This window comes from Oncorhynchus mykiss, chromosome 1 (genome assembly GCF_057628025.1).
Source record: "Oncorhynchus mykiss isolate SJ-2025 chromosome 1, ASM5762802v1, whole genome shotgun sequence".
Classification (NCBI taxonomy): Eukaryota; Metazoa; Chordata; class Actinopteri; order Salmoniformes; family Salmonidae; genus Oncorhynchus; species Oncorhynchus mykiss.
This window is the reverse complement of record NC_143022.1, coordinates 71,258,941-71,323,927: the sequence shown is the minus strand read 5'-3', so window position 1 is coordinate 71,323,927 and position 64,987 is coordinate 71,258,941. Positions and strand designations below refer to the sequence as shown.

The 64,987-nt window shown below is 42.4% G+C and overlaps 4 protein-coding genes across 10 annotated transcripts; 3 read left to right on the top strand and 1 right to left on the bottom strand.

Annotated features, from left to right (window-relative positions):
* Positions 1 to 13,889: 13,889 nt before the first annotated feature.
* Positions 13,890 to 23,012, top strand: tlx1 (T cell leukemia homeobox 1). 3 transcript variants are annotated; one of them, XM_090238449.1, is made up of 3 exons: positions 13,890 to 17,663; positions 18,571 to 18,772; positions 19,933 to 23,012. In XM_090238449.1, exons 1-2 carry the CDS (start codon positions 17,227 to 17,229, stop codon positions 18,725 to 18,727), a joined length of 594 nt encoding a protein of 197 aa, XP_090094575.1. In that variant the 5' UTR covers positions 13,890 to 17,226; the 3' UTR covers positions 18,728 to 18,772; positions 19,933 to 23,012. The 3 variants fall into 3 exon arrangements, with proteins under 3 accessions (XP_090094575.1, XP_021465049.1, XP_021465039.1); XM_021609374.3 differs by having other exon boundaries at positions 13,890 to 17,671; XM_021609364.3 differs by having other exon boundaries at positions 13,890 to 17,671; positions 18,535 to 18,772.
* Positions 23,013 to 23,797: 785 nt separating this feature from the next.
* Positions 23,798 to 27,835, top strand: sdhaf4 (succinate dehydrogenase complex assembly factor 4). Its single transcript, XM_021609351.3, has 3 exons — positions 23,798 to 23,979; positions 25,611 to 25,724; positions 27,410 to 27,835. Exons 1-3 carry the CDS (start codon positions 23,901 to 23,903, stop codon positions 27,517 to 27,519), a joined length of 303 nt encoding a protein of 100 aa, XP_021465026.2. The 5' UTR covers positions 23,798 to 23,900; the 3' UTR covers positions 27,520 to 27,835.
* Positions 27,836 to 33,777: 5,942 nt separating this feature from the next.
* Positions 33,778 to 42,842, top strand: LOC110527795 (centrosomal protein of 68 kDa). 4 transcript variants are annotated; one of them, XM_090238437.1, is made up of 8 exons: positions 33,781 to 33,910; positions 37,299 to 37,659; positions 37,842 to 39,204; positions 39,322 to 39,536; positions 40,078 to 40,200; positions 40,480 to 40,576; positions 41,193 to 41,400; positions 41,507 to 42,842. In XM_090238437.1, exons 2-7 carry the CDS (start codon positions 37,345 to 37,347, stop codon positions 41,372 to 41,374), a joined length of 2,295 nt encoding a protein of 764 aa, XP_090094563.1. In that variant the 5' UTR covers positions 33,781 to 33,910; positions 37,299 to 37,344; the 3' UTR covers positions 41,375 to 41,400; positions 41,507 to 42,842. The 4 variants fall into 4 exon arrangements, with proteins under 4 accessions (XP_021464990.3, XP_021464997.3, XP_090094563.1 ...); XM_021609340.3 differs by having other exon boundaries at positions 33,842 to 33,984; XM_021609315.3 differs by having other exon boundaries at positions 33,778 to 33,984; positions 41,193 to 42,842.
* Positions 42,843 to 43,305: 463 nt separating this feature from the next.
* LOC110527784 (ras-related protein ORAB-1) lies at positions 43,306 to 58,095 on the bottom strand. 2 transcript variants are annotated; one of them, XM_021609293.3, is made up of 7 exons: positions 57,670 to 58,095; positions 57,458 to 57,527; positions 48,713 to 48,785; positions 48,305 to 48,400; positions 46,537 to 46,632; positions 46,228 to 46,359; positions 43,306 to 45,953 (listed from the first exon to the last, which is right to left on the bottom strand). In XM_021609293.3, exons 2-7 carry the CDS (start codon positions 57,469 to 57,471, stop codon positions 45,756 to 45,758), a joined length of 609 nt encoding a protein of 202 aa, XP_021464968.1. In that variant the 5' UTR covers positions 57,472 to 57,527; positions 57,670 to 58,095; the 3' UTR covers positions 43,306 to 45,755. The 2 variants fall into 2 exon arrangements, with proteins under 2 accessions (XP_021464968.1, XP_021464978.1); XM_021609303.3 differs by having other exon boundaries at positions 57,706 to 57,931.
* Positions 58,096 to 64,987: the final 6,892 nt, after the last annotated feature.

Genomic DNA, 64,987 nt, shown 5'->3' with positions numbered 1-64,987 from the left:
GGGAGGAAGGGATAGAGATGGGAGAAAAGGGATGGATGGAGATGGGAGGAAGGGATGGATGGAGATGGGAGGAAGGGATTGAGATGGGAGGAAGGGATGGAGATGGGAGGAAGGGATGAGATGGGAGGAAGGGATGGAGATGGGAGGAAGGGATGGAGATGGGTGGAAGGGATGGAGATGGGAGGAAGGATTGAGATGGGAGGAACGGATGGAGATGGGAGGAAGGGATGGATGGAGATGGGAGGAATTTGATGGATGGAGGAGGAAGGGATGGATGGAGAAGGAAGGGATGGAGATGGGAGGAAGGGATGGAGATGGGGGGAAGGGATGGCGATGGGAGGAAGGGATGGAGTTGGGAGAAAGGGATGGATGGAGATGGGAGGAAGGGATGGATGGAGATGGGAGGAAGGGATGGAGATGGGAGGAAGGGATGGAGATGGGAGGAAGGGATGGAGATGGGTGGAAGGGATGGAGATGGGTGGAAGGGATGGAGATGGGAGGAAGGGATGGAGTAGGAAGGGATGGATGGAGGAGGAAGGGATGGAGATGGGAGAAAGGGGTGGATGGAGGTGGAAGGGATGGAGATGGGAGGAAGGGATAGAGATGGGAGGAAGGGATGGCGATGGGAGGAAGGGATGGAGATGGGAGGAAGGGATGGAGATGGGAGGAAGGGATGGAGATGGAGGAAGGGATGGATGGAGGAGGAAGGGATGAGATGGGAGGAAGGGATGGAGATGGGAGGAAGTGATGGAGATGGGAGGAAGGGATGGAGTAGGAAGGGATGGATGGAGGAGGAAGAGATGGAGATGGGAGAAAGGGGTGGATGGAGGTGGAAGGGATTGAGATGGGAGGAAGGGATGGAGATGGGAGGAAGGGATGAGATGGGAGGAAGGGATGGAGATGGGAGGAAGGGATGGAGATGGGTGGAAGGGATGGAGATGGGAGGAAGGGATTGAGATGGGAGGAACGGATGGAGATGGGAGGAAGGGATGGATGGAGATGGGAGGAATTTGATGGATGGAGGAGGAAGGGATGGATGGAGAAGGAAGGGATGGAGATGGGATGAAGGGATGGAGATGGGAGGAAGGGATGGAGATGGGGGGAAGGGATGGCGATGGGAGGAAGGGATGGAGTTGGGAGAAAGGATGGATGGAGATGGGAGAAGGGATGGATGGAGATGGGAGGAAGGGATGGAGATGGGAGGAAGGGATGGAGATGGGAGGAAGGGATGGAGATAGGAGGAAGGGATGGATGGAGGAGGAAGGGATGGAGATGGGAGGAAGTGATGGAGATGGGAGGAAGGGATGGAGTAGGAAGGGATGGATGGAGGAGGAAGGGATGGAGATGGGAGAAAGGGGTGGATGGAGGTGGAAGGGATGGAGATGGGAGGAAGGGATAGAGATGGGAGGAAGGGATGGCGATGGGAGGAAGGGATGGAGATGGGGGAAGGGATGGAGATGGGAGGAAGGGATGGAGATGGGAGGAAGGGATGGATGGAGGAGGAAGGGATGAGATGGGAGGAAGGGATGGAGATGGGAGGAAGTGATGGAGATGGGAGGAAGGGATGGAGTAGGAAGGGATGGATGGAGGAGGAAGGGATGGAGATGGGAGAAAGGGGTGGATGGAGGTGGAAGGGATGGAGATGGGAGGAAGGGATAGAGATGGGAGGAAGGGATGGCGATGGAGGAAGGGATGGAGATGGGAGAAAGGGATGGATGAGATGGGAGGAAGGGATGGATGGAGATGGGAGGAAGGAATGGAGATGGGTGGAAGGGATGGAGATGGGAGGAAGGGATGGAGATGGGAGGAAGGGATGGAGATGGGAGGAAGGGATGGATGGAGGAGGAATGGATGAGATGGGAGGAAGGGATGGAGATGGGAGGAAGGGATGGAGTAGGAAGGGATGGATGGAGGAGGAAGGGATGGATGGAGGAGGAAGGGATGGAGATGGGAGGAAGGGATGGAGATGGGAGGAAGGGATGGAGATGGGAGGAAGGGATGGATGGAGGAGGGATATGTAAGGAAGAGTGGGTGTGTGACACTTTTATTACCAGCAGAGCGATGCATTATCCTGTCTAAGGGGCTGGGCCACAGTAACCATGGTGTCCTAATTTACTGTGAGGAGAAGCCCAACCACAAACACAGTCACAAGCACAATCAGACAACACATCGGACAGACCCTGTCTCAGCATACATTATGTCCTCAATCTTGATTTGGATCTGACAAAGGTTTCACAGTAGGCTCATGCATTATTGCATCCAGTCCATTTAATCTCATATGACTACAATTAAGTTGCGCCTTTGATATATCAAAACAATTATACATGTTCATGTTCCCCCTCTTACACATGTAGTCAGTTAGTTATCTTTTTTTGTATGAGAAGTACTGCTGAATCCCTGTTAAATCATCCATATACTGTAAGCCACAAACTCTGCTTCTACAGTTTTGCACTGATTTTCCTCACCTAGGTTAAAAAGAAGCGCCCTCTGTGTGATTGGACAGGTCTTTCAGGTCCATGTTGCTTTAAGATTGGCTGGGCAGGGAGAGAGAGTGGCAGGGTATGCAGAGAGGAGAGGAGGGTGAGGAGTAGTGGTGGTGGAGTGTGTGTGTGTGTGTGTGGGGGGGGGGGGGGGGTGAGTTGGTGGAGGAGGAAGGGGGATGGATGGTATTGGGTCCAGGGCCATCTTTGAGAGGGTAATCCATCTCCATCACTTAAATGATTAGCCCCATTAATCTGCTGTAAACTAATAAAGTAAAAAGCATACCCTCCCCACACTCCTGTAGCCTCTCTTCTCTCTGAGTACTGGACTGAGCTTCATTAAGTCTTTAGTACATTAATATGTCTTCATGTCCTCCTGCCGTTCCCATCACCTGGTGCTGTGCTCCCCTGGGACAATGGTGGGGATCTCTCCCATTCTCTGAGTGAGAGGACAAGAGGATGTTGTCTGCCTTGCTTGTGTGTGTGTGTGTGTATGCGTGTGTGTGTGATGTGATGAGCGTTGTGGATTTAATTTGTGGCGCAAGGCTCAGAGGCTCAGATGGCCCCCGCGGTCGCCACGGTAATTTGGCTGATCAGGTTAGAGAGCCGTTGCTGCGGCGCGGTGATCAATCATCTGGGTGTCACGACGACAGAGGCCCGATAGACGTTGACTCCACCTGCCTGGCTTGAGCTCGCTGTAATTGGCTCTAAATTGATGCTGGGATGTTTTCCAGTGATGTCAAACTAAAAGTTTGGTCAATTAAAGGCAGTTACAATCGCATCCTCCAGGAGGCCCCTGGCGGCCCCCCCACTGGGGCTGTTTGAGGTGTTTACATTGTCTTGTTGTCACTGGGTGGCAGGATGACAACATCAAACACTTGGCTGGTGGCTCTTCCTGCCTGTACTTGGTGGGGAAAGAGAGAAGAGAGGATGAATTGGGGAGAGAGATAGGTGTGTGTAAAGATAAAGAAGAGGTGGTCTGAGCAACAGGGAGTGTGTGTGTGTGTGTGTGTATGTGTGTGTGTGTGTGTGTGTGTGTGTGTGTGTGTGTGTGTGTGTGTGTGTGTGTGTGTGTGTGTGTGTGTGTGTGTGTGTGTGTGTGGACAGAGGGGTCTGGGTTGTTTAAACTCTGACACTGTTTATCTTGCTGAGTGATGCCGCGCTGCCTCTCCTCATTACTGACCCAAACAGATCGTAACTCTTTCACAACACACTCACACACACAGCCCTTCCGTTGTACGACAGACACACACACTCCAGGCTTCCGTTAGCTCACACAGACACACACTCGGACATATTAAGTGCCAAATCGTGTAAACAGAATGTGTATGAGAGAGATGGATGCACGTGCTTAACAGCTGGACAGACATTTACGGAGACCATTAGCTTTGGTTCTGTTGCTTGACATGAGTGATTACTTTCTAGAGTTCTTGAGAAACGTCCTGTGAGGACAGCAACGTTTGGATATCCCTTACAATCACATACCATCAGATATTATATCAGATACAGTAGACATCATTGCAGGCCTTGGTAGGCTAATCATAACTGTTGTTCTCAGGATTAGGGTGTTAATGTAAGGTTAGGGTTAGGGTTAGGATCACAACTCTTCATGACTCCTTAGTAAGTGTGTTCCTCCTGCTTCCTGTTGCGGATCGGAAGCTGCTGTCTCCGCATCTGTCACCCCCTCCATCAGTGATATTTATGGCCTCGCTAGCCCAGGGTTCACACAATTATCAGGGATATTTATTGGCCAAGTCATGGGCTTTGGTATTACAGGCTCAAATTCACATTATGAGGAGTCTTTTACAGTAAGTTAGAGTTCACATGCGACACTAAGCCAATGGGATGGGAATCCCAGGATTAGTTCCGTAATCTTAGATGTTATGATCTGGTGTGAGTGATTGCCTAACTGTAAAATGGCAATGATTCACGCTCATTGTACTGCTGCAATGTAACTAGTCAAACTTTGTGTTACCCTTGTAGTGTGTTTGCAAAGTTTGTCATCTTCCTCTGATGAGGAGTAAGAGAGATCGGACCAATTTGCAGCGTGGTAAGTGTCCATTTTAATAAGACAAACTGAACACTACAAAATACAAAATAACAAAGTGAAACAAACTAAACGGTCCCGTTTGGTAACAAACACGGACAATAATCACCCACCACTCAAAAGTGAAACCAGGCTACCTAAATATGGTTCTCAATCAGGGACAACGATAAACAGCTGCCTCTGATTGAGAACCATACCAGGCCAAACACAGAAATCCCAAAACCTAGAAAAAGGAACATAGACAACCCACCCAACTCACGCCCTGAACATACTAACACAAAGACATAATAAAAGAACTAAGGTCAGAACGTGACAGTGTTGTTTGAGAGGATTTTTATTTCTTGGTGTAAATAGCAATAACTCATTTTAGACTAATTTTATCATCTTGCCAGTGAGGAGTATAAATATTTTAGTGACCAAAGTAGTATCAAAGTAACTACATGTCATAAGAGCAACTACATAGACTGCATTAAGTGTTGCCGTGTAACCCTATCCTGTTGTTGTGTGCCGGTGTTGTGTCTAGGGGCTTCTGTTTGCTCATTTGTTGATCCTCTCTGATTCTGGGTGAAGCTGCTTGGACTCTAATCTGGGCTGACCTGAGATCTGTTTGTTTTGGTTCCCCAGGTCCATTAACCCAATTAGAGCTGACCTCTGACCCCACAGAGAGAGCTGTCTGTCATGTCATGCTCCAGCACAGCCAGAGGGACCGCAGCAAAGCACAGACTAGCTCTCTGTCTGCACACACTTTCTACTGTCTCTTTCTCTTTGTCATTCTACTCCTCTTTCACTCTCTCACTTACAAACACATGCATATTGACAGACAGACAGACAGACAGACAGACAGACAGACAGACAGACAGACAGACAGACAGACAGACAGACAGACAGACAGACAGACAGACAGACAGACAGACAGGCAGGCAGGCAGACAGACAGACAGACAGACAGACAGACAGACAGACAGACAGACAGACAGACAGACAGACAGACAGACAGACAGACAGACAGACAGACAGACAGACAGACAGACAGACAGACAGACAGAGGAATGCAGACAGCAGTGGTTTAATGACGTGAGGGAGTGGATCTGAACTGGACTCAGACATGTCTGTTGTAGTGTTTAGGATAAGGGAGGCTGAGGGCTGAGGTATGGATCAATTGTTGCAGCTCCTCCTCCCACTAAGTGTGACTAGAGAGACACAACAGCCCTATCAGTGCAGGTCATTACGCTAGCCATGGGCCCCTGGGGCAGCATAGGCACCAGGCAGTCTGTGTGTGTGTGTGTGTTGTGGCTGGAGGCCTGTTTGTTTTGGGGTACGTTGCTGCGTAACTAGGATGGCCGGGCAACGATGACAAACCAGTGAACAGTTCGACATCCTACCTGTCCAAATCACTGTGATGACAGGTCAGTCTTTTTGTGTGCCTCTCTGTTTATGTGTGTGATGGCTGGCTGAAAGATCTGCAGTCTGGTTATTTGTGTGCTCTCTCAAAGATTCATGTACGCCACAAAACAATGTTTACCATGAGAAACAAAAAGAAAACCTGAATCTGAATTGCTCTACAGTTTTGATGGAATAGTCCTAGGTTTCCATTAAAGGGCCTGTCTAGTTTGTTATATGTCCCTCTCTGCTCTCTGCTGCGCTATAGACCAGGCCCACTAGTCAGGGCTTAATGAAGGGTTATTGCCTCCTCTTACAACACTAGGGTTCATAAATACACAGTATGTCTGAAACTCTGCTGAAACATCCTGCGCAGGGTTACAATGCAGCGTATTAACAAGACGAATCAGGTCCTTGAACATGGTTTCGTCCATGTTACGAAGGTGGATATTGATCTTACTCGAACCTGATCGCGCTGGGCTTTTAACTGCGTGTTCAAGTTGCACATGGCAGGTTGAAATTCAAACTCTTTGCTGAGACAATACTGGGCTACTAACAGCGTACTACACAACATACACTTTGTATTACTTTCTTAGCTACAGTATACAAGTCTCCCTGGCATATTACATAATACACCAGCATACAAGACATTTTTAGACTCGCCTTGTTGTGCTGGGCTGACTTCGACAGGAAGGTGGCGCGGCGGTCCTTAGTGGGCAAATTTTGTCATCAAAGTCTGGCATTCTCTGGATTTATGGTGCTTTCAAGGCAACTGGGAACTCTGAAAAAAAACAAGGTTGAATAATGATGACGTCAGTGATCTTCAGGTCGTAGCTCTAGAAAAAGGCCTGAGTTCCCGATTTACAATTCCGATTTGGATGACCATTCAAAATGTATTTTCCCAGTCGGGAGCTTGTTTTTTCCCCGAGTTCCCAGTTGTCTTGAACACACTGAAGTCAGATGTCACAGTTCCGAGTTAACAGTTGTTTTGAGCACGGCACAAGTCATGCTTCATTGACAGCATGGCCAATGTTGAATGTTTATAATTTTAAGCTTGGAAAAGAGACCCTTAATCCCACTGATTCCTTCCAAACCACTCATTGTTGAATTTGCGATTTCCAACTTGTTGTGTAATGTTTATGTCCAATGGCCGATGAGCACCGATACGTTTTATCAATAATTTCTTTTCATTATTTATCTTCATATGAAAAGGATTCAAAATAATTTGCCAGTAGATTGTCGACTTGATACACGACGATGACTGCTAACTAAGATTTTGAAAGTATGATGTTGACATGATCAGTCCAATCAAAGCTACTGTAGATATAACGTGATTTGACGTCATTTTATCTTTGGCCAATGAACTTGAGCCTTCTTGGATGAGCACTTCTAATGTAACTTTATGGCAGCACCCAGCGGGCTTGAATTTTTTTGTTCTACCCTTAGACTTGGCGGTGATGTAGTGTCCCCATGAGTGACAGAACACTGAGCCAGTCATGGCGCAACTAGAGAACATTACCAACCCCTCCGCTCCGTATTTTCCACTGGCAGCCCCACCACCACAGAAAGCACTGAGCTAGGCTGAAACACCTGCATTTTGGAGCTGCCTTACTCAAGAAAGCAAAAAAAGAGACAATGTGTGTATGCGGTTTTATTAACTCAATGATTTGTTGTTGTTTTTTTTAAACTTTGTTTGCAAACTGATATGTTGCACGTATTATTGCCAAAATAACATTCAAAACAGGCAAGCCCCCAAAATAATCTGGTTGATTTTTTTGTTATTTTTTATTTTATTGTTAAAAATGTGGGGCTCAAAACAGGTGGGACTCTGCCTCACCTGCCCTGAATGACGGATTGTCACTGGTCCTGAGTTAACCTGCCCCAGAGCAGGTTAGTTGTGAAAGATTCTTTGCCAAATTCACCTGTCTAAAAGGTGAGCCACTTTTGTGTCACTGGTTATTCCGAGTTGAACTCAGTTGACCAAAGTTACCTCGCTCGTGTCACTGGTTATTCTGAGTTGAACTGAGTTGACCAAAGTTACCTCGCTAACCCCTCAAACCAGATTTATAGTATAGGGCTCAGTAGACAGTGAGACGATCCCATCTGTCTGTGAGGAGTCAACGTCTACCAGCTGGCCATGTGGGATGGGAAAGGGAAGCGGGAATGCCCCACTCGTCCCTCTTCCCAATTCAAACACAGACGACAGGAAGCTCACACTCAACCCACCGTGCAATGGGACGAGAAGAGAGGCACCCACGATGCAATGGGGCTGACAGAGGCTACCGTTTGGCCGGACAGAGACCACCTGCTGGCCTGGAACAGGACGTGTGTGCGTGTGTTCAGTGCATGAAGTGCATGCGGGATGGGGGAGGCGGGGCTATAAATCTACAGCCTAAACCCCTTAAGTGATCACAGCAGCTACTACAGGCATCCAGACACCTCCAAACTGCCTCCAAGCCCCATGCTCCATTAACAAGCACAGAGGCTGTGTACGTCCTCAAAAGTATGCTCTGCCAAACCACACCTCAGCATTACACTTGGGCAGCTGATAGCATTCACACAGCCTGCTAATAGGTTGTGCAGTACATTAACGGAGATATCCACACTGAGCTCAATGATTGCGCTTGGTGTTAAATGGTAGTATTCACACGGGGTGTAGTGACATATTGTGTCCCAGATTATATGATGTGGCTCTGCTGTTGTGTCTATCTCTGAACGCACTCACGGCACATGTTGCCCTCATTCGTTACCACTTAGAAAAGTGTAATATCATCAGTGCTATGTCTCATCGGTGCCACTGGTGTCTGAAATGCTCTCTGGAATGTCAGCAGAATAAAGAAATTATGACCATACATCATTTTGTTCAATTTGGACAGATCCTTCATAGGAGTTGAATCGAGCAATTAGCCAGGAAGACACAGCACCATGTAGCATGGTCCCATAGTTCCCTGCTCTCTAAGTCACTACCCACCGGTGAAGCCGGTTTAGAACCATGGGTGCCTCAAGTAGCTCCTGCACAATGCTTTAGAAATCAAAGGCAGAGGTTATACACATTTTATACAAAATGAAATAGGTTTCAACTGAGGCCCACAGCCTTTGTGTTGCCTGTACCACGTGTCAACAAACTGAGGCATTGGGGCAGCCATACACTTTGAACGAGGAGAATATGAATTCAAAACATGTATCGATAAAGTTCAGGTTTAATTTTTGAATGTTTGAATGACTCCTCTTGACTGCAGATTATTTGACAGATGGGTCATGGGATTGATTGATGGATCCATGCCTTTGTCTTCCCCTCAGTATAAATTCACACGGTGCAGTGGATAGCTAACATCCGCCATACAACGTCGAGGTTCAGAATAAGCCCTTTTTCATATTTGATAGTGTCCCCATCAAATCGTGAAGTCCCTGCTTCCGTTCCAAGCATTCAGGCCAAACATTCCGTGTCCTTTTCCCCAATCTTTGCCTTCTATTCCTGAGTCACTCCTCTCACCCTGACCATTAATCCCCTCCGAGGGGTTAAACACACTGAACCTGTGACAGGAGGCCTTACATGGGAAAGGCAGGGGGTCCGTGGATCCAACCTTAAGTTAGCATGAATGGCTGTCATTAAAATAAGGTGCAACTAGATGAAGGCAAGTCACTCCTGTGTCCATGGTTACTTTCCATCCGTCTGGCTGTTTGTCTTGCTCTCCCTCTTTATTTCTCTCTCTCTCTCTCTCTCTCTCTCTCTCTCTCTCTCTCTTTCTTCTCTCTCTCTCTCTCTCTCTCTCTCTCTCTCTCTCTCTGTCTCTCTGACTGGGTCCCATCCATCAATTGAAATGGTATTTTCTGGAAGTCGCTGATGTTCAGAGGATAAGCATGCTGATAGGGACCTCTCACTCACACAAGGCTGAGGAAACAGTCAACCTTGTGTCCTGCAAGACACGGAACACGTAACTCTGTTGTCCAGCCCTGAAACTCTGGTCCGGAATCTGTTTGTTCCATCGCTATGAGATTATGGTCTGTGTGTGTGTGCGTGTGTGCGTGTGTGCGTGTGTGCGTGTGTGTGTGTGTGTGTGTTGACAGACTGTATGAGGTCATTGTGTCTGTCAACACTTTCATGTGGCTACACCTATGGCCTGGACTGTAGCAATTCTACATACATAACAACACATCTTGTAGCCACGGGCTATGTGCTCTTGGCTCGGGCACTTTTCTCCTTGTGTTTATAAACTCAAAGTTCAGCTACATTTCATTATGTGCGCTATGAGAATGATTACACCCTGAAAGAGTTCCTTGTCAACTGGACCATTAGACAGTATTCAAGGCAACATGTTCTGTGTTTACTGCCTCACATTACGAGATGTGTCACTAAAGTGCGTCTAGCTCTGATGGATCAGTCTGCCCGCGGCGGAGTGAACTCAAACATGTTTTCCCTCACATTTTTCCCTGTGTGTGAATCCCATCTGTTTCGTATGTTTTTGTTCAGAGACTGTGTGTGTGTGTGTGTGTACTCGGTAGGAAGTTGAGGGGTTGTGGGGCTAGCCGTGTTTGTGCCGTGTTAGATCCCTGTGGTGGCAGCCATTTCCCTGTGTTACTAAACAAACAGGATGATCGCTCACGTCTCAGTGATAACTGTTATTTCAGACCAGAGATGGCTTCAGCTCCCTCATGGGTGGAGCAGAGTAGCCTACGTCAGCCTAAGTCATTCACTGTATGAAATAGTGCTCATTTGACCTGCTTCGATCACATGGACACTCAACTCATATCAGTTTACAAATGTAGACCTAGACCAAGGAATCTGTTAGGTCTAATTCATCCAAGTGAAGGCGCTAAATCAATTATGAATCCCATTAGGCCTACACACAATGTTTTACTCTACAAACCAATTAAATGCAGTGAAAGTATAATAAATATGTATGGCATTTTCTGAGCTTGGTTACGTGATCTGTGTATAAAATAATTGTCCTTCTGTTTGGAGTTCAATAGAGAAGTCATATTTGGGCTCCAGTGGATATCCGGGTGCACAAGCATGTCGGCGCTGACATAAGTTTGGCTCGAGGAGTTGGTTGTATTTGACGGCTGTTCTGTGTGTCAGTACAACATGCCCAAAGTTTTATCTGGCTCCTTTGAGAGTGGGGCTGCTGTGCTCTGTTATTCATATTGATACAATCAATGTATGTCCTCATTTACTCCACAGTTGGCGGTGCTGGACAGAAAAGATTGGGGAGAGAGTGATGGTTTCATTTTAATGGAACGCAGGAAGAGAGGACCTATCCAAACTGTCATCGTTCATGGCCACGCGCGCTTGGCTCGGGCGGTCCTTCTTGTTAAGTGCGTGCGCCGAGGAGACGAGATGATGGAATTGGCGCCAGATAGGTCGGGGTCAGGGGTCAAGGACTGAGCAGGTAGACCCAGAAAGATGATACACTCTGATACAACCACAGGGGAAAAGAAACACAACAAACGGACCACAAACCACCATGAGACTGTCCTCACACAATAAAGCAGCACCATTTAGAACGACAAAATATAGAAAATAGGCCTCAATACCCCATATGGCCTAATTTATTACGATGGGCTAATGTAGCATACAACACAGGGATGAGCTATGCCTATACATAGGTCTACAGGCAGACTTAAAAGGGTATGAAATCAATAGGCTAAATCTCTCTGAAAATAACTTTTTTCAAACCACACCAAAACCCTAGCTGCTATTGGAGGTGGTGGCTCAATAATCCGAGTTTGATAAGAAGCTGCTGACAGTTTTACTCCATGTTACCACGGCGGGTTGGATTTGAGTATCTAGGACGGACACACACACACACACACACACAGGCACACATACATACGACCCATGACCCACACTGCACGAGAACAGCCAATCACTTACTCCACCATTTAGATGAATTGAAATAAGTCTAATCACAGATACCTTTTCCAAAGAGAAACTTGCGTGCATGTAGACTATAGATAGGCTCGTGCTCCATCTCCGTTTCTCAGAAGAAGAAAATAAAGGATTGCAGGCCTCCAAATGATATGTTGACAGCTGCAAACTAACCTCTATCCTCATCTCTTTAATGATATGGTTATATATAGAATACATATAGCATATATATATATATATATATATATATATATATATATATATATATATATATATATATATATATATATATTTATTTATTTTATTTATTTTACCTTTATTTAACCAGGTAGGCAAGTTGAGAACAAGTTCTCATTTACAATTGCGACCTGGCCAAGATAAAGCAAAGCAGTTCGACAGATACAACAACACAGAGTTACACATGGAGTAAAACAAACATACAGTCAATAATAAAGTATAAACAAGTCTATATACAATGTGAGCAAATGAGGTGAGAAGGGAGGTAAAGGCAAAAAAAGGCCTTGGTGGCAAGGTAAATACAATATAGCAAGTAAAACACTGGAATGGTAGTTTTGCAATGGAAGAATGTGCAAAGTAGAAATAAAAATAATGGGGTGCAAAGGAGCAAAATAAATAAATAAATTAAATACAGTTGGGAAAGAGGTAGTTGATAGGGCTAAATTATATGTGGGCTATGTACAGGTGCAGTAATCTGTGAGCTGCTCTGACAGTTGGTGCTTAAAGCTAGTGAGGGAGATAAGAGTTTCCAGTTTCAGAGATTTTTGTAGTTCGTTCCAGTCATTGGCAGCAGAGAACTGGAAAGAGAGGCGGCCAAAGAAAGAATTGGTTTTGGGGGTGACTAGAGAGATATACCTGCTGGAGCGTGTGCTACAGGTGGGAGATGCTATGGTGACCAGCGAGCTGAGATAAGGGGGGACTTTACCTAGCAGGGTCTTGTAGATGACATGGAGCCAGTGGGTTTGGCGACGAGTATGAAGCGAGGGCCAGCCAACGAGAGCGTACAGGTCGCAATGGTGGGTAGTGTATGGGGCTTTGGTGACAAAACGGATTGCACTGTGATAGACTGCATCCAGTTTGTTGAGTAGGGTATTGGAGGCTATTTTGTAAATTACATCGCCAAAGTCGAGGATTGGTAGGATGGTCAGTTTTACAAGGGTATGTTTGGCAGCATGAGTGAAGGATGCTTTGTTGCGAAATAGGAAGCCAATTCTAGATTTAACTTTGGATTGGAGATGTTTGATATGGGTCTGGAAGGAGAGTTTACAGTCTAACCAGACACCTAAGTATTTGTAGTTGTCCACGTATTCTAAGTCAGAGCCGTCCAGAGTAGTGATGTTGGACAGGCGGGTAGGTGCAGGTAGTGATCGGTTGAAGAGCATGCATTTAGTTTTACTTGTATTTAAGAGCAGTTGGAGGCCACGGAAGGAGAGTTGTATGGCATTGAAGCTTGCCTGGAGGGTTGTTAACACAGTGTCCAATTGTCCATATTTCAATTGAAAAGAATTCCCAGTCCAAATTGTTTGCTCTGCTTCTATGGTGCCCAAGGCTCTTTTTTTGCATATGGTTTGGGAATGCCCAGAGGTGTCCTTATTCTGGAATCTGGATTCTATGTCTTTGTCGACATAGAATCCTTTTGACCAACTACATTTCTCAATGACCTTACTGTTCGTGAAAAAACATATATCGTGTGTGGGTGGAGAATGGGGATGGCTGGGGATTTTGTAGTGTGTATTTTGTCCATGTTCTCTCTTGTCTGTGTTACCGGAAATTATATATATATATATATATATTTATAAATATAACAAAAAAAGCTTGCAGTCCTCCGTGACTGCATTAGTAGTCTGCAAAGATCGTTATTAATCCAGATTTTAACGAGTTGGTTAGTAGCCTATACCACACAAGTGGGAGCCCCGCGAGCTATTAAACTTTAATTTCGGTCAATTGGCCAGTGAGAATCTGGAAACCCATATCAAATATTAATACTTTAATGCACTCTGTTAAATAATCACATCCCTGAAGATTTCGAGAGGAGAGAAAAACAATGACCCATATGGTTTCATTTTCATGTAATTGTTTTGAAGTTAGCATTTTTGTCTGTTGAAATTATTAAATGAATTGGGTATATAAATTAAAAACGCATAAAAAAACGGGCTTTGATAATTTATTTAGCTTTTATTTAGATATGATACAGGTAGCCAATATTTATTCATTTAAACTTGAATATTATAGTATAGCCTACATAATACCAAGCCATTGATCATTAATGACGTCCATTAGGCTGGACTGAATAAGACAATGGATAAATAGGTTGCATTAAAAATAACGAGTTTGTAGTCCAATGGTTTATACTCTTTCGCTTAACTTCATTTCACGAAATATTTGAGAGGCATATGCCTACATGCCAGGCGTGTGTCCATAACATTCATATTTCTGAAAATAAAGTCTTGACACATGCACAGCCAGTCAATGGCTAACTTAAAAAAAAAAAAACGTTTTGTAGTGATGCCACTATACGAACATAGCCCTAAATAAATTATATCGTGGGACATTAAATATCAAGCCTATTACGATGAAGGAGCTCATTATAGGAGTTGTGCAGCTGATATGCTTATCATTAATTGGTCTATTTGAGCTCACTTTTTGAAAGCCTAATAAACTCCCCCTCACAGGACCGGCTGTATAGGGCATGGATCTGCTTGGAACTATTTGATTTTAATTAATTAATAGGCTAGGCTACTAAGAAATGTACAATCGAGAGATGAGTCCATAATTCAATTGGAATTACGCATGGACATATAGGCCTATCAGTAATATGCGTTATATATTAAAAGATGAGCACATTGCAGGTCGATTAATCATTCATTATGATATGCAGTTATCCAAAGGCTTAGTATTAATCGATTTACTTTATTCGTGTTGACAAAGTTAACATTTTGCTGATGTTTTAAATCAACTATAACCAATGGAGTTTTATTGGGCATAAAATCGAAGTTTGGGGTGTTTCGTTTACACTGTCTTCAGGAAGTATTCACACCCTTTGACTGTTTCCACATGTTGTTGTGTTAAAGCCTGAATTTCAAATATATTCAATTGAGATTTTGTGTCACTGGCCTACACACATTACCCCATCATTTGGGGCGACAGGGTAGCCTAGTGGTTAGAGCGTTGGACTAGTAACCGAAAGGTTGCAGGTTCAAATTAATTTAAAATGAAAAGCTGAAATGTATTGAGTCAAGAACTATTCCAACCCCTTTGTTATGGCAAGCATAAATAAGTTCAAGAGTACACATTTGCTTAACAAATCTAATAATACGTTGCATTTTTTAATGACCACATCATCTCTGTACCCAATACAATTATCTGTAAGGTCCCTCAGTCGAGCAGTACATTTCAAACACAGATTCAACCACAAAGACCAGGGAGGTTTTCCAATGCCTCGCAAAGAGGGCACCTATAGACGGGTAAAAAAAAGAGATTGAATATCCCTTTGAGCATGGTGAAGTTATTAATTAGACTTTGGATGGTGCATAAATACACCCAGTCACTACAAAGACACAGGCATCCTTCCTAACTCAGTTTCTAGAGGGGAAGGAAACGGCTCAGGGATTTCACCATGAGGCCAATTGTGACTTTAAAACAGTTACAGCATTTAATGGCTGTGATAGAGGAAAACTAAGGATGGATCAAAAACATTGTAGTTAGTGCACAATACTAACCTAAATGACAGAGTGAAATCAAGGAAACCTGTACAGAATAAAAAATATTCCAAAACATGCACCCTGTTTGCAACAAGGCACTAAAGTAAAACTGCAAAAAATGTGCCAAAGAAATTAACTTTATGTCCTGAATACAAAACCTTATGTTTAGGGCAACTCACCACTGAGTACCACTCTTCATATTTTTAAGCATGGTGGTGGCTCCATCACGTCATGGGTATGCTTGTCACCGCTGTGAAATGGCTAGCTAGTTAGCGGTGGTGGCGCTAATAGCGTTTCAATCAGTGACGTCACTCGCTCTGAGACCTTGAAGTAGTTGTTCCCCTTGCTCTGCAAGTGCCGTGGCTTTTGTGATGGGTAACGATGCTTCGAGGGTAGCTGGTTCGAGCCCAGGTAGGGGCGAGGAGAGGGACGGAAACAAATACTGTTACATTGGCAAGGACTGGGGAGTTTTTTAGGATAAAAAATAACATTTTCTCTGCACAGGCAGAAGAAAACCTGGTTCAGTCTGCTTTCCAACAGACACTGGGAGACAAATTCACCTTTCAGCAGGACAATAACGCAAAACACAAGGCCAAATATACACTGGAGTTGCTTACGAAGACAACATTGAATGTTCCTGAGTGGCCTAGTTACAGTTTTGACTTAAATCGTTTGGAAAATCTATGGCACGACTTGAAAATGGCTGCCTAGCAATGATTAACAACCAACTTGACAGAGCTTGAAGAATTTTAAAAACAATCATGTGCAAATATTGTACAATCCAGGTGTGCAAAGCTCTTAGAGATTTATCCAGAAAGACTCACAGTTTAATCCCTGCTAAAGGTGATTTTAACATGCATTGACTCAGATGGTTGAATACTTAGGCTATCTAAACAAGATACATACATGTTTTACAAATGTTTCTTCCACTTTGACTTTCTGAAGGCATTGTGAATCCACTTTGACTTTCTGAAGGCATTGTGAATCCACTTTGATTAAGATAATTTGCTCGAGCACGTAGATTTTTCTCCAGTTCAATTGTGTTTCCAAGAAACACTGTCAAATGGAGACATTTGATTAGGCCTACCTGAAATAAGTTGAACACAGAGGCCTACGAGGGATGGAAGAAGACACTTTCCTCCGCATTTATTAGGCCATTTTAAACACTTTCACTGCTTGCTCGGATCTGACCACGCACCTATTGACATTAGGTTAGTGTGTGTTACGTAAAACAGTTTTTGTTATTGATGTTCTAAAAATGTGCCATGAGGTGAAATTAATAAAATACAGAATATAAACATTGCCTACTTTCACAAGACTCCGCCTGGTGTTTATGATGTTTGCCACAAGTCCAGAGGATCATGCGACCCTCCGCTCAGCTTTCACTGAATGAGCTTGTGGCCTCGCGGTGGTGTCTCCAGCCAATTGAGTCTCGAGGCCTAAAAATGGGGCTTAATCTCGTGCTGCCTATTTGGCATTTTGATTGATGCTCCACTCCAGTCGGCAAGGCTGCCCGAGCCAAAAGGGAAGACGAAAAAAACAGACAATCGCTTTTAGTATAGCCTCACTCTCACACACTTACACTCTCACAAACACGCACACACACGCACACACACCCACACACACACGTATTAGATAACGACTGGAGCGAGAGCTGAAGACGTTTTAAAGGACCAAGATAAGGCGCGCTGCGTGGAGCACCTCTGTACCTCGCGGGGGGCTCGCGGGGGCCATGGATCATATTGGAGCGCATCTCCAGCACATTCACGCGGAGCCCATCAGCTTCGGGATCGACCAAATCCTTAACAATGTGGACCAAAGCTGCATGCTCGGCGATCGGATGCCCGAGCCGGACTATGGCCTCGGCTGCGTCGTCAGCACCGCCTACAACACCATGACCAGTAACTTCACCGGCGACAACTCTGGATATAACGGCAACGCATGTGGGGTCGCCAATCTGAGCGGCACCTATAACATGAACATGGGGATGAACGTCAGTGGGAATAACGTTAACGCAGCTGGAGTCATCCGTGTGCCCGCGCACCGGCCTCTGAACAGTGGACACTCGTCCATCCCCTACGGCATGTCCACGATGCCAGGCTCGATTAACAACCTGACGGGATTTACATTCCCCTGGATGGAGAGTAACAGAAGATACACCAAAGACAGGTTCACCGGTAGACCATCTCTATAATGCACATACAATGTTGTGTGTGTGTGTGTGCGCGTGTGTTTGCGCGTGTGTTGCCATGTTTGTCATGAGAAAATCACGATCGTGCAATTTGTTTCTGATGGAAAGGGTCATTGAATGCACTTAGGCTTAGTTGTTGTCTTCTGATGCACTCAGCTTAGAAAATAATCGATAATAAATCAGTCTACTGCTGTCTACTACGGCTCCTTCTTAACACGCTGTGTAATTTCATTATACCATTTTAGTTGATAAACACCTATGCATTTGACTTATTTTACTAGTCTATATATATATATCTCACAAGAAGCACCTACAATCAACGTTGATTTAAAGATAATCAAAATATAGCCCAACACATCTGCATGTTAGCCCAACACATCCCCATCCTTGTTTTTCATCTCTCGGTGATTTAAAAGGAACATTTAATCTGACATTTTAAAAGTTCACTTAACGATAACTAGGCTATAGTATTTGGGGCTTTTTAATTGTATGTTGTCGTTTTATACACTAAATGTTTCTGCAGCCTAATAGCTGGATAATGCATCTGCCAGAATCTGTGTGGTATAAACGTAACATCAAGTGTTTTCCTCCCACCTGCATCATCTTGTTTTTGGACAGAACAGTGGGTGCCTAATCAATATGCTATTTCATCCAGGGCTGTATCAGAGTGCATTATTAACAACGGGATGTTTGGTTTAGCCTAGCATTTGAATTGCAGTTCTTTATTTTAAACCTGCAATCTCCCTCTCTCTGTCTGACGTTGCATGGACTTGCTTCGCTGCTCTGTTGTTGCTATTTTGCTGATTTTGCTGCATGCTTTCGCCCTTATCTATCCGTCTCCCAATCCAGTGGCGCTCTCACCCCTCACTGTAACACGTCGTGTAGGTCACCCGTACCAGAACCGGACGCCCCCCAAGAAGAAAAAGCCCCGGACGTCTTTTACACGCCTGCAGATCTGCGAGCTGGAGAAACGCTTTCACCGACAGAAGTACCTGGCTTCCGCAGAGCGAGCGGCTTTGGCCAAGGCCCTCAAGATGACTGACGCACAAGTCAAAACATGGTTCCAGAACAGAAGAACAAAATGGAGGTGAGATTACTGATGATAATTTGTAGATTATATTTAAGGTATAAAGTGTCCTCTCCATGATTTGTTTGTGTGTGTGTTTTAGCTAAGTTGATGCTTTTATGTATAACATGAGCTATTTATTTACACTCCAAGAAGGCTTTATAAACCCACCAAAAAGAGATTGGGAGACGGATAGATTGAACGTACTCGGTCTTGAATATGGGATAAATAATTGTGTGCATTTGTTAAAACTATATACAAAAATCCAATCTCCCTGCTTCAAATGAACCTTTTACAGTCTACTCCAGGTGGTCAATTGTATTTTTTATTGATGTTTTCGATTGCAAACCTTTGCAATTCATTGAATTAATATTGTCTTGCAACAGTCAAGGAAACTATGGTGATTCATATAATGAGTGGTTTAAAATGAAAGTAAAATTCAGTGGCAACTTAACTACATCCTATATCCTATCCTAACCTACAGGATAATGATTTCCCTCACATGTCTACTCTTTTAAAGTGAAACGCTTCTTTAATCTTAAGAAATAATGTCATTTCAGCCATTTAAAAAAAAAATGTCTTTAAAGCTATTTTCAGATTAAACATATCGTGCATAAATGTAGAAGGCCTGTTTGGCCACAAATTTTACGCATTGAGGATATTTTCCTTGGCCTATCTACTGAAGAAGTTAAATACATCTCTGAAGATTGGATTTTTGAAAAAGAAAATATATACAATCAAGGAATACAAATATTATGTATATAGGCCTAAGAGTAAGTATGAAGTCAATGAGAGAACATAACAGAACATTTTGAAGAAACATTTATGCCACATCAGAGGAAGACTAAATGAATTGACAAAACGTTATTTATTTTCACATAAACTGGCTGTGAAAATGTCATACTATTTGTGGGAAATTTGCATTTGGACATCAGCTTTTAGCCTATCGGTTAATAATGCTTAGCCAAGCAATTTAGCCTACATTAGGCAAATGTTGTCTAGCAATTTGTTATAGTCTATAATCATACTTGATAAACGTGTTTAAATTAATCCAGAAGACATTCACTTTGTATCAAAATGTAATGTGCATAGGCTTGTTAAGATCTATAATGACGCAGCCTATTTTGGATAGAATTTCCCACTGATTCCTCGGTGTCTCTCTTGTGTCTCCGGTGTTCCAGGCGGCAGACAGCTGAGGAGAGAGAAGCAGAGCGACAGCAGGCCAACCGGATCCTCATGCAACTCCAACAGGAGGCTTTTCAGAAAACGATAAACCAACCGGCAAACCCGGACCCGCTCTGCCTGCATAACAGCTCCCTGTTCGCGCTTCAGAACCTCCAGCCATGGACTGAGAACACCGCCAAAATCAGCAGCGTGTCCGCCTGCGAATAACAAACTCTGACCGCATTTCGTTTCTCTTCTTTTTGAAAGTGAGTGGAGTCATAGCGAACAACTTTTTAAGATCATCAACTTGAAAAATATGACTCAAGAGGACCTGGATTTATCTGACTGCCTCAAAAAAGGTTTAGGTTGAAAGCATGGAGTGAACAAGGAGCTCATAGCCACCGGAAGTAGGGGTGTTGATAAATCATAATTAAATACACATATACATACATACACATACATATGTATTTATATATATATATATATATATATATATATATATATATATATAAAATCAACAATATATATAAATCACCAAATTAGTGCACTGGACCTTAATGACTCCTGTATGAGTGGAGAAAAATACTCGTTAATGCGGGGATATGTTTTCTTTCTCAGCACCCCCACCCGGAAAAATCTTCCTGGAGCCATGCACGAGTCCATTAGCAACATGCTTTTAGAGGACTGTGCAATAGTTCACCTTATCTTCCTGCTTTCAGGTGATAACATTTTTAGCAGTTGTATTAATTGTAATTTTTCAATCAAATATAGTCCAGTTCTAAGACTTCTAACTAAGACTATAGCTAGATTCAAATAAGTGAGCACTTCTTTTAGCACTTTTCTCCTAGAGGAAAACTTTGACATATTCATTCATACCTGATCATTTGAGGATTAGGCCTAATTCAAGAAAAATTTATTGGTTTCAAAAATATGAATTTGCTGGTATAGATTCACTAGCCTGCCTGTGTCTCATAACAGTGATGTTTATATCAACCGTTTATATTGACAGCGATGGTTATGAATCGCTTTTAGCAGTTATGCAACCCCTTTACCTCTTTGCAAGGGAAGAATCAGTGGCAAAAGGTTCAAATGTACCACCTCATCAAGTTTCTGTTATAAATTATTCATGATCTTTGACCTCTTACCACATTACACAAGCACTTACTAATTTGGATTATACTTTATTGCACTCCACTATTTACCTGGTATTTGCAGAAATTGGGTTATACAGTTGCCTGATCATTATACAATATTATTTGTTGTCTTTGTCTTTCAAACAAGCACAATGTTAGCAATATGAACATGGCTTTGAATTTGTTGAAGTGTAAATGTATTGTTTTTTCGTTAAGTAGCCTATCCATTGTTACTGCATAATGTAATTTCTTAATAAATACCAGGTAAACAGCTGAATTATGACTGTAACATAAGGTGTTATTTGTTCAACTTTCTTGTACTCTATAATCCTATAATAATTTCAGTTATGTTGATCCATTTATACGTATAATGAAAGGCTAGAATTATAAGGCCATATGAAATATATTTTAAAAGAATTAATACAGTTGTACTTTGTGTATTTGTCATATTTTGTTTTAAACCAATGATCATGCTTCATGGAGTACATGGAGTGAACTACATTGCTGTGTATGGGACAACTGATGGCCAAAGCCCTCTTTGACTATAGGATCCATCCCTGATATACCTGCCCTCTATTAGTCAATACCAGACCTTTATAATGGGTGTTTCCAGCAAGTGATTGATACTGGTTGCATGATCATGATGAATGTCTACATTTTGGAATATGCAGCTGTGTATTTTGTGTGTTAGTTAACATTCATTGCAACTGTAAAGTGTGTGTATGTGTGTGTTGATCGTATCCAGCTGTAGGACAGTGTGTTTGTGAGTTAGTCCAGGGCCTCTCCCCATGGTCAAAAAGGAATGTAGGGTAGAATTGCCTCATCTACTCGGAAATATCAGCACTGCAGCGTCACTTAAGTGGCTTTCCCCAAACTCCTGAAATTCTTAAACCGAGCAGGCATGATGGCTTTCAGTTTTTTTCAAAGCCCTCAATGAAAAAAGGTGGTAAAAATGGCTGAAAATGTAAAAGAAGTGGACAAGTGCAGTGAGCGGCAGATTGAGAGCTTAATATGTAAGCAAGCATAACACCTTCCATTTTGTTCGTTGTCCTCAGCCTTTTCAGTTTTAGTTTGATCCGTATTCTTTATTTATGGCTTCATTAAATTACAATTATTTAGGCTTGTTTTATGTCATCAAATACAGTTCCTTGCATGCATTTCATTACTGAAGTAATATGTTATTGTATTTCTACCAAGTGAGCGTTTACTGTTTGTTTTGTCTGCCACAATTCAGTTGCAAATCCACAATCTAACAACATTCGTATATCTTGACACAGCCACAAATAATGTTCAGTTCTTGTGCTACTGCTATTATTTATTCGGCACCCTCTTTTGTACCGTATGAAATGTGTTCATTTCCACAAACATGTTCTACGTTTGATCTCACTGCGCTTTGCTTCCTTATGATCTGTAATGCTGCAATGCATTCATAACTACACAATCTCCAAATTAGCATTAACGAGGACTTACAGCTTAGTATCCTGTTTATAGCAGTAATGTATGATTCTGCCACAGTAAGTCACAGAAGCCCATGCATTTTTCATTCACCACCAGGGAAATAAAGCAGTATATTCTTAACATCATCAATAAGAAGTTGAAACATAATTATCAATTAACCGATCTCTGTCATGTCCTTCATTGCTACAATTAATTTGCAATGAATCCTATTGCTATATAAAAATGATTGTATGACTCAAATTAGCTACAGTATAATCTATTCTTGGCTTTACACACATACGAATCACTGTACCATTCAAAGCCATTGTGTAGTCTATGTCTCTGAATTTGAAATGTATGAATGGACCGAGTTTTTTTTTTTCTCATTTTGAACTGCATGCAAAAATCAATTGTCTATTGCAGACTTTATTCTGCAATCATTGTTTAATTATATTCTTGAACAGAATATGGCAATTTGTATGTTACATTTTTTTTATTAAATGATTCATGCTTTTGTATTTGATAAATATTTGGCTCTTCTAATCCATTAGTTCCCTTGTTTAACATATTAGATGAGACAAAACCATGTCCACAAATGAAAATCATAGCTGCTGTATCCCAATTTTTAACAAGGTATTTTCTCATCTCAACCTATTTATTTAACTAGGCAAGTCAAGTCAGTTAAGTTATTTACAATGACGGCTTGGGAACAGTGGGTTAACTTCCTTGTTCAGGGGTAGAACAACAGATTCTTACCTTGTCAGCTCGGCGGATTCGAGCTAGCAACCTTTCGGTTACTAGTCCAATGCACTAACCACTAGGTTACCTGCCGCCCGATCCAATATCAACTCGGTGGATTGATTAGGTTATACCATACTTCTTTCACACTATATATTTTTTGTGTGCTAAATTATCAAAGGAAAGGGAGAGACTGAGATTAACCCATGAAAAATCTTTTTTAATTTTTTTATTACAAATTGTTCGGTTCTTTCAACCTGTGCATGTGACAAATGGTCATGTCAACCAAAATACACTTTATCACACATGTACACATGTATACACTTTTTGAGGAGAATGATAGACCCGTGAACTTTCCCACATACATTGATAACTATCCCTCCATGATGATATTATCTCACGTTCTGCATCTAGAAGACATTATGATGAAAGCACTTCCACAGGGACTTACCGGTGGTGGTAGTTTGTGTTGTGATGGCTACTCGGCTGCATCTGATTGACCCAAACCCTGTACTTTAGCTCGCCCTGGTGACCATACGTAGTTACTACAAGTTAGATTTTGTCGCAAGATGATGACTTTTCATACGTCATTAAAGCTTGCCAAAACACCAGAACATTTGGTAAATTACTGTTTAACCATCATTCTGAAAGAGTGAGTGTATCTAACGGCAATCAACATGTCTCTACTAAGCGTCTGCGCTTCTGCATCGAAACGTCTTGTGACCCAAGGGTTATTCGTGGAATCTGCTTTTACAGGTGCGTGTATTAACTCGAAGAAGAGTGTTGCTTCTCAAGGCTTAGCGTGCACATGATGGCTATAGTTACCGTTAGCAAGGTAAACAACTTAAAATCAACTTTTATTTGTCACGTGCAGGTGTAAACAGTACAGTGAAATGTACTTGCAAGCTGTTCCTCAACAATGCAGTAAATACTACACACGATAAATAAGGAAAGTACACATGAGAATGAAAGAAATCAACTCAGGGATACCTGTGGTGACAGTTGAGGTAAAGCTCAAGGATGAGCTTAAAAATGTAAACAATGGAGCAAATGCATTCCGTTGCATTTTCAGGTGGGGCATAAGCTAGCCCAATAATGGACGAAAGGAGCCTAACGTTACTCCCTTATATTCCTAGGACCTTACATTTTCTGTTTAGAAGCGAATTGGCTCAGACAGCCAAATACTCCATCTAAACGGGAATCGATTCTCAATTGCGGTATGGTTCGTTTTGGCTCGTTAGCACCACTTTCAAAACTACTGCCTGAAATTATACAATAGTTTGAGAGTGCATCTTTAAAAAAAATATAAAAAAAATGTTGAATACTGCCAAACCTAAACACGGATAGAGAAACTCAACACATACTTTCTGAACAAATTCAACCACACTGTAAACATTCCGTATGATCCTCAAATGGTTCTCAAACAAGTACAGCTCAGCAAAGATGCCACAGTCTCTACACTACTCCACCTGAACAGATCTAAGTACTTTTATACACTTCACATGTTCTCCACTAATTAGGGTACCCTGGGAGTGGGACATTCAGAGAGGATTTGAACACGATCATGTCGGATGTACCACTGTTCAGTTTCCCGCTTCCCACATGCACATTAATCCCCCAATTATGCCTTGTTAAATCAAACTGTGTCTGGTAGTATTGTGATGTACCCTGGATTGTCCATTTGTTTAAATGAGTTATTGTTGTGTTGTTTTTGCAAATAAATACATAAATAAAAAAGGGTACCCTGGGAAACAGAGACCAAAACTATGGATTCTACATTGTCACATATACATAATTTGTTTACAAATTACCAAGATATTGATACCCTTCTCAAGCTACCAATCATTTTGTGTTGATATGTCAAAATGTCAACACATAATCATCTAGGTTAGGTATGAAGTTGTTAGTTTTTCAATGTAATTTCAGCAAGCAATGACACCCACCAACTCAGATTGTTCTGAGATTGTTTCTGTGAATAGAAACCGATACGATTGGCATTCCTGAAACATTATTTTGTTGAAATTTAATTTTATCTTGGAGAAATTAAGCTAATTGAGTGCACCCAAATTGTCTATTTTCATTTTATAGGATTGAGATAATATTCAATAAATGTAGTACCGAACATCTTATTTGGACCATTTATTTATTGAACGTCTGAATCCTATCAATTAAAATGGCCAACTTGAGTGTCATCAATTAGTTTATTTTCTCACAGATCAAATTATATGTCAACAAAATAATGTTTCAGGAATGCTAATCATATCTGTTACTAACTACAGAAACGATTTCAGAACAATCTGACATGGTGGGTGTCAATCCCTTTTCTTGTGCTTTTTGAGGTGGAATGACCTAATGCATCAGATGTGATGTGGCTCTCTTGTGTAAAGGATACTTGCGGACAGCCAGTGGAGCAGTGAAGGACAAGGAGCCACTGCGCAAGGCCAAAACCCCCCAGGGCCGCTTCGACATGAATGATGAGAAGACCAAGGATCCCCTTGAAAGTAGGACAAACTATTTTCACTATGTTGAAGTCGGAAGTTTACATACACCTTAGCCAAATACATTTAAACTCAGTTTTTCACAATTCCTGACATTTAACGCTAGTACAAATTCCCTGTCTAGTTCAGTTAGGATCACCATTTTATTTTAAGAATGTGAAATGTCAGAATAATAGTAGAGAATAATTTATTTCAGCTTTTATTTCTTTCATCGCATTCCCAGTGGGTCAGAAGTTTACATACACTCAATTAGTATTTGGTAGCATTGCCTTTAAATTGTTTAACTTGGGTCAAACGTTTCGGGTAGCCTTCCACAAGCTTCCCACAATAAGTTGGGTGAATTTTGGCCCATTCCTCCTGACAGAGCTGGTGTAACTGAGTCAGGTTTGTAGGCCTCCTTGCTGGCACACACTTTTTCAGTTCTGCACATAAATGTTCTATATGATTGAGGTCAGGGCTTTGTGATGTCCAGTCCAATAACTTGACTTTGTTGTCCTTAAGCCATTTTGCCACAACTTTGGAAGTATGCTTGGGGTCATTGGCCATTTGAAGACCCATTTGCGACCAAGCTTTAACATCTTGACTGATGTGTTGAGATGTTGCTTCAATATATCCACATAGTTTTCCTTCCTCAGGAAGCCATCTATTTTGTGAAGTGCACCAGTCACTCCTGCAGCAAAGCACCCCCACAACATGATGCTGCCACTTCCGTGCGTCATGGTTGAGATGGTGTTCTTCGGCTTGCAAGCCTCTCCCTTTTTCCTCCAAACATAACGATGGTCATTATGGCCAAACAGTTCTATTTTTGTTTCATCAGACCAGAGGACATTTCTCCAAAAAGTATGATCTTTGTCCCCATGTGCAGTTGCAAACTGTAGTCTGGCTTTTTTATGGCAGTTTTTGAGCAGTGGCTTCTTCCTTGCTGAGCAGCCTTTCAGGTTATGTCGATATAGGACTCGTTTTACTGTGGATATAGATACTTTTGTACCTGTTTCCTCCAGCATCTTCACAAGGTCCTTTGCTGTGGTTCTGGGATTGATTTGTACTTTTCGCACCAAAGTACGTTCATCTCTAGGAGACAACGCGCCTCCTTCCTGAGCGGTATGACGGCTGCGTGGTCCCATGGTGTTTATACTTGCATACTATTGTTTGTACAGATGAACGTGGTACCTTCAGGCATTTGGAAATTGCTTCCAAGGATGAACCAGACTTGTGAAGGTCTACAATTTTCTTTCTGAGGTCTTGGCTGATTTCTTTTGATTTTCCCATGATGTCAAGGAAAGAGGCACTGAGTTTGAAGGTATGCCTTGAAATACATCCACAGGTACACATCCAACTGACTCAAATGACATCAATTAGCCTATCAGAAGCTTCTAAAGCCATGACATAATTTTCTGGAATTTTCCAAGCTGTTTGAAGGTACAGTCAACTTAGTGTATGTAAACTTCTGACCCACTGGAATTGTGATACAGTGAAATAATCTGTCTGTAAACAATTGTTGGAAAAATTACTTGTCATGCACAAAGTAGATGTCCTAACCGACTTGCCAAAACTATAGTTTGTTAACAAGGAATTTGCGGAGTGGTTGAAAAACAAGTTTTAATGACTCCAACCATCTGACTTCAACTGTACCTTCTAGGATGCGCCATTGCCTTTCACACTGTAATTATTCCCCATTGATTTTCCAGAGTTCTCTGATGATGTGAACCCAGCCACAAAGGAGCAGGGGGGGCCCCGGGGCCCAGAGCCCACGCGCTACGGGGACTGGGAGAGGAAGGGCCGCTGTGTCGACTTCTAGTTTCCATACCTGGTATATTACACATGCGATGTGGACATACCTTAGCTATAAATTATGTATCTATATCTATGGACTGTCGTGCAAGAGACCAGGAATGGTCCACCATACAGAATCAGACTTAATTATTTCCCCCTGAACGACACAATTTGATGACTGTTCAACAGACTCCATGTGTATGAATTTGAAAAACAGTCTCTCTTTATATTGTGTTCCTTTGTTGAAATGTATGATGATGACGTTGTGAATGCTTGTCATGGTTATTGCTTCCTGTACAGAAATTAGAATTTTGTGAATAAAATAAAACATTTCTGGAAAATACCGTGGCATGTTTTCAGTTTTTGGTGTACGCTCATGATATTAAAGAGATATCTACAATGCCTGATGTCTCTCTGATCGTCAGTATTTCTACATTAGCCCATGTCTCGTCACTCCACTACCTTTATCATACCTGGCTCTCGGTTGTTTATCGATTTTATTCTAAATGTACTATACAGAACCACTCCTGCTCACCAACACTCAACAGGCAGAAACCTAACCGGCTCTTCTACATCTTGTTGTCTGGGACGTCCTGTAACATCCACTGAACCAAAATATAAACGCAACATGTAAAGAGTTCGTTTCATGAGCTGAAATAAAAGATCCCAGAAATGTTCCATATGCACAAAAAGCTTATTTCTCTCATTTTGTGGACTAATTTGTTTACATCCCTGTTAGTGAGCATTTTTCCTTTGCCAAGATAATCCATCCACCTGACAGGTGTGGCATATCAAGAAGCTCATTAAACAGCATGATCATTACACAGCTGCACCTTGTGCTGGGGACAATAAAAGGCCACTCTAAAATGTGCAGTTTTGTCACACAACACAATGCTGTGCAATTAGCATGATGACTTCAGGAATGTTCACCAGAGCTGTTGCCAGAGAATTGAATGTTAATTTCTCTGTCATAAGCTGCCTCCAACGTCGTTTTTGAGAATTTGGCAGTGTGTCCAACAAGCCTCACAACCGCAGACCAATGACCAATTATGGCGTCGTATGGCGACCAATTTGCTGATGTCAACGTTGTGAACAGAGCACCCCATTGGTGGACATTTTATCAATGGCTATTTGAATGCACAGTGATGCCGTGACTGAGATCCTGAGGCCCACTGTCGTGCCATTCATCTGCCACCATCATCTCACGTTCCAGTAGGGTAATGCACGGCCACATGTCGCAAGGATAATTCCTAGAAGCTGAAAATGTCCCAGTTCTTGGCCTGCATACTCACCAGACATGTCACCCATTGAGCACGTTTGGAATGCTCTGGATCTATGTGTACACAGCGTGTTCCAGTTCCCAATATCCAGCAACTTTTCACAGCCATTGAAGAGGAGTGGGACAACATTCCACAGGCCACAATCAACAGCCTGATCAACTCTATGTGAAGGAGATGTGTCGCAAATGGTGGTCACACCAGATACTGACTGGTTTTCTGATCCAAGCCCCTACCTTTTGTTAAGGTATCTGTGACCAACAGATGCATATCTGTTTTCCCAGTTAGGACCTAATGAATGTATTTAAATTGTTGGTATTTTTGGTATTTTATTAGGATCCCCATTAGCTGTTGCAAAAGCAGCAGCTACTCTTCCTGGTGTCCACACAAAACATGAAACATGACATAATACAGAACAGCTCAAGGATACAACTACTTCACACGTAGCCTACATATCAATACATACACAAACTATCTAGGTCAGACGGGAGAGAGGCGCTGTGCCGTGATGTGTTGCTTTATCTGTTTTTTGAAAGCAAGTTTACAGTTCATTTGAGCAATATGAGATGGAATGGAGTTCCATGCAATAATGGCTCTATGTAATACTGTCCACTTTCTTGAATTTCTCTTTCACTTTCTCTGGATTTGGGGACTGTGAAAAGACCCCTTGTGGCATGTCTGGTGGGGTAAGTATGTGTGGAATGGTTGGCGGACGCCTCACAAGTCCTCAACTGGCAGCTTCATTAAATAGTACCCGCAAAACACCAGTCTCACCGTCAACAGTGAAGAGGCGACTCCGGGATGCTGGCCTTCTAGGCAGAGTTCCTCTGTCCAGTGTCTGTTATTTTGCCCATCTTAATCTTTTCTTTTTATTTGCCAGTCTGAGATATGGCTTTTTCTTTGCAACTCTGCCTAGAAGGCCAGCATCCCTGAGTCGCCTCTTCACTGTTGACGTTGAGACCGGTGTTTTGCGGGTACTATTTAATGAAGCTGCCAGTTGAGGACTTGTGAGATGTCTGTTTCTCAAACTAGACACTAATTTACTTGTCCTCTTACTCAGTTGTGCACCGGAGCCTCCCACTCCTCTTTCTATTCTGGTTAGAGCCCGTTTGCTCTGTTCTGTGAGGGGAGTAGTACACAGCGTTGTACGAGATCTTCAATTTCTTGGTAATTTCTCGCATGGAATAGCCTTCATTTCTCAGAACAAGAATAGACTGACGAGTTTCAGAAGAAAGTTATTTGTTTCTGGCCATTTTGAGCCTGTAATCGAACCCACAAATGCTGATGCTCCAGATACTCAACTCGTCTAAAGAAGGCCAGTTTTATTGCTTCTTTTTTTTTTTGTGTGTGTGTGATTTTTACCCCTTTTTCTCCCCAATTTCGTGGTATCCAATTGTTTTTTAGTAGCTACTATCTTGTCTCATCGCTACAACTCCTGTACAGGCTCGGGAGAGACGAAGGTTGAAAGTCATGCGTCCTCCGATACACAACCCAACCAAGCCGCACTGCTTCTTAATAACACAGCACCATCCAACCCGGAAGCCAGCCGCACCAATGTGTCGGAGGAAACACTGTGCACCTGGCAACCTTGGTTAGCGCGCACTGCGCCCAGCCCGCCACAGGAGTCGCTGGTGCGCGATGAGACAAGGATTTCCCTACCGGCCAAACCCTCCCTAACCCGGGCAACGCTAGGCCAATTGTGCGTCGCCCCACGGACCTCCCGGTCGCGGCCGGTTACGACAGAGCCTGGGCGCGAACCCAGAGTCTCTGGTGGCGCAACTTGCGCTGCAGTAAGTTTTATTGCTTCTTTAATCAGAACAATAGTTTACAGCTGTGCTAACATAATTGCGAAACGTTTTTTTAATTATCAATTAGCTTTTTAAAATGATAAACACAACGTGCCATTGCAACACAGGAGTGATGATTGTTGATAATGGGCCTCTGTACGACTACGTAGATATTCCATAAAAAATCTGCCGTTTCCAGCTATTGTTAGTCATTTACAACATTAACAATGTCTACACTGTATTTCTGATCAATTTGATGTTATTTTAATGGACAAAAAAATTGCTTTTCTTTTAAAAACAAGGACATTTCTAAGTGTCTCCAAACTTTTGAATGGTAGTATATATGTTTTGACCATGACAGTTTACAGGTTACACCAAGTAATTTAGTCTCAACTTGTTCAACAGCCACACCATTCATTACCAGATTCAACTGAGGTCTAGAACTTAGGCAATGATTTGTACCAAATACAATGCTCTTAGTTTTAGAGATGTTCAGGACCAGTTTAATACTGTCCACCCATTCCAAAATAGACTGCAACTAATTGTTAAGGGTTTCAGTGACTTCATTAGCTGTGGTTGCTGATGCGTATATGGTTGAATCATCAGCATACACGGACACACATGCTTTGTTTAATGCCAGTGTCAGGTCATTGGTAAAAAATAGAAACGATAAGAGAGCTGCCCTGCAGTACACCACACGTTTGACATTAGAGAAGCTTCTATTAAAGAAACCCTGTTGAGTTCTATTAGATAGCTCTGAATCCACGATATGGCAAAGGTTGAAAAGCCATAGCACAAGTTTTTTTCTGCACTGAAGGCTGCACTGAAATCTAACAGCTCCCACAATCTTCTTATCAATTTCTTTCAACCAATCATCAGTCATGTGTGTCAGCGCAGAACATGTTGAGTGCCATTCTCTATAAACATGCTGAAAGTCTGTTAATTTGTTTACAGAGAAATAGCATTGTATTTGGTCAAACACTATTTTTTTCCAACAGTTTGCTGTTAGAACCAGTAAATGCAGCTTTACCACTTTTGGGTAGCATAATTACTTTGGCTTCCCTCCAGGCCTGAGGACAAAGACTTTCCTCTAGGCTCAGATTAAATATATGACAAATAGGAGGGGCTATAGAGTCAGCTACCATCCTCAGTAGCTTTCCATCTAAATGGTCAATTCCAGGAGGTTTGTCATAATTGACCGATAACAATAATTTTTCACCTCTCCCACACTAACTTTACAAAATTCTAACTTGCAATGCTTTTCTTTCATTATTAGTTTTTTTTATGCATGAATACGATGGCTCACTGTTTGTTGTTGGCATTTCCCACCTAAGTTTGCCCACTATGCCACTGAAGTTATCATGAAAATGATTGGCAACATCAAAAGGTTTTGTGATGAATAAGCCTGATCTGATTTGATGAAAGATGTAGTTGAATTTGTCCTTCTGCCCATAATTTAATTTAAAGTAGTAATGTTTTTTTTCCATCACTCTTTATATCATTGATCTTGGATTTATAATACAGTTTCTTTTTGTTGAGTTTAGTCACATAATTTCTCAATTTGCAGTAAGTAAGCCAGTCAGATGTGCAGCCAGACTTATTAGCCACTCCCTTTGCCCCATCTCTTTCAACCATACAGTTTTTCCTCAATCCATAGAGCCTTAACAGTTCTAACAGTCAGTTTCATAACAGGTGCATGTTTATCAATTATTGGAAGAAGCAATGTCATAAATTCATCAAGTGCTGCGTCTGGATGCTCCTTATTAATCACATCAGATACACAAATATTTTTTACATCACCCACATAAGAGTCACAGCAACATCTTTTGTATGATCTCTTAAACACTATTTTAGGCCCAGCTTTTGGATCTTTGACTTTCCTGGATATAGCCACATATTGTGATACAGCTTTAGATCAAAGTTCTACAGTATTAGTAAAAATGTGATCCATACATGTGGATAATCTTGTTCCTGTAGCATTTTGTTTTATATACCTTTATTTAACTTGGCAAGTCAGTTAAGAACAAATTCTTATTTTCAATGATGGCCTAGGAACAGTGGGTTAACTGCCTTTTTCAGGAGCAGAACAACAGATTTTTACCTTGTCAGCTCGGGGATTCAATCTTGCAAACTTTCGGTTACTAGTCCAACGCTCGAACCACTAGGGTACCTGCTGCCCCTGTAGTGTTTGTAAACACCCTGGTAGGTTGATTAATAACCTGAACCAAATTACAGGCACTGGTTACAGTGAGAAGTTTCCTCTTCTGCAGACAACATGATGAAAACCAGTCAATATTCAAGTCTCCAAGAAAGTAGACCACTCTGTTTACATCACATACACTATCAAGCATTTCACACATTATTTAGATACTGACTGTTAGCACCAAAAGAAAAGGCTTTAGATGTGCCAAGTGAACCTACAACCACAACACTTCAATAACACTTGACATACGATCTTCTCTAAGCATTAAAAGGGATATGGCTCTGATAATATACAGCAGCACCTCACCCATAAGCATTGCTGTCTCTTCTATAGATGTTATATCCTTGTATTGCTACTGCTGTATAATCAAATGAATGATCTAAGTGAGTCTCAGAAATGGCTAATATATGAATGTTATCTGATGTTAGCAAGTTGTTGATTTAATGAACCTTCTTTTTAAGGCTACATGTATTAATATGGGCTATGTTCAGCCCTTTCCTGGGTAGCTTATCAGAGATAGACATAATGTTGAAAATAGCCAACAAAGACATTGAAAAAACTATACATTCAGCAGTCCATTAATCAATTAGTGTGTGTGCTGCAGTGTTGAAGCTACGAACCCATAGGCTTAGATTTCTCATCCCTTCCAGGCTTCTGGTAGGGTGGACAATGAGCCTGTCATAGCAGATGTAAGCAATGTCCTGACTGATTTCCTTATATGAACTGTAACGCAGTAAAATCTTCGAAATTGTTGCGTTTATTTTTTTGTTCAGTATTGATGCTGTGGACCCATCTGTTGCGATGGTCTGATAAGTTGTGGCTGTATTGACGATTCTTTCAAACAAACTGAGATAACATGAGTGTTCTAATACCAGCACACAAATATTAAATGATTCAACCCGTATTGAGTCCAGTTGTGATATTAAATTATGAAATATTGTGATCAATGTGAAAACGAATGCTTTGAATAATACAAATGAAGGAACTACAGTAATTGTTACAGATGTGGCCCCACTAGGGGGTAGTGTTAGCTACGGTCTGAAACTGTGCAGTAGCCTCTTCCGTTTGCCACGCCTGTTTACAATTGAACTATTTCCTTTGCCGAGGTATCTTTGTTACAAGAAGGGATGTGGTGAAACAAATGTAACGGTAAGGATGCGCCCATTGCAACACGTTTAGTTGGAATACATTCATCGAACAGACGCGTGCGCTAAAGAAATAAGGTAGGTTCTGTTTGAGCCTCTCGTGGAGTGAATGCTTTTGTTAATAAATGGCTAGGGCTGCTAATGTCATTTTAGGACTGGTTGAGGAGAGCAATTAGCTATTTGAAAACCAGTAACCTCTCGGTACACACTGTAGAGTAAAACTATAGCATACATTGAGAATTATTTTGAATGTGTTGTCACGGGTTTCTCTGGAGGTATATAGCTAGTATAGCCTAGCCAGCCTCTAGTGGGCGATAGATCGCACTAGCGGCTGCCTAGGATAAACTAGTGCCTTTGTCTTACAGAATGTTGCCTTTGTGGATAGTTCATTTCAAATTTAGAACGTATACCTCTAGTCAGTGGCCTAGACTACTAGAGTGATAGTTTGCTAAGCATTCTACTTGCCTTATTACTCAAACGGAATTCTTACGCAGTGTTATGTCCGCTACATCAGTCTGAGACTGCCGTCAATGAAGGAGCAGTGTTGTACAAAACAAAGTCTTCAGCAATTGGGCCGTCTCTAACCAATCAGCGTATCAAAACCGTTAACGAATTTTCAAAACGCTGCTTTGTACCAGCGGCTTCTGGGACTAATCAAAACCGCTAGAATGTGTTAGCGTTCTAGAAATCATTGGGGAGGGACTCAAATCCAGACTCATTGTGGAGAATAAATGTGGCGTTTGACCAGAGCGATGAGTTTGGGTAGCCAGCCAAGCATTCTACCCACAAGGACTCATTATATTGGGCTGGACAATGCCTACATGTTACCATATGTTCAAGGGAAGACCAGGGCAGCTTGGCTCAAAGTAAATTTTTGACGCCTATGTATAAATACCCTGACTATTGGAAAATCATTGAGCAACACATTCAAACACACAGGTGCAGAGAGCTGCCCTGGGCTTTATGAATTCACAGATCTAAAGTGTCCAAGGTTATCCAGTAAAATACATCAAATTATATCACCAAATACACCTTACTAGGTTGATTCTATAATAAATCAATACAAGGAAACAAGTCTTGTTCCCAGAAAAGTCAGGTAAGCAAGCTACAGGAAGACTCATTGGCTCTTGAAAACATTATCAGTAATTCAATGTGTAGCTATGCCATGTGTGAGTAAAGGCAAACATGTTGTTGCTAGGCCAGTATCCACAACTGTTCTTCCTCAAATGAGAGTAACAAAGAGGCACAGCGGGCTAAAATAATTTGATCAGTGGCAGCTTCAAGAGAGAGGTAAGAAATTAATTTAGCAATTTAATCTAAGTGTATTTTTCGTTGTATTCAAACACAGTAAGAGCTTTTTTCTGCACTTATATCATATCATAGTATAGGTATAAAGGTAACTAAGAAGGAAATGGGGCAGACTGGGTGTTCTATGTCTGTCTTTGTTCTGTAGTTAAGCTTTGATTGACACTACCCTCATGATCAGCGTTCTAGAGAGCCACTCTAGTCGTTTGCCATGGGTTATTTCCATGAGCACCATCGTGAAGTTTATAGGAGCATGTCAAATGAAAGCTTAGTCTATATTTTGGAGAAATGAAGGCATAGATACATTTTTCAACCATTTTCCATCTTTTTTGCACAAGTAATGGCTTTGATTTCTGGTTAAACAGATGGAATATGTGTCTTAGAAAACATCTAACATAAAAAGCATTAGAATTACATCAAAACACAATGTGAAGTAAAGACCCCTGCCATCTAATATCAACAATTTCTTCTTTCGTTTTGGGGAAATGTTTTGCTGTATAAGTTTTTAAGAAACATTGCCTTGTGCCTTGTAATTCCGTTACCAAAAACCCACATCTTTAAGATATTATCTAATTTATCACCCTTGTGAGGAAGGATAATGAAAGTTCACAGAAGTAACAAGTAAAGGTAGACCTATCAATTAGTAAGTGTTTTTACTGGTTTACATTTTTGTATATGAATTATTAAGTGATTAAAACACGTAATTCTGTTACCAAATCGGTAACAGAATTACTGCAATTGAATTGGCTACAATACGTAGTCACAAACCACAGTTTGGTCACTTGCTACTGTCATCCCTAGCAATGGCATACTGTTATGTTAAGCTCATACAGGTTTTCTTTCTTGTTTTATCTTCTGGTGGTCAAAGCTAGACAGTCTAGACAATCCCTGCCTCTCTCTTCTATGGCCTTCTACAACACAGTACAGTAAATAAAAGTTGAGTAGAGTATATTGTACTATACTCTACTGCCCCGTACTGTACCGCACTCTACTGTGATGTCCAAACTTGTGAAACATAGATGTCTATGATTGGTTCAGATTAGATCCGGACCAACCAAATTTGGTTTGGGCTCATTAGAATAATAGCCAAAAAATGTAAAGGATGAGATTGTGTACCTATTTGTAATACATCACCATGAAGAGAATTACATTCATATCCATAATTATGCATTTCTGTATAGTACAGATCAGGGACCCATGATGTAATTCCGTTACCGTAATTGTGTTACCGGGTGTGAAGCCACTTCGCTTACTGTAGTTCAATAACCAAAATATATATTTATTTATTTTTTACTCAAGATGTCATAGCTGACACCCCATTTTAAATGTTTTCAATCTTAAATCGAAGCAGATATTTAAAAGTTTTTGGAAAACGTGGTCGCATAAAAAACGGGAGATTTTACCTTAATTCTGTTACAATACTTTGCATCTGCACAGTTCTTCCATTTAAATGGGTTTTTGTAAAATGTTCAGTGGAAATTGTTTAAAAGTAGTTCTTGTGGATGGAGTTCTCTACGGTTTAACCTTTGAAAACCATGGTTTTTGTTTGGTATACATTTTGAAGTGAAGAATCGGAGTCAGCGTAATTCTGTCACTGTGGATTATCCCCATGGCAACAAGACGTACTCAAACCGGCAGGGAGGATGCTAGAGGGAGCGCAACACCCCAGAGACACACAGAGCATTAGCTGTCTGTTTTTACAATTGTATTTACAATCATTTTGGTTCCTAGTGAGATTCCATCCTGGACTCATTATCATTAAATATAATCGAGCTTTATGAGAGCTATTCAACATCGTGACGAATACAGATAATATGATGCTTTTACATTTGCAAGTTCAGCAGGACTTGACTGGCGGCTGTAGATGGATGCTACATGTTTGTTTATATGGCTGGTCTGTCTGGTTGTAGCTATGCTACTATAAGGTACACAATGGGCAGTGTTCTTTCTCTTATCTGTGCTGCCATCCCTGACCACACAACAGATCATGGTACCAGTAGTACAGCACAAGTGTCTTTGGTTTATATCACAACAACTGTTTAAAGACTGAAATATATATATATATATTTTTTTGCTGTCAATTTCAGAGGTCGCTTGGACACATGACACATCTCTGGGCCTCTCCCCATAACCATGGCACTGGGAGTTGACAGGGCCTTCCCAGCATCCATCTCTCCGATGGAGTCCAAGGGCTGCAGAGGGCAATGGAAGACCCGGATTCCAGAGATTATCCGGGCGGGGTCAACCACAACGCAGCATGACAAAGACGGGGAGAGGGGGACAGGGGATAGGGACCGGGGTGGTCCCAGAAAGAGTGTTACCATGGCACCCACCTCCAGGTATATGAGTGACAGGAGGCAGTACTCTATGAGGAAACCGCTGGTCACCACCACAGAGCAGCAGACCTCCATCCTCAAGAAATCCTACCTACAGGAGCGCCCAGAAAAAGTGAGAGAGGACTGCTACTATTGTATGACTTATGACAAGTATTGAAACATGTTTTAGATTCCCTTTGACTGCACATTTAAAAAACAAACAAATTCTACTACTATACAAATAACAATTATGAACACCATGTTGTATGTTAGCTCTACCTAATGTCCTATTCCTTCCCTATACTTTCACCATAGGAGCGACAGGGGGAAGGTAGCAGTAATGAAGCACACCATCATGGCGAGTTTGACTTCCAGACCCGATGGGCTGAACAGAAGTTCCCAGACAACTTCAACCCCTCTCAGGCCAACATCTCAACCTGCTCAGCCTCCAGAGAGGACTTTAGCACCTCCCTAGGGGTGTCAGACCTCAGGACGGGTCTGTCACATGAAGAACCCACCTTCAGCTCATCGTATCTTGGCAGCAGGCCTGGCCGACGCAGCCTCTCCAGCCCACCCCTGGAGGTCCGTACTTTCTCTACTCCACTCAACTCCAAGTGGACCTCCACTCTGCTATCCCCCCTCTCGCCCTCCTACACCCCCCCGTCGCGCCCGTCCAGACAGAGATGGACAGAGCGGAAATTGGATGCAGGTGAAGTTTGTCAATCACGTGGAGGAGGAAGGGAAATGTATCTAAATGTAGGCCCTTCAGTGGGCTACTCCAAGGGCCACTCAAACCCTGTGCTCCACACCATGTCCCCCCACCAGGCCAACTACTGGGCCTGCGCCATTCCCAGCTCCCTGCCCCCCTCCCCAGACCGACGCTCTTCGAGCTGGGACCCTGATAAGGAGTACCAAGCCCTCCTGGACTACACCTACCCTCTGAGGCCAGGTAGGGTGGTCGGTGGGTGGGATACCTCCGATGCAGGGGGTGGACCTCTCATCCAGACAGACCCAAACCTCCAGGACTCAGGAATAGACCTGGACCGCCTCTGCAGCTCCACCAGCCTGTCAGCTTTGGACTTTTCCCTGACTGGCACGGCAGGGGTGGGGATGGCAAGGGAGAGGCGGATGCCGGGTATAGGTCCGAGGTCATCTGAGCTGCGTGGGCTCTCACACCCCAAGTCCTCAGATGGTCGCCTCTCCAGTAGCCCCTTATCCTCTGCGGACCCTATTGGTCTATCCGTGGAGAGTCTGGACTGTAGTGGAGGTGGTGGTCTGGATCCTTTGCATCGTATCGAGGAAGGTCGCTACTGTCATCACGGCATCTCCTCTTCCACCACGTTCATCCGCACAACGAGTGTCCTTCCCCAGCCAGGGTGCCTCAGAGGGGGGGCTTGTGATGAGGAGTTCTGGTCTCTCCCGGAGCAGTTGGAGGAGCTCCGGGGTTTGTCCCGGCAGGTCAGGGAGGTGACGGCCCAACTCAGTCAGCCTGTCACAGCCAGCTGGGAGTCCCTGGAGCGGGGGACCACCTCCGTCCAGTCCTCCATGAACCTGGCTGAGAAACAGGAGGCAGAGGAGGAGAGAAAAGAACGGGAGCAGAATGAAAAGGAAGAAAGGGAGGGTGATGAGAAGCAGAAAGAGGTGTCTATTTCTGAAGCGCTTCAATACTTTAATAAAGGTATGTGTTGGTGCCAGCATTTCAGTAGGCTTTTAAAAAAATGTATAGTGTTTTATTCTATTTGTAATATTTCTCAACTTAGCATGTATTTGACTTCAAACACTTTTTTTTGTTTAGTCTCTAAAGTGGTCCATAGTGGGGAATCCTCCCAGGCAGCCAGAAACTCTGGTTCTAGGATGGAGGGTGGGGTAGCAGGCAGGGGAGTGAGCAGGGCCAGTCTCAGAGAGGTGGAGGCCATGGTGGACCAGCTGAGTGGACTAACCCTGCCTGAGTTCCAGAGGGGGAGCCAGGGGGAGCAGGGGCACAGGGAGTCCCTCATGCAGCACATCCAGGTAAGGACAGAGAGCTGAAATAATCGCTTTATTATGTGAAATATAATGACGAGGGTGTGCCTCTGCCACCAATATGCAAAGAAATGCAATATGATACAGTACCTCCCAACACAATGGAATACAATACACATTACACAATCAATGCAATGTGTTGATAATGGTATATTTAAACAATAAGGACAAAGGGTGTGGTATATGGCCAATATACCATGGCTAAGGGATGCTCTTAAGCACAACGCAACACAGAGTGCCTGGATACAGCCCTTACCCATGGTATATTGGCCACATACCACAAACCCCTGAGGTGCCATATTGCTATTATAAACTGGTTACCAATGTAATTTAGAGCAGTAAAAATAAATGTTTTGTCATACGTGTGGTATACGGTCTGAAATACCACAGCTGTCAGCCAATCAGCATTCAGGGCTTGAACCACCCAGTTTATAATACATGTACAGTACACAGGTCTCACCTCTATTCAATCCAAATCCACGAACAAACGGTTGTGGGGCAGTTTGATATTAACCTGTTTACCCATCAGACCTTCTGTTCTAACCTGGAGGAGCTCATCCAATGGCTGTACACTGTGGTGGAGAGGATGGAGGTGCTGGCTCCGCCCTCTGTGGACATCGAGAGTGTCAAGTCGTCCCTGGCGGATTACAAGGTCCGTAGTTTACACACAAAGATCCTATAAATCAATTTTATATGTTTATTCTGTGGGTGTACAATACACGTCCTTGCTCAAAAGTGATGACTTTTGGCGTAGTATCTTGGGAGAAGGGAAGTGGCTTATAATTAATCAACACCCTCTGTTTCTCTTTTTTGTTTCTGTTTTTTGCTATCTTTCAATCTCTATATCCATCTGTCTCCCCACTCCCTCTGTTTTTCCCTTTGTCTTTTTCACCCTCATCACTCTCTCGTTCCCCTGCCTCTCCCTCCATAGAGGTTTCAGAGAGAAGTAAATGCCCACCAGCCTCTGACCACCTCTGTTCTGCAGACTGGAGAGCTTCTCTTGGGTTGTATGACCTCCACTTCTCCCGGTGAGCTTTCTATCACTGACTAGTTTCTCTTTGCCTGCAGCTATTTCATTGGTACCTACTGTATCTCAGGTGTCACCCACCCTGACTATTAGGACCGATAAATGAGGCTTCCTTCACACAGCAATGACCCTGATCTCAACTCAAGAGGATCAGCCTGTCAGACCAGACTCCTTCATAGTAGAGGTTGTGGATGTGTTTTTATTATTTTTTATTTTTTTACTGAAAGAAGACGATGAGGCCAATACGCCACACTACTCTATTTCCCGTTGTGAATTCTGAAATATGCTTGTGCTCCTTTACTAAAGGAAGAGTCAAATGAGTTGCGTGACACAGCAACATCTGGGACTGTTGAAGTGGGCGTTGCCTGTTTTTTTTTTAAGGGATTGAAATGACATTACATGATTAGCTTACATGTTTGTGTGAAGGCTACCTTGATCAAAGGGTAACATTTCTTGTCTGCTAACAGTGGCGAGCTTGTCTTGGTTTTAGGTCTCATACGTGTCAGTTCAACAGCTAACACCTGCATACTGTAGATGTCTGGCAGTCACTAAAGCTTTCCATTTCTTTTTTTCTCTTCCTCTTTTCATTTTTCTTCTCTATACTACTCTCTTCCCAGTTCTGAAAGAGACCCTTGGTCTAATTGAGAGGCAGTCCAGGGCGTTGGAGACTCACTCAGAGCACCTCTTCTCCTCTATCCTCTCGGCCATGGACAGCCTGACCCAGCCCAGGGAGCCCTGCGGGGCAGAGGAGACCGGCGCTGGGGACACCGATAGCGTGGAGATCCAGGGGACAGCTTAGTGAAGGCTCCATGCAAGATGTGGATAGTATGTTTCTGTGGTTACATAGAGATCGGGCTATGACTATGATACATCACCGTCTCGTCTCGGGCTATCAGTTGTATTATTTATCATAAGTAATTATCCTTTTCAGTGAAGAAGAATGAGAGCAGATTGGTGGAGGAGGCTTGATGAGGTGCGGGAGCTTCTTCACTAACATTCCTTAAAGGAAATTACCTCGTTGTGTTGAAAAGAGAACCACTTGACTGTTGTTTCATTATTGTCTTAAGTGCTTTTTAAATGTATGCGTAAGGTGTGCTGAAGAAGCAAAGTATTATTTGCCTTGTGATATATGCTCAAGCAGATGTTTAGTCATTTATTTGAGTTACACAGTTATTAATAATGACCCATTGCACTCCTCTTGCAACTCTGTTACATGCATGACATTCTTTTTTAACCTATTTTGATATCCCTCTGTGGCATCTAAGTGTCTTCACTAAAGGTGCTGTGAATTTCGTACACTGGGTAGAGCACTGCAATATTTTCCAGCAAGTTTTTTTTTTTCAGGGTGAACTCAACCAGTTGATTATGGCCTCAGATTGTATCATCACCTGTCTCTGGTACATAATGTTGAGCCTTCTTCCTGGATTGACAGAAGGGAAGGTCTGCATTTGTGCCGCGTTGATGTTGTATATGTAGATTGGTAATATAGGATGGTGAACCATTGTGCCCTTACAGTTGTATTTGAAATCATTTCATTGATCAGATGGCAGCTATATGCAAGATATGGCCACTGTGATAATCACCAGCCAGAGACAACAGCACAGTTTGGAGGTCCCATGTTTTTATGAGTTTGATATTTTTCGTATGCATGGGAAACCTGGATGAAAAGTGCCTAAATTCAATCATATCAAGCCTTCACGGGCAATAGTCGGCACCCGCGTGCGTACCTGATGTTTTGGCGGCGTCAAATTGGTGAGCAGCTGCTCTTGATTGTCACAAAGCCACACCTCTCACGTTAAGATGTTCAGAATGAGAAAGTAGGTTAAATTGAAAATCATTCAACTAAATAATGAGGATTTAATTTCAAATTCCAGTGTTCTAAAATGTAAACAAGGCTGCATGGGATTTCTCTTAATGAGACTCGGTGCAGCCAAGGGCAATGTCCGCTTTAGGTATAACGCCAGGAGCCGCTTGTGGATTTGACAGCTCTAACGCAGTTCCACCTTCACTGCCGAAACGACCACTTTGCGGATGTCGGCTAAAGCGGATCTGATTGAATAGAGTGCTCAGACATAACTACAGCCTTTTTTAATGTGCAGGATGTTTTTAACTGTCTTTGTTACTGTAGTAATCAATTGGGAATGTTAACTTTTAAACACCATGGAAAACTTTGTTCATCAGACTGTTATCCTCATTCACAAAATGAACCTGGTGAAAACTACACATTGTTCCTTCTGATTAAACAAACCTTTTATCTGGCTGCTTCATTGAATGTATAATCAGTTTGTGTAGAGCTCAGGTATAATAATTATCAGATTTGTGCTGCCTAATGAGTTGTTGCTCTTAAAGCTGAGTAATCTGAAATGGGCTGTCTACAGGCCCCAGATTCATGGAACAGTATTTCCTCAACTATGGAATTCTGCTGAGTCGGGTCTACTGGAAATCAGGTCACACTTCGGCTGCTTATGGAGCAGAACAATGGAGGCCAGGTCAGTGAAAATACTGTAGTTACAAACAAATGTGGCTTGCATATTGTAAGATCCAAGGAACTGTGAATCTCTGACCTTTTCCTTAAGTCTGAAATGAGCAGTTGGTGTACTGAGGGGACTCATGAGAATGTGACACATAGGCATTCTATTCTGACCCGTAGAATGATATCTGGACAGACCACTACCACTGTACAAAAAAAGACATCCATACAGCAACAACACTGAACTCGGTAAACGGTGCTAGAGAAATGGGAACAGATTTATTTTAAAACTGTATTTAGTTGCCATAATTATGAAAAAAAGAACAGTTTTATATATGCAATTCTGAATGAAGATATTCCACAGGTAATGGCCCATTTGCAAACCAATCCTAAATTACTGGTGCAATTTATTTGCCATGAATGTAGAATAAATAATTAAAACAAAATGTTTCTACATATTCCACCAAGAATCGCAGACAGATCTTTCTGTATCATACAGTCTGGAAGTACAATATTTATTGTTTAAATCTGACATGTTGAGCAACAAAATTACAATTGCCTACAGCCACAAATTTAATTCAGAAATTAAGTCAAGACTACTCAGATAATGTAATGAAGTCTACAGAACTAGCAAATCAGATCATACATATATACATAAGCATATATACAGTACCAGTCAAAAGTTTGGACACCTCATTCAAGGGTTTTTATTTTTTACTATTGTCTATATTGTAGAATTAAATCATGTAGTAACCATGATTTAGACTCTTCAAAGTAGCCACCCTTTGCCTTGACATCTTGGCATTCTCTCAACCAGCTTAATGAGGAATGACTTTCCAAACAGTCTTGAAGGAGTTCCCACATATGCTGAGCACTTGTTGGCTGCTTTTCCTTCCCTCTGCAGCCCAACTCAAACCATCTCAATTGGGTTGAGGTCGGGTGATTGTGGAGGCTGGGTCATCTGATGCAGCACGCCATCACTCTTCTTGGTCTGCCTGGAGGTGTGTTTTGGGTCATTGTCCGGTTGAAAAACAAATGATAGTCCCACTAAGCACAACCCAGATGGGTTGGCGTATCGCTGTAGAATGCTGTGGTAGCCATGCTGGTTAAGTGTGCCTTGAATTCTAAATAAATCAGTGTCACCATCACACCTTCATGGTGGGAACTACACATGCGGAGATCATCGGTTCACCTACTGTGCGTCTCACAAAGACACAGCGGTTGGAACCAAAAATCTCAAATTTGGATTCATCAGACTAAAGGACAGATTTCCACCGGTCTAAGGTCCATTGCTCGTGTTTCTTGGCCCAAGCAAGTCTTCTTATTGGTGTCCTTAAGTAGTGGTTTCTTTGCAGCAATTCAAAATTCATGAAGGCCTGATTCACGCAGTCTCCTCAGTTGATGTTGAGATGTGTCTGTTACTTGAACTCTGTGAAGCATGTATTTGGGCTGCAATCTGAGGTGCAGTTAATGCTAATTAACTGAGGTAACTCTGGGTCAGTCCTCGTGAGAGCCAGTTTCATCATAGCGCTTGATGGTTTTTGTGAATGCGCTTGAAGAAGCTTTCAAATTCCTTGAATTTTTACAGATCGACTGACCATGTCTTAAAGTAATGATGGACTGTCATTTCTCTTTGTTTATTTGAGCTGTTCTTGACATATGGACTTAGTATTTTACCAAATAGGGCTATCAACTGTATACCAGCCCTACCCTGTCACAACAACTGATTTGGTCAAACGCATTAAGGAAAGAAATTCCACAAATGAATGCACATCTGTTAATTGAAATGCATTCCTGGTGACTACCTCATGAATCTGGTTGAGAGAATACCAACATTGTGCAAAGCTGTCACCAAGGCAAAGGGTGGCTACTTTGAAGAATATAAAATATATTTTGATTTGTTTAACACTTTTTTGGTTACTACATGATTCCATGTGTTATTTCATAGTTTTGATGTCCACTATTATTCTACAATGTAGAAAATAGTCCAAATGAAAACCCTTGATTGAGTAGGTGTCCAAACGCTTGACTGGTACTGGTATATTTTTCAGTTCTTTTTCACGAGACAGTGAGAGACTTGTGCAGTTGGCTGACACTCATATTCGCGAATAAACACCTTAGAGAGACATGCCGACACAAACAGTAAAATAACCAACAGGAAAGGAAATCGAAGAAAAAGAAAAAAAGACGGGGACAGAAGAATAGAAAACATAATTAAATTTGACCACAGACCAATCCCGACGTAGAAATGCAGTGAGATACACACACATTATTCTCATAACCCTGCACACAGAGGGGGGCGTTTTATCTGCGGGGGTGAGGGGGCAAACAAAATCAGTTGTCTCTGAGGTGGTCCGGGGAAGGGTGGGGGGGTAAAGCCTCTCCAAGAGGGGGCCAGTGAGGGACATGTCCATCTGACTGCTAACAGATTGCCTAGAAAGTACTACTAATCATCAATTACCAGGGCAATAAGGGAGGGGGGATAATGATTTATTTTCTTGGTAGTGCAGCTACAGTACAAATTCAGGCAACTTCATTTTGTTTTCCCTCTCGCACACACACACAACTTCTTTCTATCAGACTTTCCCTCTCTCGGTTACGGTTAGGCTAGGAAGGTGGGGCATGGTGGAAAATGGGGCCAGGTGGAGGGGGCTGACAGGCTAGAGGGGGGTGCTTGAGGTGGGGGTAGAGGTGTTGGTGGGGTTCTCTCTCAGCAGCAGCCCCCCGAGGCAGGTTTGACAGGCGTACTCTGGATCTTGACATTGGACTTCTCGTTGCCTCCGGTCGTGGCCCCGGGCCCCATCCTCTTCTTGATCTCAGCAGCCATGGTCATGAAGGCCTGCTCCACATTGGTGGCGCTCTTGGCACTCGTTTCCAAGAAGGGGATGCCCAGGGAGTCTGCAAACTCCTGCAGAGAAAGGAATGGCAAGAGAGGGTTAGGGGAGCTGCTGCATTCATGACAGGACTGTAGACTATTACTGCTACTAATTTACTCCTCGGTTGTAGAAACCTGACTGTGTCCAAAACCATTTGGAATGTTTGGGGGCCTCAACAAAATCTCATTTCAAAAGTTTGGTAACCACAGCTCTACACCATTTTTTCAAAAAGTTAATTGGAAACAGGTATTATTCCGCTCCATCTGATAACCCATTGTCTTCGTTGTCTTGGTTAAAAGCCCTTACCTTTGCTGTTGTGTAATCCACCACTTTCTTTGTGGTCAGGTCACACTTGTTCCCCACCAATAGCTTGTTGACATTTTCACTGGCATAGCGGTCGATTTCCTGTAGCCACTGCTTGACATTGTTGAAGGACTCCTAGAAGAAGAAAGAGAATCAAAACCAACACATCAGGGTAGGCAATATATTTGTGAGGTAAGTCTGTCAAAATACTAATTCACCTGCACTCCTGACTTTCAATTCTGAAAAAGAAGCCAGAAAGCCCAAACACAGTGACAAGTTAAAGATTGACTGTGCTAAAAGAGACAGACTGACCTGGTCTGTGACGTCGTAGACTACGATAATGCCGTGGGCTCCTCTATAGTAGCTGGATGTGATTGTGCGAAACCTCTCCTGCCCCGCCGTGTCCCACTGTCAGCGTCAATACACAGCAGAGATATTCAGTCAGTCATAAATACAGGACTGCCAAACACACTGCCAAATAGATGCTGCCACACAAATACAAGGTATCTGCAGGTTTCATCAAGTTGAATTGAAGACATTTTAAAGACCTTTTTAGTGCAACTTGAAATGCAATTTAATAACAATTTGAGGTCTTCGTGCGCCACACACCTGCTAATTTCCCCATATTTTTAATGGCATTCACAGTGCTTTAATAAAGTAGTGCAATAGACTACTGAGATGGTATTCAAATATCTTGTTTAATCTAAGCAGGAATGCATGATCCAAGATATTTTGATGTGCACTGTAACCTAATCCAGTTACTGCCATGAATTTGACAATTAGACCATTGTTCTAGTTTACTGTTAAAATAGGACTCAGTATTTGTAGTTAAAGATGTAGGCAAATTCATCTCTTTATGTGCACTAATATCATAGACTAATATATTTGGGGCTAATTCACCAGCTGGGTAAGTGGAAACTCAACACATTAGCTAGATCCCTACCTCTAACTATAATTGTCACTGGAAGTAGCCATGTTTTAATTGATCAGTAATTATTATTGTCCTAACAAAAACGTTACTGTCATAGCTTAATGCCCAATGCTCATTTCGCACGCCCCGTATCTCAAATCCATGTTAATATCCCAGCTGTAAAACAGACAGCTGAGAAAATTTGTTTTGCCTGCACAAAGCTGAGAACATCCTCTCTTCAACTGTTCAACTGTATTACCAGGACCTAAAACAAACTTTGTATACCAGCCACTGTGGCAGGTACATAAAAATATTTAAAAAATCTACCAGCCACCCCAATTATTTCCAGACCAGATTTTTTGTTGATGCCATAATTACACAAATACACACACAAAAAAAAGATGGTCATGCTTAGTAATGTTTCTAAAACAATAAATGTATTATTAGTAAAAAGTAATGTGGACCACGGTTCAATTTAATTTAATGACATGTGAGTATTCTAACAAAAATATCAGACAAAAATATTTAGCTGCCCCTTTAAGGTTACTTTGGTAACAGGGCCACTTAAGTCATGTGTGCCTGTTAGAATGTCACAGGTTGAGGCCAACAATGTCTCTTTTTGCTACCAGTGGGAGCAAACTCAAACATTGAAAAGCAACCTAGCTTGAAGGCTATAATTAGATTTTTTTTCATCACATTTTTCATCACGCAGCTGCACAACGTAGCAGAAACACTAGTCATCCCCGGACCATTGAAAACTAAATTAAAAAAAGACATTTTACAGCCTTTAATTTAGATAAGTCTTAAAGTATTAAATGAAGTACCTGCAGACACCCTGCAAATAGATGCTGCTTCATCGCACATTCACCAAATGTGACAAATAAGAACACACGCAAGCACCTCAAAACAGATGAGAGAATGACATTTCTAAATCGATAAATCACAATTTTAGTCAACCATGTGTCTTAATAATGTAGGAGGCCTCTGCCTTTGCGATATTTGATGAACAATCTAGAGTTAGATTCTATTTAGGAATGCCTACAATGGCATTTTTTTCTGAAATTCCATGGTACAAATGTGGCCAGATGCAGAAAGGCATACTTGTTAGTATAGCTTGGAAGTTTCCCTTTCCATATTAGAAAAACAAAGATGTGGCGGGGAAACACTTACGATTTGAAGTTTAATGGTCTTTCCGTCTAATTCTATAGTTCGTATTTTGAAGTCTACTCCAATTGTGCTTATGTAGCTTTCTGTGTATGTGTCATCCTGTGGAGAGAGAGAGAGGAGAGGAGTCTGTGAAAAAGTACAAATCCTTAACCCTTTCATACATTTTCAGTCGAGAGAAAAAAGGAATCAAAAGTATGACCATTCACCGCGATAGGAGAGTAAACAAGATAAGTAAAATGAACATACATGAGTATTAATATAGAAGTTGAATACTAAAGCAGTGCACTAATATGACATCATTATTAATATGACTGGTTCAGCCTATGAACAGCTAATGAGTGATTAGTGCGAGCAATTTATGAATGGCTATGAGACACTTATAGGACATGGACGAATCAATAGGACACTTACTGCAAATCGGAGTAGAAGACATGACTTTCCGACACCAGAGTCACCGATCAGGAGCAGCTTGAATAAATAGTCACTGTGGAGAGAGGAGTAAAGTTTTAAATTTTAACAACCTTGTTTTAAAAACAGGATTCCAGACTTTCCACAGTTTCAACAAAAGTATAGCCTTGTCAAGCCTGGGACTCTAAACTCAGAAGACAGCTTTAGCTTTAGGGCTGACCCCCATTTACTCGACTGGTCGCAAATATATATATTTTTATTTCATGGCACGCCAGTCTGAGTCCCGCCCGTCTCAGTGGACTAATCCATTGAGGAGGCAGCGGGGATGGCATCACTCTTAAACAGGCATTGGCAACGTAAGACACACTTGCCATGAGGGTATTTGCCTTGGCACACCAAGCAATTTGATACATTTGATCAAATAAGTGAAATTTAATTCATTTTGAAATTGCATTGGTTTTCCATAAATGGCTAATGCTTTGGACGTGACAGCATTCATTGTTTCATAATTTGATTGTGTGAACTGTTTGTCCTTTGATTGTTAGTGTCTATCAATTGCATATTCAGTGCATTCAGAAAATATTCAAACCCCTTGACCTTTTTCCACTGTTACGTTAGCCTCATTCTAAAATCGATTTGTTTCCCCCCCCCCATCAATCTACACACAATACCCCATAATGACACAGTAAAAACAGTTATTGTAGCAAATGTATTAAAAATAAAAACTGAAATATCACATTTACATAACTATTCAGACCCTAATTCTCAGTACTTTGTTGAAGCACCTTTGGCAGCGATTACAGCCGCAAGTCTTCTTGGGTGTGACGCTACAAGCTTGGCACACCTGTATTTGGGGAGTTTCTCACATTCCTCTCTGCATATCCTCTCAAGCTCTGTCAGGTTGGATGGGGAGCATCGCTGCACAGCTATTTTCAGGTCTCTCCAGAGATGTTCGATCGGGTTCAAGTGCGGGCTCTGGCTGGGCCACTCAACGGCATTCAGAGACTTGTCCTGAAGCCACTCCTGCATTGTCTTGGCTGTGTACTTACGAGTCGTTGTCCTGTTGAAAGGTGAAGCTTAGCCCCAGTCTGAGGTCCTGAGCACTCTGAAGCAGGTTTTCATCAAGGATAGCTCTGTACTTTGCTCCGTTTATCTTTCCCCCAATCCTGACTAGTCTCCCAGTCCCTGCAGCTGAAAAACATCTCCATAGCATGATGCTGCCACCACCATGCTTCACCGTAAGGGATGGTGCCAGATTTCCTCCAGACACGACACTTGACATTCAGGCCAGAGTTCAATCTTGGTTTCATGGTCAGTCCTTTAGGTGCCTTTTGGCAAACTCCAAGCGGGCTGTCATGTGCCTTTTACTGAAGAGTGGCTTTCGTCAGGCCACTCTACCATAAAGGCCTGATTGGTGGAGTGCTGCAGAAATGAGAGAACCTTCCAGAAGGACAACCATCTCCACAGAGGAACTCTGGAGCTCTGTCAGAGTGACTTTCCAGTTTGGCCGGGCAACCAGCTCTAGGAAGAGTCTCGGTGGTTCCAAACTTCTTTCATTTAAAAATGACAGAGGCCAGTACTTTCTTGGGGACCTTCAATGCTGCAGACATTTTTTGGTACCCATCCCCAGATCTGTGTCTCAACACAATCCTGTCTCGGAGCTCTACGGACAATTCCGTCAACCTCATGGCTTGGTTTTTGCACTGTCAACAGTGGGACTTTATATAGACAGATGTGTGCCTTTCCGAATCATGTCCAATCAATTAAATGTACTACAGGTGGACTCCAATCATCTCAAGGATGATCAATGGACACAGGATGCACCTGATCACAATTAAGCCTCATAGCAAAAATGCTTATGTAAATAAGGTGTTATTTTTAATACATTTGCACACACAAAAAATATTTTCACTTTGTCATTATGGGGTATTGTGTGTAGATTGATGAGAATATTTTTAGTTAATCCATTTTAAAATAAGCCTGTAATGTAACAATGTGGAAAAAGACAAGGGGTCTTTTATACTTTCTGGATGCACTGTATCACCAGTAGTGAATGGAGTGGGGGAAAATCAAGTTACATACCAGGATATCATTTGTACAATATTTTTGCCCTAGTTGGCTGTACCTGAACCAAAACTCCAGTATTGGTCCTTCATAGTTTGTGCTCCATCTTTTTTTCCCCCATTACTACCCCCCCCCCCCCCAATAGGGAGCCAATTTTGTTTTCAACACTTATTTCCATGACTGATCAAAACTTATTTTTGCATGGCTCTCTCTTGTCCCTCTGCAGCAGACATACAATGAGCAATATGTTTGGAACATTGAATCACAAAAAAAAAGTTAAATAAATCACAGTATCAAATCGCAAGGAAAGCAATACAAATCGTATCGGCACCAAAGTATTGTGATATCGTATTGTGAGGTCCTTGGCAATTCCCTGCCCTAATCACCAGTAGTACATTTACCATCATTTCTAATCTGAAATGTTTGATAACAGTCATTTCTGCTAATGCATTCTATATATTATTACAGTCATTTACCATTCTCATTGTACATGTTGTTTGCAGAGATCACAACTTACGACACTTGAGAAACAAGTTTTGGTTCACTTCTTTCCATTTACGAGTTGTCAATTTATGCATCGCCATTTGTTTGGAGCGCCTCTGTCATTGTTGAATAAGGACACCGCGCACCTAATTACGCATAGAAGTAAGCCTAGGCTACCTGGTTAGCTCACAAATGCATAAATGTGCCCATTTGGGGATGTCTGATAGTATTTGTCTTAACTACACTAATGAGCTGTGGAGCTTCTCAAAGTACATTTTTTCCGCACCTCAAACAGCAAGTAAAGTCTGTTTTTACAGCCATTGAGAGTGACAATAGTTCCTAGAACGACGCTGGGCCAATGTGCTCGCCGCACCGCCTCATGGGTCCCCTGGTCGCGGCAATCGAACCTGGATCTACAGTAATGTAATGTAGTGCCTTTCTTCACACTTCACCATATATCACCAGAAGAGATCTAATTGTGGTCATGCTTCAGACAATTCCAAGATGCCATTGCTGTAAGGACTATTGATTTCACTGCGTTAGGCAAGATGCTGCATTGGACAAACTCTTACAATAACTATTTTTGTCTCACCACCACACAAATCAGCAGCGAGGATGTGTGATGTCTTATGAAGCTTACATAATGCCTAAAAAGCTCTTTCACGCCAACCCATTTATAGACAATCGCACACAAGTTGAAACCAGGCCAATTCAAGCCACACAGCAACACAAACTTCCATAGTTGTTGGTACAGAAACTAGTTTTCTACAGGCAAATTAAATTAAACCTCACAATACTGAGCTGTGCATAGTCAGCAAAACCACATAAGGAAATACAAGTCAGTGGGGGGGTCAATGTTTCAGTGCTCATGTGACACACACACAGACAAGATAATTTTAAAAGAGGTAAAGACTGCACTGTGACTGACAACAGCATAACGTGTACAACAGAATACACTACCAACTTAGTAGGCCTGTGCCTGACTTCACCAAGGAGCCTACTTTAATTGAGGGCAGACAATTCATGATTAAGGAGCGGTTACAACAGAGCCATTGTTCAGAGTTTGCCAAAGCTCCCTGTATTTTCAACAGATCCGATTTCAGAGTGCTGCTAACCTTGGTCAGTTATGAGATACACAAAACAGACACACAAACATGACTAATTGGACCTCATGTCAAATAGGCTTGTACCAAGAACTAAAAAAGCATAACAGCATAGCAACCGCAGCTTACCAAACACTAATCTTGCAACAAAAAAAAACAAATCAGCCTAACTTCTAAAACACCATTCCTTGCTCCATTTCTGCTTGCTCGAATACACCAATTCATGCTATGCTCATTTATATGAGCAGAAACACCAGTAGGATAGATACACGACAACAAAATTCTGAGCATCAACAGTCCATACATCCTGTCCCACTCCCAACCCTGTGAATTAGGCTACACTAATGCTTCCCTATCGAAATAGGTCAGACCAGTAAAAAAAAAAAAAATCTCTTGCAAACTATAGGCTACAGCTATTGTCCACTCATGTTCACCTCTAACCGAAGCATTCACACACAGAGAGCTCTCGCTCTTTCAACCCCCTCCACTCTGTACGCTGTTTTTTATTTGACATGGGCTGTGCCATACAGCTAGGCTACACAGAAAAAGGTACGGAAACTCCTGGAAGCTGATTAAGCATTCCACAGCAAAGGGGAATTCAGCTGGACTTCAGATCCCCCTCCAGTCTCTCCAGTAGTACAGTCAAAGGAAGTAAGGAAGGTTCGGAAGAACTTAGGCGACGCTCTAGTCTGGTGTGATCTGACCCAGCCCCAAGGCTAAGAAGCTCTGATGCAGCCCAGTTTCCTGCCTCCCTGTCCCTTTCCTCTCCCATTGGAATGAATTCCAGTCATGCCCTCTTCGTTAAGCAAATGGTTGAGGATAATGACAGCCTCTATGAAAGGCTAGTAGTACCGCTGACTGGTCATGCAAGACGGAGAGGGAAAAGCCTACAGCAAAAACCTGTCCATCCCTCTCCTCTATCACAGTCGGTGTTTGTTTTAAGTCGGATTGAATGATACTTTGTATGCTGCAAACACATTACACCACCCACCATTATTTGACTTTCACATGACATTCGACTTTAAAACTCCTTTGAAAACACCTATACCTATAACACATGCAAACACACTTTGTGGCATTCAATCACAAAATTCTACAAACGCCACAGGATCAAACACTGCAATTTTAGCATTCCTATCTCAGTCTCTCATCGGGGAGGGCAGTCTAATAAGAGGTGTCTAGGAAAAGCAGGGTTTAGATCAGACCAGAGGTTCCCTTTCCTCACTACTACAGAGGTCAATGAGAGTCACAGTGTGTCAGCCAGGCCCTAACAGTCTGTGGATCAGAAGCTCAGCTCCAGCAGATGAGATAGGCTAGAGCTTCTGTTAGGGAAAGGAAAGGCCTAATGAAAGCAAGTGATCTGCAAAAACACAAATGTAGCCTGTTTTCTGCAGGCTAGAAACTGGGAAGCCAAATAAATATTTAGGCTAGTAACTGAGAACTCAGAGAAGCCCAAAAGACAGTTGTCTGGTTGACCAGGTGCATTTGAGTCCATGGAAGCAGTGTGGAAGGACTTCACACTGCAACAAAAGATGCTAAAGGAGGTGTAAGGGCTGGGGACAATAGTGCGAGAGTGGAAATGACCTCTGCTAGGCAATGATCTCTCTCTGGTAGTTAGTTATTGTCATACCAAAGCAAAAGTGCTTGACAGCAAAAGGACAATTAGGCTAAACTGTAATGATTTACACAATTGTGTAGGCAGGGGTAATTGTTGATGGATTAGCCAAGACGATACATAAGATAGGGCTATGGGATGTCCATTGTCCAGGTGTAAGTTCATGAGTGGAACTCCAAAAATAGTAAGCCAACAAGGTGAAGGTGGCGACGACAGACATGGCAGCTCGGCTTCTAGGTCCTAAGCAACTTTACAGTATTTTGTTTCTTTGTACGTTATTTCTTACATTATTAGCTTCCGAGTATTTTACTCGCTGATGTTGAGTCCCTGGACAATAAAGTAGACGAGCTCAGGGTGAGGATCTCCTGGCTCTCTCCGGATATAATGTCTCTGTCCCTAGAGCCAGCTGAGTTCTCAGTACATCGCACAGATAGGAATAAAGAACTCTCCAGAAAGAAGAAAGGTGGTGGTGTATGTTTCATGATTAACTACTCAGGATGTGATTGTGATAATGGTCAGGAACTCAAGTCCTTTTGTTCACCCAACCTAGAATATCTCAAATGTTGACCGTATTACCCCCCAAGAGAATCCTCTTCGGTTATAGTCAGAGCCGTGTATATTCCACCTCAAGCCGATACCACAATGGCCCTCAAGGAACTACACTGGACTTTGTGCAAAATGGAAACTACATATCCCGAGGCCGCAATTATTGTGGCTGGGGATTTCAACAAAGCAAATTTGAGGAAACCGCTAACGAAGTTCTACCAACAAATTGCCTGTAGTACTCGCGCTACACAAACATGACCATTATTACTCCCACTTCCGGGATGGTTACAAGGCCCTCCCCCGCCCTGCCGGCAAATCAGATCATTCCATCCAACTCCATTCTGCTCCTCGCTTCCTATAGGCAGAAAACCAAACAGGAAGTACCCGTGCTAAGGTTTATTCAACACTGGTCTGACCAATCAGAATCGATGCTTCAAGATTGTTTTGATCACGCGGACTGGGATATGTTCCGGGTTGCCTCTGAGAATAAAACTGCCGTATACACGGAAACGGTGACTGAGTTTATCAGGAAGTGTATAGGGAATGTTTCCACTGTGACTATTAAATCCTACCTTTACCTGACACCCTAGACCCACTTCAATTTGTATACTGCCCCAATAGAGCCACAGATTATGCAATCGCCATTACACTGCCCTATCCCATATGGACAAGAAGAATACCTATGTAAGAATGCTGTTCATTGACTACAGCTCAGCCTCCAACACCACAGTACCCTCCAAACTCATCATTAAGCTCGAGGCCCTGGGTCTGAACCCTGCCCTGTGCAACTGGGTCCTGGACTTCCCGATGGGACGCCCCCAGGTGGTGAAGGTAGGAAACAACACCTCCACTACGCTGATCCTCAACACAGGGGCCCAACAAGGATGTGTGATCAGCCCCCTCCTGTACTCCCTGTTTACCCATGACTACGTGGACATGCACACCTCCAACTCAATCAAGTTTGCAGACGACAACAGTACTAGGTCTGATTACCAAAAATAACGAAACAGCCAACACGGAGGTGGTGAGGGCCCTGGCGGAGTGGTGCAAGGAAAATAACCTCTCTCCAACATCAACAAAATAAATAAGCTGATCGTGGACTTCAGGAGACAATGGAGAGAGCACGCCCCTATTCACATCGACGGGACTGCAGCTGAGAAGGTGAAAAGCTTCAAGTTCCTCCACGTACACATCACTGACAATCTGAAATGGTCTACCCACAGACAGTGTGGTGAAGGCGCAAAAGCCATCTTCACCAGACTGAGGCGCAATAGTGCCTCTTTAACCTCAAGATGCTGAAGAAATTCATCATGGCCCCAAATGTTTACAGATGGACAACTGAGAGCATCCTGTCAGGTTGTATCACCGCCTGGAACTGCCCGCAAACCGCAGGGCTCTCCAGAGGGTGGAGCGGTCTGCCCAACGCATCGCCGGGGGCACACTGCCTGCCCTCCAGGACACCTACAGCACCCTGTGTCACAGGAAGGCCAAAAAGATCATCAAGGACTTCAACCCCCTGAGCCACGGCCTGTTCACCCCGCTATCATCCAAAAGGCGAGGTCAGTACAGGTGCATCAAAGCTGGGCCAAGAGACTAAAAAACAGCTTCTATCTCAAGGCCATCAGACTGTTATATAGCCATCACCAGCCGGCTACCACCCGGTTACTCGACCCTGCACCTTAGAGGCTGCTGCCCTATGTACATAGAGATGGGAATCACTGGTCACTTTAATCATGTTTACATACTGTTTAACTAATTTCATATGAACTGTATTCTGTTTTTTTATTCAATGCCACTCGACATTGCTCGTCCTAATTTTTATATATTTCTTAATTCCATTCTTTTACATGTGTGTATTGTTGTGAATTGTTACAATACTACTGCACTATTGGAGCTAGGAACACAAGCATTGCTACACCTGCAATAACAACTGCTAAATATGTGTATGTGACCAAAAAAATGTGATGCTACACACAGTTTAAGAGTTCAAGAGCAACTGACTTACAATTAATAACATACCCCTTGACGTTTCAAAGTAATAACTGTAATGGCTATAAATGGAGGCAATAGTATAGTGTGCCTGTCAAAAAAAAGGAAGGAAAGGGCTACCCTTTCAATGCAAAGTCATATGCACTTGATTGTGTCATCAGAATTTAATATTGTAAATACCATTTAAAATCAGATGTTCAGTCATGCCAGTACTGAGCTGAAATACAAAAGCTGTATCACAAAAGAGAAACCTATAGGCCTAAACTACAGTAATCAGGTACTTGCCAACCTGAATGGAGGGATGGTAGTAGTAGACAAACCATTACTTGCCAAACAACCCTATGAGTGTGTTGAAAGAGGCATGGCATATGGCAGGCACGCTCGTGACCTACACATGACTCTCAGGATGTAGAGAGCGGGTGGCACTGACTGTCCTCTTGCGTGTTTTCCGCTTGAGGGCCAAATTCACTGAATGTCATTTAAAAGGCAAGCTAGTTACATTAATTATTGACCACAAGTGCACAAAGGCTGCCGTAACGTTACACACTCGCATAATGACTTGCATGGCTAACGATAATCATAACATGTAACGTTAGCAGACGTGCCTTGTATTGTCAGACTACTAGCTATAATATGTTAAGTAAAAAGGTAAGTCGTAACGTTAGTTACCAAGTAATGTTCCCTTTGACAACAGCACTTATCGTTAACTAACTGATGAACGTTAGGTAACGTTATGTTGGCTAGTTTGCTAGGTAACGTTAACTAGCTAGCTAGCTAAGGTAGATGCTACTTAGCAACTAGCTAGCAAACTCACAACAACTGTCTACAAACCAATAATTCAGCTGTGTGAAACGTTATTATGCGTTCAATAAACAGTGACAATGGTAGTTAGCTAGCTTGCACTTCTTAGACAGTTGATCAGTTAACGTTAGCTGGCTAGCTACTTACTATTCGGGATTCATCGTGGACTCAGTCACAGTAAATCCCCTCTTCTTATAAAACGACACCCCCTTCCGCTCTGAAAAATCGAAATAAATACTTAGCTAGCTAATTCCTTCGATAAAAAAAGTAGCTAGCTAATTTAACTAGGTGACAAGGTACTCCTCCAAAAACAGGCTAGTTGTCTGAAACCCAAAATGGCTGCTAGTAACGTTACCAACCAGGAAATAGCAACTCCACAAACAGAGAAGCCTTACAGAGAGTTGAGCGATTTTCGGAAATCGTAGTTTGTTCCTAAAGGGTCGTCAAATATTGAGTATGTTCTGCCGTGAAGAATATGACTACAGTGCCCTACTGACAATGTAGGCAACTAGGCTGGTCGATGTTTCAACCGCTCGTTTGCCCCTTCTGCTTGTTGTCAAAGCTAAGGAGAGGTTACGTCATTAGTGAAACGTGGCAAAATGTTGGCATGAATTCCAGTCTGGACTGGAGAAATAAATTGCTCTCCATATGGCTTAATCAGACTTAATCAAATCTAAATCAAGCCTGTCATTGTTTAATTAAAATAATTCTGAGATTAGTTCTAAAAAAACAACTGACAAATTGTTCCTCTTTGTCATTACTTTCTCATAATGTAAGACCATGATAATGTTTTGAATGAGTAAATTAACAAGGAGGACAACAACCACCACTGGGGGGATACAATGTAAGGATGGCAAAATTAACTGAAGGCACAGTCCAGTTCCCTCATGAAATTGATCAGCCACATCAGATATTATCAAAGGTTAGCTCCTCGCATCCTTCTCAAAAGCTATTGGAGGAGAAGGTCAGAAGGGCGTGACATCTGGCTTTCTCATCCAACGGGTTTTGAGATGAGCGAGGACGCATGTAAGTAGTTATGATTATGCCAGTCACAGTTAGTCCATAACATAAACCGTGCATGTGAAAAGAGTTCAACATTGCACAGGCTAAAGCTAGAAAAGTCCATACCACAGATTGGGGAGAAAAAAGTGTCTGCTACATACCTGTGTGTAGGCCTACTTCAAAATATATTTTCAGACAGCACTATTAGACCCTTATATATTGTAAACGTACAATAGTTGTATTATCTATTACTGACAATATCGATACAAGTCAAGAAATCACTGATAATAATGACACCCTTTCTTTCACAGTACATGTGTGTCACATTGTTCTGTGCCCTCTGTTACTTTGGAATGTGGAAGCTGATTACTTGTTTCCAAAGAATAATTCCCCTCGTTCAAGAATGTGTAGGGAAAATCCATTGAAAAGGACAGAGGACAGGATTCAATCTAGTGTTAGGGAGTCAATGATACAGAAAGACCCAAGCTGGTTTGTTTGCAATTTAATGTATCTACAGTGCATTCGGAAGGTAGTCAGACCCCTTGACTTTTCCACATTTTGTTACCTTACAGCCTTATTATAAAATTGATTAAATACATTTTTTTACTCATCACTCTACACACAATACCCCATAATGACAACGCGAAAACAGTTTTTAAAATGTTTAGCAAATGTATTGCAAATTGCAAATTTATTACACAAGTATTCAGACCATTTGCAATGAGACTCGAAATTGAGCTCAGGTGCATCCTGTTTCCATTGATCATCCTTGAGATGTTTCTACAACTTGATAGGAGTCCACCTGTGTTAAAATTGATTGGACATGATTTGGAAAGGGAAACACCTGTCTATATAAGGTCCCACAGATGACAATGCATGTCAGGACATGACCAGGAAGGGAAATGGCTGCAAGTAGTGCAGATGAAATGGAAGAAATGGAGAAAAAGTTGGTGAAGCAACAGCTGTGCTGGAATGAGAACAATATGGTTGCTACTTCGAGAACACAAACTCCTGCATCTTTAACAGCAAAGAGCGAGGGAGTCCCAGGGGATGACTGGAGGAGCAATGGTGGACCGGAAGTATTGTGTGATTCTCTTGGCACGAGTACAGTTGGTGAGAATGAGATGGTGAAGAAGAATGGAGTGAAAAGGGCTTAAGTTGGAAATGAACTGCAGTTTATGGTTAGAGTGCGATTCACAAGCAAGGATGTTTTTGGGTGACCCGTTTGCGGTCTAAAAGATGTTGAAGGATGAATTGGGTAAAGGGGAATCAGTTTGAGTAACCAGGAGCAGTATGATGCTGATTTCGTGTGTGTCAACAGCACAAATGGAGAAAGCTCTGTGGCTCAATAAGATGTCGACGCATGATGTGGAAAGCTATGACTTTTAGAATAGGGCACCGGTTAAAGGTGTCATCTCTGGTGTTTCGTTGGACATAGAGGCTGTGTGGTTTAGGGATAACATTCCAGGAGTGGTAGACACACGTCGATTGAATCGCATGATAGACAGAAGGAAGTCGTTCTCCCAACTTATGTAAAACTTGAGTCCGTGAGATATGCGGATGATGGAGGTCGCAGTAGCTAGGATCAGGGCAATCCAGCCGGTCTCCTATGAGGAGGCAGTGAAAATAGCTGAAGGACTGAGTAGAGAGGAGATGGAAGTGGATGTCCCACAGTATGCAGTGAATGCCATGTAGAAGAAGGTGGACGTTGTTGCGTTTATAGCACAAGTGGTCTCTATAATTCTTAAATGGAAGAAGTTTGGAAGCACCAAGACTCTTCCTAGAGCTGTCCGCCCAGCCAAACTGAGCAATTGGGTAAGAAGGGCCTTGGTCACGGAGGTGGCCAAGAACCCAATGGTCACTTTGACAGCGCTCCAGAGTTCCTCTGTGGAGATGGGAGAACCTTCCAGAAGGACAACCATCTCTGCAGCACTCCACCCAGCCAAGACAACGCAGGAGTGGCTTCAGAACAAGTCTCTGAATGTCTGAGTGGCCCAGCCAGAGCCCGGACTTGAATCCAATCGAACATCTCTGGAGAGACTGACACAGTCTTTTGTCACCATCACCTCTGGCTCACAAGAGAAGAACCCATATGAATGTATAATCTAAAGCATATTTGAGCATGCAAAGAATATATATAACTACCGGACAAAAGTTTTAGAACACCTACTCATTCAAGGGTTTTTCATTATTATGACTATTTTCTACATTGTAGAATAATAGTGAAGACATCAAAACTATGAAATAACGCATATGGAATCATGTAGTAATCAAAAAAGTGTTAAACAAATAAAAAAACTCCTTCAAGACTGTTGGAAAAACATTCCAGGAGAAGCTGGTTGAGAGAATGCGAAGAGTGTGCAAATCTGTCATCAAGGCAAAGGGTGGCTATTTGAACAATCTCAAACTTTGTTGGTTACTACATGATTCAATATGTGTTATTTCATAGTTTTTATGTCTTCACTATTATTCTACAATGTAGAAAATAGTAAAAAATAAAGAAAAACCCTTGACTGAGTAGGTGTTCTAAAACTTTTGACCGGTAGGGTAGTTCACAAACTGTATCTGCAGTGGCCCCCCACGTGAAAAACAACAAGTCTGTTTTAATACTCACATCTCTTTCAATTCAACATGCACTTCCTTTGCTCTTGTGTTTTCTTATTGATCATAAGATGCTAAACTGTGGAGTGTGGTGAATTGTCTATGAATAAGTTTCTCTCAAGCGTACTGAAACGGAGACATGGTTGTGTGAAAAGGCGATAGTATCCTGGTCAAAGAGAGATTGTTTCAAGGTTGTTGGAATAGGCCAAAATGATTTGCTTCTTCCCCCCCAACAATTCTACATTCACTTTTCTTGCCCCACTTGTCCATTGAATATTGAACTGGTTTAAATAGACTGTTTACATTAACATTGCAATAATTTATTCAAACTTTACATACACCTTCAGTCTTTGTAGGATTAATAAACATACAATAACACGAATGAATTATGTAGTATGTCACATAACACAACTTTTCAGAAAAGGCTACTAAAACATTGAGGGGAAAAAGTTCATCAGTGTGTGCAGTTCTTTGATTGAGTTAATTTTGGTAGCTGTAAACTTGCCATGTGTTCAGTGTATCAGCGACAGCCCGATAGGGGAGTCTTCCACCCTCCCTGGTGGTTTGAAGGGGGCACCTGAAGTAAAAACAACTGGGAAATTGGACAAGAGCAAATCCACTGAATGATAATATTACAACCTGACCTCATACTGTAGCTACTATGGAAGTATCTCTAAATTCAGAAAATGAATAGTCAATGAATGTCTTTTAGGGTGTTTTCACCACAGGAGGTTCGTGGCACCTCCATTGGTGAGGCCAGGCACCCTCACATTGGTGCCACAAAAAAAGACAAGATGACGATGTGCCGGTTTGCAAAAAAAAAAAAGTGTGCTGCTTTTGGAAATTGATTAGCGATTGTCAAGGACGCACAGAAATTCCAAAATGTATGGAGTTATTAGTTCAGATTATTTATTTGCAATATGTGATCTATAGGCTAAGAGAGCTTCAAGGGGCACTAGCCCCAATTACAGCATTTATTTATTCTGCAGTTATTCTAATGCTATTTATTCTGTTACCAATCAAATGTATATGCTAATAGTATCTTTTCATTACAATTATTATGTGTCATATTTTAACTCAATGCAATCTATTAGCTTCCAAAATGTAAGTAGGTGTATCTAGCTGTCTAATAACGCATTCTAATTGAATGGCTTGTCCTGCACTTTGTAAAAACCCAGAGTGCATGTTGGAAAAATAGATTGGTTCCCTTCTAAACATAGCAATGTGAATGCAAAGAGAACGCAGTCCACAAAGTAGTTGAAGTGAACTGGCAAAAAATAGGCAAAGGCAGTGTGACCACAAAGAGAACTGGGTTCATGAGCTTTTTTTTTTTTGTTTTACCCCAGAGTTCACTTTAAAGAGGACCTATATTGGTTCCTTTAAAAAGGTCTGATATTGGTTTCTTTAAAGAGGGCTATATGTGAAAACACCCTTATATAATAAGGAAGAAAGAGCTAAACAAAAAAACAGAAGACACCAATTTCCTCACCAACAGTCATGTTCCCCATGTTGTCTAACTGCCACTATAAGTCCTGTTGAGAACGGGAAGATGAGAAGGTGTTAGACGTGAACTAATAAATACTTAAACTGTACTTTTAGACCTGGGTCCACAGATCTATTGTACTGTACCAACAGGCCTTGCAGGAATTGTCAGTAATCAAAATTATGGGATAAAAAAGGGAAATTGGGGTTAAATAACCAAGATGAGAAACATTCATATTGAAGATGGGGGAATCAAGACTATTATAAGGTGATTCCAGATCAAAACAGTCGGTGTCGGGTCAGGGACTCGTAAATTATGTAATAGACAACCCAGACTAATGTGATTGTATGGATTACATCTCCCCTTAGAGGACCAAACAATTTACTGCACAAGTAGCAGTCATTTTATCAGTCGTTTTCAGTTCTGTTACAAAAAAGGGGAGGGAAAGGGGGGGGGGGGGTACTGAGTCAGTTGTACAACTGAATGCATTCAACTGAAATGTGTCTTCCGCATTTAACCCCTCTGATAGCTACGTGTTTTACTGTCACTCAATGTTCTACAACGAGCAGGAAGATCATGATAAACAAAACATTTAAAAAGCAAGTTTCAGTTCTCACCAAGTGTGTCATGTCCACTGACACTTTGCTTCTGTTCCAGCAAGTCCTGCAAGTATGAGTTCTAATTTTAGTTGACCAATATCTGTCACTTATATTTAAAATAGTTAGCCATGCCATTTCCCCCCATGGAGTATTGGTACCTAGTAATCCTCGGCTGACTGCACTCAGCATGTTGTCATTGGACTCTATAGTAAAGCCTTGCTCCCTGGCGAAAGCTGCTGCTCCGTCCCCAACCAGCAGATTGTGGGGGCTCCTGTCCATCACCCTACAAGCCACCCGCACCGGAGCCCCAACGCTGGAAATCATAGTTTCATACCGTACAGACAATACATTTATCAGTGGGTTTCCCTATGAGTATTTATTTTCAAAGATATCTCTTTCCCATGGCAGTGGTTTCAGCAGTTAGTTCTCTCACCATCGTAGGGCTGTGACTGCCCCAAACCTGCCGGTGATGCCCTCCATGATGGCAGCATCACACTCCCCCACTGTTAGGGAATCCTCCCCTCCCCACAATGTGGTGCCAATGTCTCTGGGTCATCTTCAACCTCTGGAAGAAACACAAGATTATCATTATGCTTCCTTCTATAGCTAGAGGATTTTTTTTGCCTTAATCTGTTGTTGTCTAGCACTGTCTTTTTGCTAGCTAGGACCATCTACATTAAATGCTGCCTGTCTTCCCAGGAGCCTACTTGGTGTGTGAACTGCTGACTGCTCATAACTTGCAGATGATTGTTGTCACATCAACCAGGATTAAGGGGCAGGGCAATTTCTCAGGCTCTGCACACTTTAGGATTGAATCCTACCTGGCAGGCCCATCCTACCAGGTGACGTGGAGAGGATTTGTGTCTGCACCACATACTCTCACGTCTGGTGTCTCCCAGGGCTCAGTTCTAGGCCCTCTCCTCTTCTCTCTATACACTCTCTCACTCGCCTCCGTCATATCCTCACACTGTCTCTCCTGTCATTGCTACGCGGATGACAACTCAACTACTTTTCTCCTTACCCCCTTCTGACACCCAGGTGGGGACACGTATCTCTCTGTGTGCCTAGTAGATATCTGGGGCTTAGATGTTGGCTCTCAAGCTCAACCTTTACAAGACGGAGCTGCCCTTCCTCCCGAAGAAGGCCCGCCTGCTCCAAGACCTCTCCATCGCAGTTGATAACTCCACGGTGTCCCCTCCCAGATTGCAAAGAACCTTGGCGTGACCCTGGACAACACTCTGTCGCTCTTTGCAAACATCAAAGAAGTGACATGCTCCTGCAGGTTTATGTTCTACAACACCTGTAGAGTACGACACTACCTCACTGGAAGTGCCGCAGGTCCAAATCCAGGCACTTGTCAACTTCCGTCTGGACTCCTGCAACTTGCTGTTGGCTGGGCTCCCCGCTTGTGCCCACTCGCACTTGACTCCTTTCCCTCTTACTACCTCTGACTTTGCTGATAGCTACTTCATAGAGGAAAAATGTACTTACTATGACTGAGATATGTGGTTGCCTCACCTGGCTATATGAATGCACTTAACTGTAAGTCGCTCTGAATAAGTGTCTGATAAATTAGTAAAATGTTTTTTTTTTTTTTTTTTTTTTTAAATAGACATGCTGCTTTGCTTAACTGTGGTCGGTGGGTCACCCACTCCAACTCATGCCAACCTGCCATGGCATCCTCTACATTGTCCGTAGCATCTCGTCCAGTGGTAATCAGGCTGAGAGAATCCCCATGTCCCGACAGCTGCCTTGGATCCACTGTCTGAATAACTACTGGCTATAGGAGGACAAAACACATGGTAGCTATATACCCAATCCATGTGCAAATTAAAGTCCCCACATCCAAGGTCTGGGTTAAACAAACTAGTAAATAAACAAACTAGTAGATTAACGATGCACTACAACTGTCCTTTCATGAGTCATCCCCATTGGAAAAGCTGGACTGGTGAATGCAAGAGATCCCGATCTATGCAACTCGTGGGCAGAAAT

Bases quoted from the DNA above. Each gene is read 5' to 3' on its own strand.
- tlx1 (XM_021609364.3), top strand. From the start codon at position 17,227: ATGGATCATATTGGAGCGCATCTCCAGCACATTCACGCGGAGCCCATC. The intron at 17,672-18,534 runs GTAGACCATCTC...CTCCCAATCCAG, and splicing joins CACCAAAGACAGGTTCACCG to TGGCGCTCTCACCCCTCACT. The intron at 18,773-19,932 runs GTGAGATTACTG...CCGGTGTTCCAG, and splicing joins AACAGAAGAACAAAATGGAG to GCGGCAGACAGCTGAGGAGA.
- LOC110527784 (XM_021609293.3), bottom strand. The intron at 46,633-48,304 runs GTAAGTGTTTCC...TGACGCTGACAG, and splicing joins AGACCATTAAACTTCAAATC to TGGGACACGGCGGGGCAGGA. The intron at 46,360-46,536 runs GTCAGTCTGTCT...TTCTTCTTCTAG, and splicing joins TCTACGACGTCACAGACCAG to GAGTCCTTCAACAATGTCAA.
- sdhaf4 (XM_021609351.3), top strand. From the start codon at position 23,901: ATGTCTCTACTAAGCGTCTGCGCTTCTGCATCGAAACGTCTTGTGACC. The intron at 23,980-25,610 runs GTGCGTGTATTA...TCTTGTGTAAAG, and splicing joins CGTGGAATCTGCTTTTACAG to GATACTTGCGGACAGCCAGT. The intron at 25,725-27,409 runs GTAGGACAAACT...TTGATTTTCCAG, and splicing joins GACCAAGGATCCCCTTGAAA to AGTTCTCTGATGATGTGAAC.
- LOC110527795 (XM_021609315.3), top strand. From the start codon at position 37,345: ATGGCACTGGGAGTTGACAGGGCCTTCCCAGCATCCATCTCTCCGATG. The intron at 39,537-40,077 runs GTAAGGACAGAG...TTTACCCATCAG, and splicing joins CCCTCATGCAGCACATCCAG to ACCTTCTGTTCTAACCTGGA. The intron at 40,201-40,479 runs GTCCGTAGTTTA...CTCCCTCCATAG, and splicing joins CGTCCCTGGCGGATTACAAG to AGGTTTCAGAGAGAAGTAAA.